Raw genomic sequence first — 72,089 nt, 5'->3', positions numbered from 1 at the left:
TGACAATTTTTTCTAACCTGACCCCTTTCAACAAAAGGTTTTGTTTGTTAAAGATAGATTCCAGGAATGTGCTTTATGAAAACCCTTTGTGTATATAAAAGAGTGGTAGATTTTGTGTAGACCCTTCTGGAAAAAGTATTTTCTCCAATTGCCCTTTACATTATTGCTATGAATTACTAAGATCATGAAACAAATTGCCAATATTGATGGCTATGAAGTGACAGACATACAAGGTTTGGATTCACTTTCATTACTGTAATATTTTAACCTAATAATTTCCTGGAAAAAAAATGTTTTGTATAGCTACTTCCACACTAACATTAATGTTGGTAGCAATGATACACAAAGAAAATCTTCCCCAGGTGGTTTATGTAAACTAATCAATGCACTTCTATTGAATATCTATAATGCATTCAGAAGTGTGCTGGGAGACGTGATAAACAGAGAAGAAGTTCTGGTGCTTGCTCTGGAAACCTTGTCATCTAATTAGAGGCAGAGCATCCATATGTGAAATTGCTGCTGAGAAAGACATTGTGAAGATGTTAAGCTGTTTGTGTATAAGGATTGAACAAGGTTGAGAGCTTGAGGCCCTGATTCTATATTAGTTACCGACAATTATGAAAACCTTAGCCAAGGCACTTTCTACTATACCAACACAGGTGTTCATCACTGCATCAGGTAGAAAGAATAAAGGCATCAATATAGGTGAATCATTCTGTAGGAATGAATGAAGAGAAGGGAGAGTGCAGTGTCCCAATACTCAGTGATCGCTGGGATAAAAGTGAGTGTGGAGACGAGCCATGAGTTCATGATGAGCCAGAAAAAAAAAAAAAAAATGAGTTTCGGTACTGAAGCGTAAAGAGGTGAGGTCCCTGTTAGGTCAGAATCAGGGAGCAATGCCATATATGTCAACAATGTATATGCTTTAGGTTAAACTGTATATTCACCTTTACGTGGTAAATTACTGTTTCAAGTAATATCTCAAAACAGGATCATAACATATTTTTAACATAGCATAGCTAATTAGAAAATACCAATTTTTTAAGAAACATGTTTTAGCAATGAAGTAACACTAAGTGTTTTAAACAAATACAGAAACAGTAGCTCTTTCTTGTGGCTAAATTTAATCATGAAACAGAACAAAATATATTCCCTACTAAACTTCAGTGAAAACATATTTTAGAAATAGTAGGTAAAAAGAAAAGAATTTTAATTTTATTTTATAAATTTAGATATTTAAACTCTAATCCTAATATAATTTAAATTATTTGGGTGTTAAACATTTTATATTGTGGTTACATTTTATGATAGAGAGAACTTTTACATCTTACTCTAACCCTGAAAATCAGCAAGACAAAGAAGAGTGAGGGTACTTCAGACATTTAAGATTCTTCTCTGAGCAGTCACTAGATCCACTGAAACTAGAGACTGTGTGAGCAATAAGCCTGCCTCCTGTATATTGCTGACCGCTTTTTGGAAGAGAAATATCTACAACTGAGATTTTCCTGCCCCATATATACTGCCTACTATCTCAGAGGTAATTGACTGCAATGTAGTTATTATTCATCATCTATAGAGAGTAACTGAAACAGAAGGGGCAAGACAGCTGCCCTCACAACCACCCAAAAACCCTCCTTGTACAAATTACTGCCTGATTCTAATTACAGTTTTAAGGCCTAGCTGCTGATTCTTTTATGGGTAGTGAGGTAATCTAATCAGGTGGATTGGGAGCTCAAGTTAAACACACCACACATAGAAATTAAAGTATGACTGATGGGCTGGGAAGCTGTTAATCAATATGTGGGGATAGCTAATTTAATCCTCTTGCATTTGCATTTTCCCCTTCTAAATCATTGCCCACAGCTAACTTAAAGTTCTCATTGTTCAGTAGAAGGACACGGAGGTGTCAGGCTCACTGTTCCCTTCTTCAGCTTTGCACACTGATAGTCAAATAGCCTAACTGCTGTTGCTGTGGTTAGTCAGGAGCTTCTCAGTAATAGTTTATTCATTCGGCATAGCACCGGTCAAGACATTCCAGGTTTCATTAATGTGTGCCCACATGATGGTTAATCTGCATCCCTAATGCATTCACTCTAAGGCACACTGAGTTTATTTCGTGAGTACCTTTTCAGCTGATACATTTAGAAGCATGCAAATAGCCAATTATCTTTACCTCAAAGGCCATTAAAAGTCTACCTGCATCAGGGACAGGGAACAATGGTTAAACCACAATTATAAATTGGCAGTTTACCCAGACTGTAAGTGCAAAGGCTTGAATGAGGCACATAAGTAATTAAAAACATTCCCAAAGTCTAAAGAATACCTTCCTTTGAGAAACGTTCTTGGGTTTGGATAGTGTAGTGCATGGGGATTTTGGTTACACAGTCTCTTATTGTGCATTCCGAAGACCACGATGTGTGGATGTCTTGATGGAGACTGAGCAGGAACAAATGAGTTCTTACTTTATGATAAACACACTCTCATTCTGCACATCATCTTAAATTAATGACTGCTGGTGATAGGGGAGATCCCTTGGCTTTGCGACATGTGTAAGAATTGTGGCTTTGACAATTATTTAGTGTGTAAGGAGTTGTTAAAGTTTTTAAGGATTTAAAGCAAGGTGCCTAGGAATGACTGGAAAGGTAGACAAGGTGAGCAGTGGGTTTCTTGTTTTCCTGGATTTTGTATTTTGGCTAAGATAGACAATGTGATTCAGTCTAGTGCATTTGGTATGAATATGCAACTTGTTATGCTGTAGCAATGTTTAATTTCAGAAAATCCTAAGATTCTTCATCACCTTTACTTTAAAAAAAAGTGAGCTGTTGACTTAAACACTCTAATTCTAGTTCATTCTAATTAATGATAAAAAAGTTGGAATTAATTAAAATGCCATGTCTGTAAGCTATTCCATTCATGACCATGCTTATTCCTGTAAGACTTTTAGTCTTCTGGTTTTCTTCCGATCTTTTGGCCTTACATATTATTGATCTAATGCATCAACTTCATCATTGTGTGCCATGACCACCGCACAATCCTGCTCTTTATAGATGTCCAGGCCTTACTCCTCAGTGCATCTTCAACTACCAATACTGAAACTGTTGATTAGATTGGCCCCAAACTTAAAATCTTCTGTTTATACTCCTATTGAGTTCTATACACATAGACAGCCATAGATCCTGTGTGGTATGTTCAACTCAGAACCTGTTAAGGAAAGATGTGAGAATTAACTGTATATTTTCAATACAATACAAGAGATTTTATACTTTCATGGGGTACTGGAAGGTAACGGAAGAAAATGTAAGCATGTATAGGAGATGGCAGGAGTACAAACAACCTGGTCTAAACCTATGTCGTGTAAATACTATTACCATTTCTTTATTAAATAAGCATTTTAAAAGTTATTGCTTAAGGCTTATTATGTGTCATAGTTTTCTAGTTTTATACTAAAGACGATTTTATAAATTATGTATTGTTTCAAATATAAGGAAACTGAACCTTAACAAATAAAAGAGACTAGATACCATGTGTAAATATACCAAAATCTTTTCTAATGATTTCCTGTGTAAGAGACTCTTTGATGCATCTTACCATACAGTCTAATGATTTAAAAAATTTAAACAAAAGAATAATGACCTGTATATGTCACCTCTTTAACTTTTTATTTTCAAACAAATGCTTCTCAAATGCAGATAACAGTGTATATCTCTAGTGTCTAAGCACCATGTTTCCTCTATTATTGATACCATAATAGACAAATGTTTATGGAAATTTGATTGAATGGGTAATATTAAAATCCATCAGAAAATAAACTGAAACAGACATTCAGTTTTTTATAACAACCAAATTTAGAACAGAAAACCCTCACAGAAGTAAATAAATATTATTTGAAATATTCTGTTTATAATGAATAAAATTCTGATGCAAACAGAGACAAACTATGCATGTTTTGGGGAAAATGTCTTCAAGTGGCTATAGTTTCTGAAACTATGCTAGATTCAGAAGCAGAGTGATCAAAAGTTCACAGTAGTTCTTAGTAGCCTTTCCCAGTCTTCCTCGCCTGTTTTTTATGTTTTTACTCTACTTGTGTTCTCTTTACCTTCAGAGATGAAAGGACAGTTTCAGCACTCCCTGAAAAGTGCAGAGATTTTGCTTTAAGTTTTATGCCCATCACTGAGCCAATTACTTGTGCCAGAACATTCTGTTTTAGTCCAGTCCCGAAGTCTTCCAGAAGAAAAATAGAAAGATCTTTTTTGGAACTCCATGATTTAAGAATCGATAAAAAACATGTATATAAAGACATAACACAGTTGCTGATATGCAGCCATTAAAGAGCCTTCATTACTCGCACTAAAAGGCTGAGAATCTTGCTCAAGTTCTTGATTAAAAAAACTTCCCAGTGATTTCTTCTTTCTTTTGTCAGATAATGTGTCAAAAATAAGTCATAGACTCTACCTCATGCTTGAACTGTATATTCTGAGAGCAATATTACAACACATATGGCAAGAGTGAGTCAGTGTCATGAGACTGATACAGTAAGGGGTTAATATCATCCCATCAAGGAATCTCTGCCAGAGATAACTCCCAGGGCTTTGCCTTTATCATGCATCCAATCCATACCAGATACCAGTTCCTCTCATGAAAGAAGTTGAAGTTCTTTATAAGGCTAGGCTTTGCTCAAAGCCCGGAGAGCTCCACTTTGTGCTGATGTTCCGTATTTCATGGACATCTCTAGGTTGCAGCTGGGAGTTACTGGGCCAACGTAACTGCTAGCTGTTGCACCCACATGCACGTTTATAAAATAACAGTCTGAGACTTCATTATATATGAGCAAATGTCTAGCCTATGATCTTTGTTTCATTTCTCGATTAGCTCATAACTTATATTACCCATTTAATCTAGTCTATGTGTACTTACATGGATGGTTACCTCTCCTCAGTTTCATGTGTCCATCTTCCTCAGAGTCTGAGACGAATCTCTAAGTCTATCGCAGAGGTCATCATTCTCGGCTAGACCTCCCACATCTGATTTCCTGCCTCAGATAATAGACCATCAGCTTTTTATTGACAGGTGATGCTCCCATATGGTACACAAGAGGTTCTCCCTATATGTCTGCTATTTAGTCCAATAAAAGGCTAATTCTCTTATTATAACAAACTATAAACAAGAACAATTATGGAAATTCTCATGTGAGAATTACATTCACAATGTCAAATCCATTTGTATTTGACAACTTAGTAGAAAGTACTTTACTATCCAACCATATTGGTGAATTCAGAGTTCTATACCCGAGTCATTTTCTATCATAGCTTGCATTTATCAATCTGAAAATGTACTTAAGCCTAAAAATAACTTTTAAAAACATCTTTTAAATCATAAACAACTTAAGATTAATGTGAGATTATAACTACATGGTCTTACATCGTCTTCAATCCTATCAATGACTTGAGAAGGAACACATTTTACCTGAGTATGCTGGAAGTGTGGAGCAAGCAGCTTCTAAAATATAGAAATGAAAGAGACATCTGGCTGCCTGGACAGTCAAATTTTCTCTGTAATGTGGGGCCACCAGATGCTAAATACTTGACAGACTTTTTTTGTGAAGTAGGAATTGTGAAGGACTGCCTAGTGTTCTTAGCAAAGCTTAGCAATTGACTTCTTCCAAGTCCTGCATGTCCACAGGACATGCACATGAATATAATATTGTCTGCAGTTGAAACAATGACAGTTTTTGCCCAATGGCTTACTTGCCACTATTGAAGCAAACTCTTTATGGAGGTTCTTCGATGCCCATCATCTTCTTTAAAGTAAAACAGTGGTGCTGGAGGAGCTGGCATGTGTCACTATCAAAAGGGCCTTGATTAACAAAACATCTTTAAATACCATAGTAGGTGGATCTTTGGGAATTGTGAAGATCACCTATTTGCTTAAAGTACATTTAATAGGAAAACCTTGTACTTTTCTAGCTATTAATAGCTGTTCAACCTCAGAAACATATTTCTGTAATTATTTAGACTAGTATCTAACATGACCATGAGTTTGAATGTCCGACTGCTAACTTTCGTTTCTTAATAGTCAAACCCAGTTGGTAATAGTAGCCTTTCTCTGATATTTTATTTATTTTCACTTTTAAAAACTTATAATAATTTATTCATATTTATAGTTTTTAAGGACTAGAACTTCACATTGCATCTTTAAGTGCATTGCACAGGCAAAATACCTTACAAAGGAGTTGAAATATAAGCAGTATGTTGTAACAAACAAAAATAACCTTAATCTGTACTAATGTAAAAATATTTTAGACTAATAGTTGTTCTTTAGTTTAAGAGTAGAATCAATCACTAGTCTACTTTTATCACAGGAATATACCGCTTAGGTACAGCAGATGATTCTATAGAAAGATAAAGTAGGATAGTTTGATAAAGTCTTCTGAGCCATGAAGAATATGCCATTTAAAATTGTTTCTATTTGGACCCATATTTGTCACCATGCACAAAACTCAAATCCAAGTGGATCAAAGACCTCAACATAAAACCAGAGACACTAAGTCACTTAGAAGAAAAAGTGGGTAAGAGCCTGGAACATATTGGCACAGGAGACAACTTCCTGAACAGAACACCAACAGCCCAGGCCTTAATGTCAACCATTAATAAATGGGACCTCATGAGGCTGCGAAGCTTCTGTAAGGCAGGAGACACTGTCAAGAGAACAAAGCGACAGCCTACAGACTGGGAAAAGATCTTCACCAACCCTACATCTGACAAAGGTCTAATATCCAAAATATATAAAGAACTCAAGAAATTAAACACCACCAACCAAATAACCCAATTGAGAAATGGGCCTCAGAACTAAACAGAGAATTCTCAACAGAGGAATACCGAATGGCTGAGAAACACTTAAAGAAATGTTCAACGTCTTTAGTCATCAGGGAAATGCAAATCAAAACAACTCTGAGATTCCATCTTACACCCATCAGAATGGCTAAGATCAAATATTCAAGCGACACCGCATGCTGACAAGGATGTGGAGAGAGAGGAACACTCTCTCATTGCTGGTGGGAATGCAAACTAACTAGTACAGCCAATTTGGAAATCTATCTGCCGCTATATCAGAAAACTGGGAATAGGGCTTCCTCAAGACCCAGCTATTCCACTCCTTGGAATATACCCAGAAGATGCTCCAGCACACAATAAGAACATTTGCTCAACCATGTTCATAGCAGCCTTATTCATAATAGCCAGAACCTGGAAACAGCCTAAGTGTCCCTCAGTAGAAGAATGGATAAAGAAACTGTGGTACATTTACACTATAGAATACTACTCAGCTATTAAAACAAGGAATTCCTGAAATTTGTGGACAAATGGATTGAACTAGAAATGATCATAATGAGTGAGTTAACCCAGAAGCAGAACGAGTCAAATGGTATATACTCACTTATCTGTGGACACTAGCCCACTGTCCCATGAAAGTTTTCACTTACCAGGAAAGTGGGACTGAGGGGAGGACATCCTATTGGGACTCTAGGTGAGAGAATCATGGGATAATGGGGAAATAGAAAGATCCAGAAGGTCCTAGAAACCTACAAGAAGACCATTATGATGGGCAGATCTGGGCCCAGGGGTCCTGCTCAAACTATGGCACCAGCCAAGTACAATACATGCAGTAAACTTTATTCTGTTTCCTTCCTGACCATGTCCATTAACATTGCCCTGTCCCCTTTTTAATGATACTAAATATCCATCTTTCACTAAATGACTAAAACCACCCATCACACATTTTGAGAATGGGCATCACCCTATTTTGGGGGGCCTAAGAAAATTGGGATAAAAGCCACATCCTAGGAGAGCTATCTGTTTCCTCTCTCTGTCCTCTTTGTGACAGGAAAGCCCAAGGCTTACATGAAATCCTGGCTGAAGCCATTGTAAATGGTGGACTAACTGGGGTCAGGCACTTTGCAGCTGTTCTGGAAGCAAGTTCTGATGGAACGACAGCTAAGGCAGTCCTGAGAGGCTGAATCTAGCATGATGCTGGAATAAATACGCCTCAGCATCTCACATCTCAGCGTCCCTGAGGGTGAATCTTATTATGGCTGCTTTTGCTTCATTGATGTCTGGTCCTTATGTTCTGTAAGCATAAATTTTCAAAGATAATACACATTTTTTGCATACACACATGTATGGAATGTACAGTGTGAACAATTTCACTAAAAATGATTCTCTGTTCTTTGTTTCAGAGGGTAAAAGGCATCTGTCTTTCTTTATAAACCAGTCTGGACTATATAATCGAACTGTAATACAAATTTTCATCCATGCCAAATAAAAAGATGGCATGATAAGTCCTCAGTACTCTGTAGCCAAAAATATTTATTGGATATGCATAGCTGAAGTCCTGGCTGGAGACACTTTCACGTCTCAGCCAGTCTCAGAGCTGTTCTCATATAGAGAGATAAGCACATTCAATACCTGTTTTGTCTTTCTATTTTATTTCTTTCTTCCTGTCTTCAGCCAAGATCTTCAGGGATCATTCCCAGTAAGGTCTGATTTTTGTCAGTTTGGAAGGAATTCATAGCTTCCTTTCTCCTATGGAAATATATGCCAAAACCTCTCTCTCTCTCTCTCTCTCTCTCTGTGTGTGTGTGTGTGTGTGTGTGTGTGTGTGTGTGTGTGTGTGAGAGAGAGAGAGAGAGAGAGAGAGAGAGAGAGAGAGAGAGAGAGAGAGAGAGAGAGTAACATATTTCCTTCTCTCCACTCAGAAGTTAAGACATCCCTAATATACACAGTCTGATTTACTTCAGCAGTTTGTTTTTTGTTATTATTGCTTTGTGTGGTTTTTTTTGTTTTTTTTTTTTTTTTTGTTTTTTTGTTTTTTTGTTTTTTTAATGCAATGTCTCTCAGCAGCTGTGTTTTTGTTTGGTCGGTTTTGTTTTGAGTTTTTAGAGAGGGTATCTCTGTGTAGACTTGGTGGTCCTGGTATTGCTTTGTAGGCCAGGTTGGCCTAAAACTTACAAAGATCTACCTGCCTCTGCCTTCCCAAATGCTGGGATTACAGGGATTTCACTGACTTTTAAAATATTCAAAGTGAATAGAGCATTATTTAATCCATCTCTGGAAGGTCCCATATCCCCTTTCTGTTCTATAATAATCTCCTCTAAAGTCCTGTGAGATTTTTTTCATAATTGTTTGTCCTGTAGGATTGTGACATTTGTGTGTAACATTTTCTCTGCAATAGTGTCTGAAATATTGTTTACTTTACTGGATATATATGTAGAAGCATCATTGGCTTCAATTTATGTAGGCATTTCTAAAACCACCATCTCTAATAAGTGTGGAACTCAGAATCTTTCTTTTTCTCAGAATTTAAGGCAAAAGCCCATTGGAATTCAGATATGAGTTTGTGGCATGGTGCACATTTTTAGTTTTCTAAACTCTGAAAAATGAAACATATAAGCGATTTATAGTATTTTTCTAAGGTAACATTGAACAGAATATGTGATTTCAATGAGTACATAAACCTTCATTTACAAATTGATCCTTGACAATATAAATATAATATCCAGCCTAACCATGTTGGGTTATAGTTGAAGATTTTTTTTATCTGGCATCTCTATGGTCCGCCACTCTGTAATTTCCTTAAGCCTTTATGGATATCCCTCATCTGGAACTACTTTTTTTTTTTTCATTCCAGGTTCCAGATTGGATTCATCTATAGATTATTTTGATTTACGGTATCTATGCTCTGTTCTACAACCTTCATTTTCACCTTTAATATTTAAGTTTTTTTTTTCTTCTACAAGTCTGTTTTCTTCTGGTCTCTCATAAAAAGGATATATAAAATTGCAATCATTACTGAAGAAATAATTATTTGTGTCCTGATACGTGAAACAAAAATCATATGGGTCTAGCTGCCTTGTATCATTACATCTTCCATTTTTTTAGTACATAAATTTCTTTTCTTTTTAATCTCTAACTCTCTCCTTGAGGCCTACTCAAGCATCTTACCAAATCTGGCAGCCTTTTCATGTCTCTGATTTCAGTGGAATTGATTTAAGTTCCTTTCCATGTAGTTTGATGTTGGCTATATGCTTGCTTTATTTTGCCTTTACTATATTTAGGTAGGCGCTTGTATCCCAATCGCTACAAGACTTTTACTATGAAGGGTGTTGGATTTTGTCAAATACTTTTTTCAGCATGGAATGAAATATCATGTACTTTTTTTCTTTCAGTTTTTTTTAATATGTTGGATTATATTGACGACTTTCCATATATTGAACCATACCTGCATGCCTGGCATGAAGCATATTTGGTCATGGTGAATGACATTTTTTATGTGTTCTTGGACTCAGTTTGTGAGTATTTTATTGAGTATTATTGCATCACTGTTCATAAGGAAAAGTTTGCCTGAAGTTATCTTTCTTTTCTGGGTTTTTCTGTGATTTTGTTATTAAGGTGATTATGGTCTCCTAAAATGAGTTTAGTAATCTTCCTTCTGTTTCTATTTTGTGGAATAGTTTGAAACTTCTTTGAAGGTCTGGGGGAATTATGTGCTGAAACCATCTAGCATTGGCCTTTTTTTGTTTTTTGGTGTTTTGTTTTTTTAAGTTGGGAGACTTTTGATGACTGATTCAATTTCTTTGGGGGATATACGACTATTTGATTTGTTTATATAAACTTGATTCATCTTTGGTAAGTGGAATCTATCAAAAATACCTGTCCACTTGATTTAAATTTTCAAACTTTGGGGCATATAGGGTTTTGAAGGAAGACCTAATGATTCTTTGGATTTCCTCAATGTCTGTTGTTATGCTTTCCTTTTCATTTCTGATTTTGTTGATTTATATAATATCTCTTTGCCTTTTAGTTAGTTTAGCTAATGGTTCGTATATCTTGTTGATTTTCTCAAAGAACCAGCTCTTTGTTACATTGGTTCCTTGAATTGCTTTCTTTGTTTCTAATTCATTGATCTCAACCCTAAATTTGATTATTTCCAGCCCTAAATCTGATTTCCAGCCGTCTACTCCTCTTGGCTGTGCCTGTTTTTTTTTCCCGCCCCCATAGGGCTTTCCTTTTAGCACTGCTTTCATTGCATCCCATAAGTTTGAGTATGTTGTGCCTTCATTGTCCATGGATTTTAGGAAATATTTAATTTCTTCCATTACCCAGTTGTAATTTTGTAGAGACTTATTCATTTAAATATGTGTGTAAGCTTTTTGTTATTTCTGTTGTTTTTGAAGTCCCATAGTAGTCTGATATGATACAACGGATCAGTTTTACTCTTGGATCTTTAGAGGTTTATTTTGTGGCCGAGTATATGGTCAATTTTGGATAAGATTCCGTGAGGTTCTGAGAAGATTGTATGTTCTTTGTGTTTGTGTGAAAAGTTCTATAGATATCTGTTAAGTCCATTTGATTCATGACATTGGTTAGTGTCATTATTTCTCTGTATGGTTTCTGTTTTGTTGACCTGTCCTTTTGTAAGAATGGGATGGCCAAGTCTCCCACTATTAATGTGTGGGGATCAATCTGTGCTTTAAACATTAATAATGTTTCATTTACAAATATGGGCATAGATGTTCAGAATTGAACTGTCATTTTATGAACTTTCCCTTTCTTTAATGAGTATGAAGTGTCCTTCCCCATTTCTTTTAATTAATTTGGCTGAAAGTCTATTTTATTAGATACTAGAATGGCTACTCCAGCTGACTTTTTGGGTTTGTTTCCTTGGCAAATCTTTTTCCAGCTCTTTATTATCAGGTAATGTCTATCTTTGTGGCTGCAATGTGTCTCTTGTATGCAATAAAATGACGGGTCCTATCTACACATCTATTCTATTAGTCTGTGTCTTTTTATTGGCGAGTTGAGTCCATTGATATTGAGAGATATTAATGACTGGTTACTGTTATTTCCTTTTATTTTGATGCGGGTTGTGGTAGTGTGTTTTTATGCTTGCCTACTCTTTGTTTTGCTATAGTGAAGTTATTTATATTCTGTGTTTCCCCCTTTGAGGAGGGGTGTATTTAATCTCTTCAGGTAGGAACTTTCCTGATATTATCCTCTGTAGGGCTGAGTTTGTGGATAGACATTGTTTAAATTTGGTTCTTTCATGGAATATCTTGCTCTCTCCATCTATGGTGACTGAAAGTTTTCATGGGTGTAATAGACTAGACTGGCATCTGGGGTCTCTTAGGTTTTGCAAGATGTCTGCCCAAGCCCTTCTTGCTTTTATGGTCTCTGTTGAGAAGTCAGGTGTGATTCTGTTAGGATTGACACTATTTGTTACCTAGCCTTTTTCCCTTGAAGCTTTTAATATTTTTTCTTCATTCTGTACATTTAATATTTTGATTATTATGTGGCAAGAGGATTTTCTTTTCTGGTCCAATCTATGTGGTGTTCTGTAGGCCTCTTAAATCCTTGTAAGTGTATTCTGCTTTAGATTGAGGAACTTTTCTTCTATGGTGTTGTTGGAAATATTTTCTGTGCCTTGGATCCAGGAATCTTCTTACTCTTTTATTCTTACTATTCTTGGGTTTCTTCTTTTCATGGTGTCCTTGATTTCTTGGATGTTTCGTGTCAGGATTTATTTAGATTTAACATTTTCTTTGAAGGATGCATATATTTCTTCCATTGTGTCTACTACACCTGAGATTTTTGCCTCCAACTCTTGTATTCTATTGGCAATGTTTACCTCTATATTCCCTGTTTTCTTCCCTAAGTTTTCTATGTCTAGGATTTCCTCAGTTTGTACTTTCTTTACTGTTTCTATTTCCATATTCAGATCATGAGTTATTTTCCTGATTTTCTTCAGTTATTTGTATCTTCCTACATTTCATTAAATGATTTGTTTAATTCACCTATTTGTTTGTATTTTCCAGTATTCTTTGAGTGATTTATTAATTTTCTCTCTAAATGTCTCAGTCTGATTGACTGTATCTTCCTCTGTTTGTTTTAAGATTTTATTCGTGTCCTCTATTATCATTTTCATAAGCATAAACTTCAGTCCATTTTCTTGTGTTTCAGTTGTGCTATGGCATTCAGGGCTGCTTGCCATGGGGTAACTAGGTTCTGCAGATGCCATACTACTCTGGAATTTGTTGATTGTGTTTTTCTGCTGGCCTTCAGCCATCTGGTTGCCTTTGGCATTGGGTGGTAGTTCCTGGTGCTTGCTTGAATTTTGGGGGGTGAGGGAAAAGCACTGGGCAGGAAGCTGAATGTTCCCTCAGGAACCTTCCTTGGATTGGTAAGTATGGTTTCTTAATGGTGGGTGGCTCTCAGAGAATTTCCCATGGTTTGTTCTCTTCAGAAGTATGGTCCTGAGGACTGACTGGACTTATTGGGAGCCCAGGTGCTCTCCTCTCACCAGAGGAAGTCAGCCACTCCAATACTGACTTTCTTGCTCAGAGTTTAATGTGCTCCAGCTGCCCAAATACTGCATTCCTTGTGTGCATCCAATTAGGAGAACTTGAAGTGGAGCTTTGGAGCACAGTCTGGGGCTCTTTCCATGAATCTTGCACGTCAGGATGTGGGAGATGTGAGCTGTGCGACCTCCATACCTGGAATATCTACAGGAGGGTGAGTGTAGATAAGTGGCAAGAGGCTGAGATTGGTCATCGCTAGAACATGGGAAGTTTTCTCGGTGACCTGAGATTGGACCAGCTTGTGTCTCTCACTGTGAATTTCCTCTCACCTGAAAAACAGACACTGGCATTTTGGGGTCCACAATACCGCCTGTCGGTCTCTCTGCAATCACTGCAGTCTTGCGGATCAGATGTCATATGTGATAGACACTGCCAGATTGAGTCCTCCGTATGTATGTATGTATGTATGTATGTGTGTATGTATGTATTTATAGACAAGGTTTCACTCTGTAGCTAACGATCTTTCAGAACTCACTGTGTAGCATAGGCTTGACCTCGCAGATATCCTTATACCCTCAGCTCCCTAAGTGCTAGAATTCTCAGCTAAGAAACCATACTTAAAGTTATTCTTTTAAAAAATAACAAATGTGATGATAAAGGCAACTCTGGAATTCAAAAGAAGTAAATGACCTTAATATGCTGAGGACTAAAGATGAAAAGTAGTGAACTGTTAACTCCAGGAGAAAACACGTGGCATCATATCACTTAGATCTATCCCTCTGTAGATAGGTCTAGAAGGCAAAATCTATGTAGGCTTCCTTGACTAATACTGTGTAATAGTACCCCATTTGTAAATCCTCCATTAGTAATTCTTTTAGCTAGATGTGAGATAAGAAGCTAGGAAGGCAGATATTCATTGTTAAGTAAGACTTTACCAGCAGAATATGATTACCAGCTAAAAGTATCACCTGATCAACATGACGTTACTCTAATCAGTGATAGCAGACACAAACACAAACACAAACACAAATATGTGCCTACCCACACACACACACACACACACACACATACACACACATACACACACACACACACATGACTTAATCTGGATTCACAGAGATAAACCAGCTGTTAAGATTTTGGTCTATGAATATTTCTTAGTGTGAATTTGCTCTGAAAATGTTCAGTGCATTTTCACTTTCCTGGTTTCTGAAGTTACTCCAGAATATGTAGGTTCAGTATTCATTGCAGAGGAAGATAAAGAAAGATTGTAAAAGCCATGGGATCTGAGAGTTTTCTGTGAGATTGTGTCTCAAAGGAATCTCAGGAACACCCATAAAATTTCACCAACGTAACTGCCTGAAATGACCTGAACAAGAACAAGAACAGCAGACAAAAAAGTGAGAGAGGAACAAACCACAAGGTCTCGAGACTGTTAAAATAACTGTAGACAACGAAGGATTGCTGAAAATGGAAGACATTGTCTTCCTAAGAGAAGAGCACACCAATTGCTTGTCCAATACTAAATAACTCTGCAATCATATATACAAATACCATTATACATACTTATCAAAGTTGTACTTGTGTATTTAGAAGTGTGTGTGTGTGTGTGTGTGTGTAAGAGGGAGGGAGGAAAAGAGAAAGAGAGAGAGGGAGAGAGAGAGAGAGAGATTGAGGATAATTTATAGAAAAGAGGTCATGGATTTTAAAAAGAGTAAGAAGAAGACTATGGGTAAGTTTGAGGGAAGGATAAGGAAGAGGTAAATGATATAATTTTCATTATTAAAAATACAAGGAATTTTAAATGTTCATTGCCTTCAATGAAGATGAAATTATTTCTGTCTATAACATGTGTCTGTTACTCTTTATTTCATGTTTTCTTCTTAGAGTTTAATTTTTGGAGTGTGAAAAATGTTTAAGGTGCTGGGAATAAAAAGGTCTTATTGGCTGAAACAGTCATGGAAAAAACTGCCAGCATTTTTGCTACTCAAGAAAGCAATTAACTGGCAACAACTTTTGGGCTTTTCAAGAAAACAGTTCTATCACATGAGACAGAACTCTTGCAGATGGCTGTGCGCACTACAGAATGGTAGATTGCTCCTTTGCACAGGCACAATTATAAAAGCTGAATACATCCAGATGATCATGATGACGATGATAAATCTGAGACAGGCTGGAAAAACAGCTACTGAATGGCTTCCAATCAAAAACAATGAATATCAGCATGGACATACCAACTCTACACAAAGACATTATGGCTCCCCATTTAAAGTGTTATTGCTACCAAAGTTTTATTCTCATAACATCAAACTTAGAGAATGGTGCAACTATGAGGAATCAATGTTTCAAGAACTTTCCACTAAAGCTGGTCTGACAATAACTCTTTCTTGGGTGTAAATTCAACCTTTACCATAGAGTGCTCATTTCTTGTTTAATATTATCCTATTATTCTTTCAAGATATTGATAATTCTAATACTTCAAAGAATTGCTTGATCTTACAAGTTGGCACATTGCACATAAGATTAAAATAAAAATAAACATGAAGCATCTAAACTTTAAAAAAGTTTTCTATACAGAAAAATTTTATTTATCACACATGCTTTCAAGGTAGCATTCTTGGCAGAATAGTATCATCCGCCATCTGAAAGACATAATGTTCATTTTTGGGGATGCGGGTATTTTTCAGAGTGGAATAATCTGGCTTATGTTCAAGAAAGGTACTTAGTGGGTCTAAATGTTTTCCTTCATAAAATATGTTGATCAGTTTTATGATATTTCATTTTTAAAATTTTTACAATGTAGTATGATTTCAATTTTATTTTCTAAAATGTCAGAATCTTTAAAAAGAAAATATTAGAATTTTTTTGTATTGCCAAACAGAGTCAGAGGCCAAATGGCATGTAAACACTGCAGAAAGTAAAATCATGCAGAAACTGCATGATGTAAGACACAGGGAGTCTGACATAGTCATAGACCAGGCGAAAGGCCAGGAACTCAAACTCTAGAATTTGAACGGTTTATCTTCTAGGTTCCTGGGATTATATAAGAGCAATAATTTCTGCTATGATTGACAGAGCAAAGTCAGTATATTTCTTCTCTGACCATCTCTTTAAAACAAACTTATTGACATAATCTCTGGGTTTTCCCAAACTTATCTTTCTGGACTAATCTAGTTTTTGTTCCATCAGCCAGAAAGGTGCACAAGATATGTTACCATGATGCATAGCCTGATTTACTGTCCATCATTTCCCCTGGCTTTCTCATGTCTAAAACTGTCACAAGGCAACAGCTACCTGTGACAGGTGTTGATCTGTGTGCTTGGAGGATGGGAAAACTGTAGTTAGGCAAGTAAGTAGCAGCGCTGAAGCATAGATTTTCATAACAGATGTTTTCATGTCTTGAACTCTGGTGTCTATGATTTAATCACTGCCCCTTCGTTGGGTGGCCTTGGGGAGGTCTCCCTGCCATCAGCGGTCTTGGGGAGGTAAATAGGATGGAAGAGGGAGGGAAGGAGGGTGAACTCCAAAATAAGACTGAGGGGATAACAGTCAGGATGTAATGTGAATAAATTATCATCACAATAAAAATAGTTTATATGTCTATTGCTTTGCATGCTCAGAGTCATTCATCAGATTAGGCATGTATCATAGAAGGAATCTATGATATTTGATAATGTGAATGCCCAATAACCATACCAGAAGACCTGATAAGGGGGCCAGACGCTGGTTTACAGAGACAGATTCTCCTGTGTGGAGTGAGATGGACATGAGTGAGTCAGGTATGAGGTGGCACTGTTACAGTTGATGTGATTCTCTAAATAGAAAGAATGTTTAAGCAAAGCTCTAAATAAAATGGAGGGTTTTTTAAATTTGTAGAATGGGTATATTCTGGAATGTTCAATGCCTATTAAAAGGGGTCCCAAAAACCTATGTTCATAAGTAAAAGTTAATTTTGTTCTAGACAAAGTTGATCATTTCTATTTATATAAATATAATAGTTGTGAATACTCACAGCTGTTTGTTTATATCATTATTATGTTGCCTTCCCCTTCCCTCACTGAAATATTAGAGGCATGGCTTAACTATGTCAATAAACATTATTTAGAAAAATGTAAAATTTCTTCCCAGTGGGCTGTGTATTAGATTGCTTTCTGTTGATGTACTGAAGACTATAACTAAAAAGGAAAGGGATTATTTGGCCTGCATATCATAACCTCAGTCTGCCAAAATAGGAACTGAAGTAGAGCAGGAGCTCAGAGACAGAAGCGAAGGCAGAGTCCCTGGAGGAATGTTGGCTACTGGCTTGTTCCATGTGGTTTGGTAAACCCTCTTTCTCACGCAATCCAGAACCACCAGGCTAAAGCTGGCACAGTGGTATGTCCTTCTTACACCAATCATGAATCAAGGACATATCCACCATGCTGCCTCCAGGTCAATATGATGAAGGCATTTTCCAAATTGAGGTTCCCTCTTCCCAGATGAATCAATCTAGTTTGGATCAAGCTTATAAAAAATACGTTAGACTGTCCTCACTGATAACCACTACTGAAAGACCAAAGCTAACTTCAGTGACACCCGAGTCTCCCTACATCTTAGTATACAGAACCCATCCATACCTTACAGAAGTTGTTTCTACCCTCTAAGCGTTGGGTAGCATTTCTATTATCAGTAGAGTGTAAGATGTGGCACTTTGTTTCTGACAACATCTCTGGTCTCAAACTTTTGCGTCTGTTACTTAGTTCAGTTTGTGGATCATTCTGTACATCTCCAACCTTGAAGGACAAGACGACCATGATCACCAGTTTTGATGTTCACCCCAACTCTACACAGAATGCACTTTTTGTTTGAGACTGGTTTGGCTGAAGGTTTACTAAAATATATTGCAATTACTTCACATTGGAATTAGAAACACTGATTTCTACCCCAATTCTTTATATGGCTTCTATTTTAATAGCCTTCAATATAGAACCCTCATGTCTGTGTGTCTGTGTCGTGTGTGTGTGTGTGTGTGTGTGTGTGTGTGTGTGTGTTCATGTCCTTTCCTTTCTATAACAAAGGCAGTTTTTGTGTGAATGATTTGGAAGATCTACCATCCTGATATCCCACTAATGGGGGAATTGCCTTAAATTTAAGTGCCTTTAATGAGAGACTGCTCATTCAAGTGTGCGCAGTTACTTTTTTGTGTCTTAAGTGTCTTAAGAGACTATGACAGTCACTATGAAAAATGGAAAAGAAAGTCCTGCATTAACACTCAGGTGAATATTGATTTAAAACTTGCATATTCACCACCCACTTATGTTATCTATATAAGTTTTGTTTATTTTTTGTATTTTATTTTCATTATTGTTGTTGTTGTTGTTGTTATTTTCTATACAAGTTAATGCAATCATGAACAGTGCAGTTGCTGTCACTATTAAAAGACGGAAACAATGAAAAGAGCAGTGATGGAACTGGGAACAAATGCTGGCTATAAGATTAGGCAGGTAGATTACATCTCACGAGACCTGTTGTGTACACCTCGGAAATCCTGTGGATAGTAATGCATCCCGGAATGACTGGTATAGTGGGATGAAAGTAACCTTTCCAGTTCTCAGAGTTGTATAATTTACTAAATGTCACAGTAGGAGCACTGAAACATTTTCCAATTCTGTTCTGTGAAATAAACTATAATAACAGTTTCTATAAATTATATTTGTCTTATCAACTCCGTCATACTATCTGCTCATCTGGAACGCTGTGTGATAAGAATTAATGTCGATGTGATAAAGGAAGCATGGCCTGATACGCCGACTTTTACTATCTAGTTGTGTTGTATGGGCAAGAGCGCACATCAGTTGACTCTGTAATTAGCTTTGGTACTCTTTACCTACCTAAAGAATGAGCACTAACTAGCACCGAAGAATAGCCGCTCACTTCTCTGGAAACCAGTGTAGTCATCACAGTACGACCGTGTTTAGCAATGCATACTACAGAAATCCAGACAAATACTCACTATGTGTGTCTTAGGTGCCTTGACATCTGTATAGATTTAAATTCCCCATAATAGAAAATCAAGAAAACAAACACGTGAAGCATCCATAAACCATTGTAATCCCATCTGTGTGGTCATGCTCTCCGAAAGAGCATTAAGACCTAAAACATCAGCTAAACACTTTATATCTTATGGGACTCCAATGACCAGAGACCCCACAAACACACTTTTCCTTCATTATTAGAGATGACCAACAAAATGGGAGCAGAGGTCTGAACATTAAGTCAGAGTGTGGAGAAAGAAGAATGCCAGGATAACTGAGTGTTGAGCTGCTAGAAGCTTTTGTACTTAAGGTATTTGTGAGTAAAGTTATACTTAGAAATCACTAACATATAGTGACTGTCAGTAGAATATTCCCTTTGGTTGCCTTTTCGTCTGACGTTTGACACTATAGTTATGTAGACCCTACCCAAAGCTGCCTCATTTTACAGGCATTTGACTCCATCTTGAGAATGAAGCATAGCAGTGCACTTGGTTGGGAACATGAGTAGAATTATATCTTTGATACCACCACATAGTACAAAGTAGGTGTCCATCTCTTTATGGGCTCCAGGTGAGGAAGTTACAGCTGTTCCTTAGTCTGGTGTGCCTTACATTCTTGGAACAGGTTTTGCTGATATGATTTTAATACACCCAAATGCCAAATGCTGTTATAATCTCAGCATACCCTATTCAGTGTATTAAATTAACACTATGAGTGTACCAGCCATGTAGCTATGCTGAGGATGGTCTCCATCAGCCTGTCATCTGACCATCTGGCATGTGTCTCACAGAGTGATAGGGAACTCTTGATGATTTTCTAGGCCTCAGAAGATTTTGGTCCTGGCTGGTGATATACCCTCTTCTAACTGCCTTCTTGTCCTATTGTAGGCCTGTCTGTACCTACTACCAATTTATCTATCCACTGGCTTATTGGTACCATTTCATACCTACAGCTTGATTCAACTTAAAGCTTATGTCTGACCATGCACCCTTCCTCTACAACAATCACTATAACTTCCTTAGCAAGAATTTTAACTGTGTTTGGTTTTATTTTTAATACAGACTCTATGCTTATCTATGTATGGTTCTAAAATGTTCAGGCCTTTAGACCTCTATATGTATACATATAGAAAAATATACATACCGTGTTTAAAAGAAGTGATTTGGGAATTAGAATTAAAATAAAGATTGTGATAAAAAATTCATATTTGCTTTGGACTGAGCTACCAAAGAAAGAGGTTCTATCTGGTGAAATACTGTCCTTTCTACCATCTCAATGTACTGTATTTCATAAATTCTGACATTGTGAAAATATAAAAGTGTTCCATGATGCTGACACATGTCAAGAAACATGTTTGTGAAATGGTGGTTTGGTTTTATTTTTTTAAGGTTGAATTTTGAAGTGAACTTGGCTTAAAATGTGGTAGAGATGCCACTGTAATGGTTTAAATTCTGTCATAAATATGTTTCTAGTGACAGTTTTGACTTCTTATCTTCTGAAATCAGAAGTATTCTACCTACTTCCAAAAGGATACAAAGTTCCTTAAATTGAAACACATCTTATTAAAACAACAAAGAATCTTGCACTATAAAAGCAGAGAGAAAATCAATTGTTTTCAGCTCCTGAGGAAGACCAGGCACAGGCAGGGTGTGGAAAGCTAGTCAGCAGTCACAAAATGCCGGTGCCATAGAGTGAATTCTGGTGTTCTTACACAATACAGTAACTGTTGTTTACAATAATGTAGCATATAGCTAAGAATAGCTAGAAAGAGAGGGTTTTGAATGTTTTATTTAAACTACTTTGATTTAATTTTTTATTTTGTTGCTTTCCTTATTCTTTTACATTTTTATTTATTGTTTGTTTGTTTATTCACATTACATCCTGCATCTTCCTCCCCTACCAATCTCACTCTCCCTGCCTCTTCCTCCTTATCCCTCACCTTACTTCTCAGAAAAGGAGGAGCCCCACCAGAACCACAAGCCCACCCCAGCATATCAAGTCACAATAGGACTGATCTCATCCTCTTCTCCTGTGACTTGGCCAGGCAGCCCCACCAGGGGGAAGTGATTGAAAAGCAGGCAACAGAGTCCATGTCAGAGAGCCCAATTCCCCTTACTAGGGGATCCACATGAAGACTGAGCTACCCATTGGCTACATCTGTGTAGGAAGCCTAGGTCCAGTCCATACATGGTCCTTAGTTGGTTCTTCAGTTTCTGCAAGCCACTAGGCCCTGGTTACTTGGTTCTGTTCATCTTTTTCTGGTGCTCCTGACCCCTACTGGTCCTTCTATCTTTCTCCCCCAACCTTCATTGTTACACAAGAATCCCTATACTTTTCCCAATGTTTGGCTGTGAGTCTCAGGATCTGTTTTGAAGTGATGCGGGGTGGAGCCTCTCAGAGGACAGCAGTGCTAGACTTTCATCTGCAAGCATAACAGACTATGGTTGATAGTGTCAGGGACTGGCTCTCACCCATGAGGTGGGTCTTAGATTGGGCCAGGCATTGGTCAGACATTCCATCAATCTCTGCTCTATTTTTATGCCTGCACATCTTATAGGCAGGGTAAATTTTGGATCAAAGATTTTGTGAGTGGGTTGGTGTTCCCCTACCTCCACCAGTAGTTTTGTCTAGTTAGAGGAGGGCCTCTTTAGTCTCCATGACATCTGCTACTAGAACTCTCAGCTAGACTCTCCCCATATCCTCCCAGGAGCCTCCACAGCTGGAGATCTCTAGCTTGTTAAAAAGAGGCCTCTGCCTACAGCTTCTCTCCTCTCTGTAAACGCTCTGTCTCCTGCTCCAGCTCTTTTAGGTCTGATTTCCATGGGCATATACAGAAAAGATGCTTCATCATACAAGGACCTTTGCTCAAATATGTTCACAGAAGCTTTGTTCTTACAAGCCAGAAACTGGAAACAACCCAGATATCCCTCAAGCAAAGAATGGATAAAGAAATGTTTACACAATGGAATACAAGTCAACTATTAAAAATGAGGACATATGAAATTTGCAGGTAAATGTATGGAACCACAAAATATCATCCTGAGTGAGGTAACCCAGACCCAGAAAGACATACATTGTATGTACTCACTTTAAGTAGATTTTTAGCCATATAGTACAGGATAACCATGCTACAATTCACAGAACTAAAGAAGATCAGTAACAAGGAAAGCTCAAGCGAGGATGTGTGAATCTCACTCAGAAGAGAAAATAGAACAGACAATGGAAGTGGTTAAAGAGCGAGAACAGGGTAGGATACAGAGCAAGGAGAGAAACTGAGATTATTATTATACGTGGTATATAATTACCAAAACTTCATAGTTTTCCCTAAGTATTTACACAAATATTATTTTTCAGCTAAAAAGACACATATTAAAATTGAACAGAAACATAGTTTCTTCCTAGGTATTGCTTATAAAGAAATTTTCTAATCAGACTCAGAGGATCTAATCTTCAGCAGTAAAGCACCAAAATCATGTGTGGAGAGTCAATGCCTTATCAGCTGGATATGAGCGACAAAGAAGGCAAGTTTTATGCTTTATATGATGCTTAGGTTTACGGGTTTTTTTATAACTGGGAATCAAAACCACTGGTGACATATCTGGGACAAACACTGGGATCCAAACAATGATTTCATTATCCTGCACCATCTCCGCAGGAACAGGCACAGAACACATATTATGTTTGAAGATAGAGCTATTGGAAGTTGATCTCTTAAGCTAATGTGGACTGGCATAGTGCGTCAGCACAAATCCTATCATTTTGGGAAATCTCAAGAAAATGGATTAATTTAACTGCATGGACTATAAAACTTGAAGTGTCGTCTCTCGCTATCAGACTTCTCAGGCTCCTTTTAGGTCTTTGTCTCCCACAGCTTGTCTCCCACTTGCTCTTACTTTCTGTCAGCCCCACATTTCCTCCACTCACCCCCCTGCTTGCAGTATTTTTCAGTCTTTCAAATAAAATTGGAAAGCAAGGGCAGCCAGAAGAAAACAAATGGTTCATTTTCTTCTAAATATACTCAATTTTCTATTTAAAGTAATAGTTTCCTTATGTAATTGTTTTAGAAGCAGTAAAGCTGACTCACAAACCACAGCTAATAACAAAAGCAACTCAATTTAGCTCTTTCTAGTAACTGCCCAAGGCACAGGCTAATGGGAAGAGAAAGTCACAAAGAATATCCCAAAAGGAGGGGGCCAGCTATTCTACCCTATGAAAGCAAGTACAAGTTGGCAGTAATTTATAAGAGAAAGAAAAGGGAGGATCATATGCCAGTCATCTTCACACCACACACAGAATGGAATGCTGATTTTAATTGATCAAAACTAACCACAATGCTCAGAATCCAGTCACTGTAGGCAAAACTTTCCATGGGGCTAATCCTTTGTAAAGATTTGCCTGTAATTTCATATACTATTTCTAGGACATTCAGGAAACTGACAACTTCAAGAAAGACAATTTCTGGAGAGAACTGAGAGTTCCTTCCAACTGAAATAGAAATATTCAAACCCAAACTGGGTGATATGTTTTGAATTCCATAACCAAGAGTATGTGGACAATATAGTTATAGTGACATATATAATATATAGGTTATTTTGCTATACATTTCTTTAAGTCATCATTCTTCCCTCAATCTCTGTTCCATCTTTATCCCTATACTTCTTGTAAACAAGACAAATTTTGGGTCAAATGTTCTATGGGCAGATTTGTGCCCCTCTCCCTCCACTGGAAGTCTCACCTGGCTACAAGAGGTGGCCACTTCAGGCTCCTTAACTCCCTTAAACCCCCTGCTAGGAGTCCTCCCCTAGTGTCACCCCCATAGACTCCAAGAAACCTGTCCTGTCCCAGAGATGCCCTCCCTACAGATTTCGATTCTCTCCCCACAATTGACCCCTACCCTCTTCCCACCCCACACCCTCTCCCACCCGGTTCCCTCCCTCCATTCTACTTTGCGTGCCGACATTTGATGTCCTGTTCTGAGTGGGACTCAAGCATCCTCCCTTAGGCCGTATGGGTTTCTTTGGGTCTCTGGATTGTAGCATGTTTATCTTGTACTTTATGGCTAATATCCACTTATAAGTAAGTACATACCATGTGTCTTTCTGGGTCTGGGTTACCTCACCCAATATGATCTTTTCTAGTTCCATGCATTTGTATTCAGCCTGCATGGTGTCTTTGTTTTTAATAGCTGAATGGTATTTCATCATGTAAATGCACCACATTTTCTTTATTCCTGTAGCAGATGTATAGCCTGATTCACAGGTATGTTCCATAAAAATGGGGGTAGGAGCTGTCTCTGACCCTCTTGCCTCACTATGAATCCCTTTCCCCTAACTGGGACACTTGTCGGTCCTCAGTGTGGGAGAACACATTTAGTCTTGCTTTGGCTTAAGATGCCAGAGTAGGTTGGATAGGAGGGCAATGGGGGGTAGGAAGGATGAGGGAAGACTGCGAGAATAGGAGGGAAGGGGCTGTGATCAGGCTGTAAAATGATTAAATTAAAAGAACAGGAACAAACAAACAAACAAAAAGAGAAATCACTCTTAAATTAATCTTTTCCTGGATGTAGACTGAACTCAGTGAATTAGGTTTACAAACTAAAACATGCAAAAGTAGGGTTGTCCCTATGGCCAAGGGTGTTGAGTTACCACTGGACCTGGGGGGTAATACATAAGTTCTTTTCATTTCATCCTTTTTTTCCAAGCCAGGGTTTTTCTGTGTATCATTGGCTGTCCTGACTGGCTCTGTAGACCAGACTGGACACGAACTCACAGAGATCCACCTGCCTCTGCATGCCGAGTGCTGGGATTACAGGCTGACACACCAGTTCCTAAAGAGAGTTTCAGGATCTGATTTAGCAAAAGGTCAGAAAATGCAACAAATACATGTACATACAGATGGACACACACACATACACACACACACACACACACACACACACACACACACACACACACATACACACAATCAGGACACTGTTTTCTAATAGAGACCAGGGCACCATGTTAGGGGAGCCACTGTCCACAGTAGACTAGGACTTCCCACATCAATCTCTAACCAAGAAAATGCTCTACAGTCATGTCTATGGGTCCATCTGATAGAGACAATTTCTCAGTTGAGGTTGCCTTTTCCGTGATATGTCAAACTGGCAGCCAAGAGCTATCACATGACAAGTTAAGGTGCAAGGGTATAAAGAGTAAAGAAGGAGTAAATTAACCAACACACGTGGCAACTTAATGTAATATATGCCAAAGGTTGGTGCTTTTTTTTGCAGACATCATATACCTGATTGTTAAGTTACTGATTTTATTCTAATGTATTGTTAAATTTCATTATTGAATTTTATCAACTTTGTCATGTTTAAAAAACATGTATTTTTCTGTAGATTCACTAACATGGTATGTTATAACGGCTGATTTTTAACTGTTCCTCGGTCTTACACACTGAAATCAGCTCAGCTAGAACATCCAGTCCACATGTTTTGGCTTCGATTTGCCAAGGCCATTTATAAATTTTATGTGAACAATCAGAAGAGAATAAGCAACGTGATTTTCATTTTGTTTATTGGCCTTTTAAGTTGTTGGCATCTAGAGTATATTGACCTCCTAATTTAATCTAGTTAATTACCTCAGTAGCCCTGGAAAAGTGGTTGTTAGGAGCTTCATGTAACCCTTAACTAATTAAGGGATTAACTAATATAATATTCTAAACCCAGAATTTTCTTTCTGTTAAGGTTTTTAATAAAAGCATTTTGAATTTTCTTTTTTCATGTATTCTTTTTGGTAAAATTTACTTTCCCGTAATTTTTTATTCTTTAATTAAATGTCCAAAATTTTTGACATAAAATTACCCTACATTTTCCTGTGATCTGAAAAACTTGTTGTTATGTATTTATTCATTTCTGAGATAGAGAATTGTACCTTCTTTTCTTCTTGATAAACCCTTTTGTGCATGTAACAGTTTTACTATTTATTTAACATAATAACTTTGTCTTGTTTTTACATTTTTTTAAGTTAGTAATCTTTTTCCTGATTTTATTCCGGTTCCTTCTAAATGTCTTTTTTTCATAACTTTTTGATCATACACAAGTTAGACTGCTCATCTTTTCTACACTTCAAAATAAAACCATAGATTTCCTTCCAACGGTTTTTGCTATTATGTTGTTATTAATTCTACTGATATCAGAAAATATTATGTTTCAGTTTTAAAGTTTATTTTATTTATTCATTCACTTATTTATTTAATTCAGTGAGTCCAATATTGTAACCATATACTGTGTATATGGATTCACTAACTGGAGAATATGCAACCTCTAAAAGAAAGCAGTTAACTTGGGCTTTGTGTTTCCAGAGAGTTAGAGTCCATGACTGCCATTATAGGGAGCATGACTATGAGGCAGTAGTCAGTTGGTAATAACTGATCTACAAGCTCAAGGTAAAGAGAAAGTAACTGGAAATGGTGTTGACTTTTGAAACCTCAAAACCCATGTCCTGTGACACCCCTCCTCCAATACGACCATACATCCTAATTTTTCCAAATAGTTCCACCAACTGTGAACCAAGAATTTAAATATATGATCATATGGGGCCATTCTTATTCAAACAATTACAAATATAATCAGCAGGTTCGCCTCTAGGGCCTATGACTTCCACAGTTCTGCTTTGTTTTCTGTACCACACATCTGCAAGTCAGGAAAATAGAAAATGGCCATATTAAAAGCGGATAGCATTAGGAAAGGAATGTAGTTGAAATGAAACCAGAGAGATAGACGGTTGGCCAAAAAGGACTTACAGAGGTAGTAGAGTGACGAGAATGTGGAATGAGCCAGAAGAAGACTTAACCAAAATAAAGTATGCATGAACAAGCTACTTGGAATCTATGGTCTTGCAATCCCAATTATTGATATGTAGGTAGATAGGTAGATATGTAGGTAAGTAAGTAGATAGATAAGTGATAGATAGATAGATAGATAATTAAATAAATGTCATACAACAAAAGACTTTTATAATCTAAAGTTTTAAATGAGGAAGGGGGCAGGAGATGGAAGGAAAAGAACAGGAGTACAGTTGACAAAAACCAAGAATATATGAAGATTCTTTACAAAACAAATTGAAAGCTAATTTAAATATATATTTTAATCACTTTAAGTGGCTGGCGATATGAATCAGCTAAAGACACTTGATGCATTTCTGAAGGAGTCCCATCACCTACTTGGTTGCTTACACCCCTCTGTGACTTATGTCCTAAGGGATCTAAGTGGCCTTTTCTGGTCTCCATGAACACTCCACCCATATGATGCACAGACATTCAATGAAGCAAAACACTCATGTACATTAAAATAAATAAAACTCATAAAAACATATTTGAAAAGAAGCACCCCATGTAGTGAACTATGTTGTTCCCAGAAGACAGATTATTAAGTGTAAATCTTAGTGCCAGGCACCGTTTTCTTCTCTCTGAGTTTTTGGTCAGAGAAATTCAGAAGACCCCAAAGTAATACAAGCTGCTACTTTTGCTCTTGGTTACCACCATAACCAAATGATATGTTCATATTGCTGAAAATACCACTCACTCTGATTACAGGAAACAGAAAAATCAGTCTTGAATTGACAGGGAGACTCTCCATATTTGCTAGCTTTGATAGTGACAGAATAGACTATCCAGGTTACTGAAATAAAAAAGATACCAGTCCTCTTTCTGAAACTAGACTCTGCACACCTCAATACATACCTGCCATGCAAGATGTACCCATCAGTTCAATAACTGCCATTGGAAGTAATTTATAATCCCTAAGTTATTTCAATTTTTTAATTTTTCAGCATTTTTATAATTCTACACCTACTTATGGCTCATTTATATTTATTCTTATGTATATATTTCCTCTTTAATTTGTGAGTTGATATAATTTATTTGGTAAATAATGTTTTTGTGATTTTTTTTTCAAATATTGTGTTCTCTTTCTTGCCTTTTTGATGTCAGTTTTTTATTTTTTCATATTTTCAGTATGTCTTATTAAATATATGTTTTCAAATTAAATTTTCTTTGTTGTAGTTTATGTGTTGGGAATTCCTGTGTGGCTTTCTTTGGGTTGACTTATAAGTAAAATGTTCTGTTATATGATGTGTTTTTATCATAGTAATGGAGGATTTTTTCATGTTGTTGTATTAAAGTCTGTGTCCAATCACATTAATAAATGGATTCCTGATGAGATTTTGAGCACTTTTTATCCCCTCTTTGACTTCTGACATGCATGTAACTCTTTCTGCTTGATAACAAATATTGTAAAGAAAAATCAAGGAGGATGTGGAGGATACATTTATTTATCACCTTAGTCAACTATGTAAGAGTCAAATAATTGGCCCTTTATAGATCTCTCTAACTGGTGCTTTTCCTGCATCAGGTTTGACTTTCTAGAGCCTTGGTTGATATCAAGAATTCTCTCCCCTTGCCTGGCACTTAACACTATAATACTAATGCAAACCTTCTTTTGCTTAACTACATGATTTTGTTGTCAGTCTCCTTTTATAACATAAAAAATTCAAATATCTGAAGTAGAGGTGAGTAAAATAATATAGCTGTGTGTTCTCCATCCTGATATGTCAGGGTCACCATTTTAGACTTAACTAGTGAGCCTGGGATTAAGCACAGTGCTCAAGCAGTTACTGAGCATGTATGAAACCCAAGTTTGATATTCAGCACCACAAGGAGGATAAAATCACTTATTAACAACTAGCAATTTATATTTTGCATTGGACCATAAGATGATAGCTTTTTTTGCAATTTTTATTAAACATTTTAACATATGCATTTATATTATTACACATACGTGTGTGTGTGTGTGTGTGTGTGTGTGTGTGTGTGTGTGTGTTTGTATGCACTACCTACAGCAAGAAGACCCATGAAAAAGATCAGGAATTATATATAGGTTATGTTCATAGTGGTTTGGCTATTTGTATTTAGCAGCCTTGAAGAAAACATCTTTCTTATCTTGGTGAATCTAAAATTCTGACCGTAAATCAATGTCTATCATATCTCATCATTATCAACTTAAAACATCTATCTAGACCTAAAAGCACTTTTTTTTTTTTTTTTTTTTTTTTTTTTGGCACAACAATATCTTAACCCCTAAACAACTAAGTTTAATTATAAAACTAAGCTATCTTGTCTTCAAATCCATGAGAGACTTGAGAAGGAATAAAATTAATTACCTGAGTATACAAGGAGTGCAGGTTAGCAACTTCCCAAATGAGAAGATGACAGAGATGTTTTGCTGCCTGAACAGTCACCCAAAATTCTCTATAATGTTGAAGCATCATGTCCAGCTTTCTGGTCCAATATATCTGACACATGTTTTTAGATACTGAACATTAAAGAACCCCGTCATGGAGATGGCTTCAAATGTGGCAAACAAGCCACTGAGCAAAATGTCCTCATTTCTACAACAGACAGAATTCTGCCAAAAAAGGGGTAAGCTATGATGTAGGCATAGTTGATGACCAAACTCTGTCAAGACAGGGTAAATAAGTCCTCAATAGTTTCTGTCTCACAAAGATGATAGCTTTTAATTGATTAATTTTTCAGAAGAACTTCAATATCATTAGTTTCACTCCTTGTTATCACAAAACTTATACTATTGTAAATAAATAGTCAAAGTAGTGCCAAGTTCTAAACTTAGTTAAATTTCTGGCATATCCAATTTTTCTTGCTTTGTAAGACAGCACAAACAAGTGTCAGGTACAAGTGAAATCAAACATAGAAAATACAGAAACTAAGGAGACATTTTTGTCATTGGCCTGGCAATAGCTGGTAGAGAAAATTTGAAAATGTCTGGTTTTTTTTTAAGCTGGTATATTCATTAGCTGAAGAGTAACTTTGACATACTGTTGAGTTGAGTTTCAACCAGGTTTGTGGCTGATCTTTCCATTTCTTGATTCTGACCTTGAATTCTCTTATATTATCCATTTCCAAATGTGATATTTCAGCAATTTCTTGTTTAACATTGATAGCTGCCATCTTACACCTATTCAAGAGATTGAAGAAGATCCCTATTAGATAATTGAATCTATCCCCTTGGTACCATAAATGAAGCTAATTATGTGGGTTATATTTGGTTCGGTCATTTTTAGTAAGAGCAAAATGGAATGATATGGGTGAAGTGCCTAGGTTACAGAGAAGTTTGTGGTGAGAGGTGTCGTCATCTCTTTTCTTCCTTATAAGATTGAAGATCTCTAATCATTAAGGGCCTGCATTGTGCGTCTGATGCATATTTTTAGGTGCATATGAGGTTTATAATTTTCATTCAAATCCCATATGCTAATTATTTTCAACACTCACTCAATAATCCTCTGATTATTTGAATTCAGTAGAATCCAATAACTAATGGTCCTGAAGAGAGACTGTTGGTTTAGGTTGAATAAAAAAACTAAATCACATTAACTTTCATATAGCTATATAAATTTCCTAAGTCTTTGACTATTGCTAATGTATAAATGTGGTAAAGCACTGTGACTTTCAATTTCTTAAAATTCATAATTCTACAGTAGTAAGCCACTTGGTAACAGACTAACTAAGCATCTGTGCGTACTATTCAAATGTCTCTTATGTTTATTCATTATTCTTAATTAAAATGAAAATTTGGAGATTTAGCTCTTTAAAAATATTTCTTTTGCATAGGGAGTAATGATTATACCCCTGGGTTATAAAAATATTCTAAATAGTAAATATTATGTATAAGCAAAGAAATTTTATAACTACAAAGTCAGAAAATAATTTCTCATCTTTTGATTAAATAATATTTAATTAAACCCACAAAATTATTTTATAACATAGTAGTCAAATCTACTTACATTCAAATGAACAACAATCACCTTAACCAATAATAAAACATTACTTCTTATGAAAAAAAGCAGAACATAAAAGAATAAATAAAAATTAAAGAGTCTATCTGGTTAATAAAGCCTGTGTCTTCACCATGGGCTAAAGCTTGACTTCAACAACAACAGAAATAAGGAAAAGCCTACACACACATGGAAACTGAACAACTCTACTCAATGACAACTGGTTCAGGGAAGAAACAAAGAAAAAAATTAAAGGTTTCCTAAAATTCAATGCAAATAAAGGTACAATATACCAAAATGTATGGAACACATTGAAAGCAGTGCTAAGAGGAAAGTTCATAGCACTAAGTGCCTTCATGAAGAGTTTGGGAACATCTCATATAGGCAACTTAAGGACACATCTGGAAGCCCTAGGGAAAAAAAATAATCAGAAACACCCAAAAGGAGTAGAAGGCTGAAAATAATAAATCTCAGGGCTGAAATCAATACATTAGAAGCAAAGAGAACAATCAAAAGAATCAGCAAAACCAAGAGCTGGTTCTGTGAGAAAATCAACAACACAGACAAACCATTAGTCAAACTAACTACAGAGAGACAGTATCCAAATCAACAAAATCAGAAATGAAAAGGGAGACATAACAACAGACACTGAAGAAATATAAAGAATCATTAGGTCTTGCTTCAAAAGGCTATATGCCACAAAATTTGAAAATCTAAAAGAAATGGACAATTTTTTTAATGGATTTCACTTAACAAAATTGATTCAAGATCAGAAAAACAAATTAAATAGTCTTGTATTTCATCTGAAAATAGACACGGTCATCAAAAGTCTCCCAACTATAAAAAGCCCAGGGCCAGATGGTTTCAACGCAGGATTGATTCTACCAGACATTCAAAGAAGAGCTGATACCTAGATGCTTCAAACTACTCCACAAAATAGAAATGGATGGAATATTACCAAACTCATTCTGTGAGGTAACAGTCACCTTGATAACCAAACCTCACAAAGACCCAACAAAGGAAGAGAATTTCAGAACAATTTCTATTATGAACATTGATGCAAAAATACTCAATAAAATAACAAATTCAAGAAAACATTAAAGATATCATTCACAATGATCAAATAGGCTTCATCTCAGGCATGCAGGGATGGTACAATATATGGAATTCCACCAATGTAATCCACCATATAAACAAACTAAAAGGAAAAAAAAAACACCTTGATCATCTCCTTAAGTGCCAAAAAAGCATTTGACAATATCCAGCAACCATTCATATTTAAAGTCTTGGAGAGATAAGGGATACAAAGCACATAGCTAAACATAATAAAGACTATATACAGCAAGCCAATAGCCAACATCAAATTAAATGGAGAGAAACTCGAGGAAATTCCACTAAAATCAAGAACTAGACAAGGATGCCTACTCGCCGTATCTCTTCACTATAGCACTTGAAGTTCTAGCTAGAGTAATAAGACATCATCCACGTCAGAATGGAGAAAGTCAAATTATCCTTATTAGCAAATGATACGATAGTGTATATAAGTGACCCCAAAAAATCCCACCAGAGAACCTCTATATCTGATAAATACATTCAGCAAAGTGGCTGGATATAAAATCAACTCAAAGAAGTCAGTAGCCCTCCTGTATACAAATGAAAATCATGGTGAGAAAGAAATTAGGGAAACTACACCCTTCATGACATCCATAGGTAATATAAGATATCTAGGTGTAACTCTAACCAAGCAAGTGAAAGTTTTCAAGTTTCTCCAAAAACTTCAAGTTTCTGAAGAAGGAAATTGAAGATGATTTCAGAAGATGGAAAGATCTTCTTTGTTCATGGATCAGGAGAATTAACATAGTAAAATAGCCATCATACCAAAAGCAATTTACAGATTCAATGCAATGAAATGCTATGAAAATATCTACACAATGTTTAAAGACGTTGAAAATTCAATTCTCAACTTCATATGGAAAAAAGACCCAGAATAGATAAAAACAAGCCTGTACAATAAAAGATCCTCTGGAAGAATCTCCATCCCTGTTCTCAAACCATACTGTAGAGCAACAGTAATTAAAACAGCAAGGTACTAGCATAGCAATAGGCTGGTTGGTCAATGGAATTGAATCAAAGACGCAGAAATAAATCCACACACATAGGGTCACTTGATTTTTGACAAAGGAAGCCAAAACCTTACAATGGAAAAAATGTTAGCATCTTCAACAAATGGTGCTGTACTAACTGGATGTAGAAAAATGAAAGTAGATCCATATTTATTTATCACCATGTACAAAACTCAAGACCAAGTGTATTAAAGACCTCAACATTAAACAAGATACACTAAATTTGTTAGAAGAAAAAGTGGGGAAGAGCCTGGAACTCATTGGCACAGGAGACAACTTCCTGAACAGAACACCAACATTGCAGGCTCTAAGGTCAACAATTAGTAAATGGGACCTCATGAGGCTGTGAAGCTTCTGTAAGGCAGAGGACATTGTCAACAGAACAAAGTGACAGACTACAGACTGGAGAAAGATCCTTACCAACCCTATATCTAACAAAGGGCTAATATTCAAAATATGTTAAGAACTCAAAAAATTAAACACCACCAAATGAAATAATACAATTAAGAAATGAGGTTCAGAGCTAAACAGAGAATTCTCAACAGAGGAGTATTGAATGACTGAGAAACACTTAAGAAGTGTTCAAAGTCTTAGTTATCATAGAACTGCAAATCAAAATGTCTCTGAGATTCCATTTTACACACACAGAATAGCTAGGATCAAAACCTCAAGTGACAGCACATGCTGCTGAGGATGTAGAGAAAGCGGAAAACTCTTTCGTTGCTGTTAGGAGTGAGAACTTATCCAACCGCTTTGGAAATCCACCTGATTCTTTCTCAGAAAATTGGGAATAGGGCTACCTCAAAACCCAGCTAGTTCACTCCTTGGAATATACCCAAAAGATGCCCCACCACACAACAAGGACAATTGTTCAATTGCAGCCTTATTCATAATAACCAGAATCTAGAAGCAACCTAGATGTCCCTCAGTCAAAAAATGGACAAAGAAGCTGTGGACATTTACACTGTTGAATGCTACTCCTGTATTAGCAGCAAGGACATCTAGAAATTTGCAGGCAAACGGGTGGAACTAGGAATGATCATCCTGAGTGAGGTAAGCCAGACCCAAAAGATACACATAGACTCACTTATAATTGGATACTAGCCCAACATGGATGTCCTCTGAGAGTCTTCACTCAGCAGGTGATTGGGAAAGATGCTGAGACTTGCTATTGGGACTCCAGGTGAGAGTGGTATGGGAGAATGGAGAGATAGAAAGACCCAGAGGATCCAGGAGCCCTACAAGAAGACCATCAAGGCTTGCAGATGTGGACCCAGGCGGGCTGCACAAACTGCTGTACCAACCAAGGACATGCATACAGTAAACCTAGACCCCATTCAGATCCAGCCCATGGACAGCTCATTCTCTACAGCTGTGTGGAGTGACTGACTCTGACATGAACTCTGGTGGCCCCTATTTGACCACTTCCCTTTGGTAGGGAGGCCTGGTGGCACTCAGAGGAAGGGGAAGCAGGCTATCTGGCTGAGACCTGATAGGCAGTGATCATATGGTGAGCAAGGGGGTCTCCTCCTGTCACAGATCTAGGGGAGAGGAATAGGATGAAAGAGGGAGGGAGGTGGGAACAGGAAGATACAACTGAGGCAATAACAATCTGAATGTAATCTGAATAAATAAATAAATAAATAAAACAAGCCTGGGTCTGGCAACTGTTTCTTTCTGAATTCTTGAAATAGAAATGGAAGATAACAAAAGTGTTTTCCTCAGACGTTCATATATCATATACTTAAATTTTTATATGTTATTTGTCAAGTACATAAAACCAAACATTTTAAGGAACAGGCTTTCAAATTACAGCAGAATAAATTAAAGACCCCAATCACCTGTACTAAATGACAAACACATTGCAAACTATGCATTATTAGTTAGTAACAATGTGTTCTGTGTGGTTATTTTTCCAGTGTCACTTGGAATACAAAACATTTTAGTAAGCTCAATTTCTAAGGAGAAGTTATTAAACTTATTTCACTTTAGGATGAAGTTTGGAGTCAGGCGTAGATTATGGCTTCCATCCCGTAGAATCATGTTTCAACATTATTTACACATTATTACTCCTTTTTCTGCTTTGGCTATGCAATATGTTAGGTATTATTTGAATAATAAAAATTAAAATACCAAGAATTCATGGCATTGAAAGACTGTGTATATATATTCCTCTAGCTATTTCTAGTGGAAAAGCAGCTCTTTTTTTTTTTTAAGAATTGTTCGTGTAGCTCCAGGGATGCAGATAGTAAAAGCCATGACTCAAGGGGACTGGCAAGATGGTGAATAACCTGTTGTTCACACCAAAACACTGATATTGGTGTTTCCCAGAAAGTGGCAGGACATAGACCTGTAAGTGGGGATGCACAGTTCTAGGCTCCCCAAGGGCAGCTCCCTGTTCCAGGAATCACTCTCAGTCTGGGGCTCAAGGCAGCCACATGGTGATTTCTGCCTACTTGAGCACAGGTCCACAGTTCCTGGGGTGCTCTGCTTCAACAACCAGATATCAGATTTTTCCTGCTTCCTTTTGGGCAGTTCCCAGATACTGGGGTCAACACCCAAATGTCAAATCAACAACTCCATTGGTCCCCCTGGGAAGAACAGCTGGAGAATAGGTATATACAGAGACCTTGGTATAAAATCTGACTACCAAGAGCACCCACAAAGGCCCCCCAAATTCCAGCAGGTTCTAGGAACAAACAGCCAGGCAACCAGATGGCTTAAGGCCAGCATAAGAACACAAGCAACAAAAAACAGGGCAATATGGCTCCACCAGAATCCCCCATCCTCAAACCACCAGATATTCTAATGCAGCTGAAACACAGGAAAATGACCTTAAATCTATTCTTTTGAAGTTGTTAGAAACATTTAAAGAGGAAACAAATAAATTCCTCAAGGAAATATAGGAAATAGAATCAGACAAATGAAGGGAATAAATAAACCCTGAAAATGGAAACAGAATCAATAAAGAAAGCACAAACTGAGAAGATCTTGGACATGGAAAACTTAGACAGAAAAGCGGGAATGACTGAGGAAAGTGTCACCAACAAACCATAAGAGATGGAGGAAAGAATCTCAGGCACAGAAGAAACAATTGAAGAAATAAATACTTCTGTCTAAGAAAATATTAAGTCAAAAGAATTACTAACATAATAAATCCAAGAAATCTATGACATCATGAAAAGATGAAACCTAACAATGATAGGAATAGAAGAAAAAAGATTCTGGGCTCCATGAACCAGAAAATTTTTTTCAAGAAAATCATAGAAGAAAATTTCCCCAACCTTAAGAAATAAATGTCTTTAAATATACAAGAGGCTTATAGAATACCAAATAGACTAGGCCAGAAAAGAAATTCCTTCTGCCCCATAATAATCAAACATGAAATCTTAAAAACAAAGAAAAATATTAAAAGCAGCAAGAAAAAAAAGCCAAGTAACATATAAAGGCAGATCTATGAGAATCATACTTGACTTCTCAACAGACGCCAGAAGGGCCTGCAGAAATGTCATGCAAACTCTAAGAGACCACAAATACCAGCTCATAGTACTATACCCATCAAAGCTTTCAATCACAATAGAGGAAGAAAAGAAGATATCCTAAGATAAAATTAAATTTAAATAATATCTATACACCAGCCCAGCCCTACAGAAGATACTAGAAGGAAAGCTTCAACCCAAAGACTTCAACTACACCAAAAACAAAAAACAGGATATAGATAATTTCACACAGCAAATGAAAAGAAGACAAGCACACAAATACACTATCACCGTGAACATCACAATAAAGGTAACTCACAATCATTGGCCATTAATATCTATCCTCATCAATGGACCCAACTCTCCTACAAAAAGATCAAGGCTCACAGATTGGATGGGCAAAGAAGATCTAACACTGTTGCATATAAGAAACACACGTGAGCAGCGAACTAAAGGGGTGGAAAAAGATTTTTCAAGCAAATAAACCCAAGAAGCTAGCTGGAATAGCCATCCTAGTATCTAATAAAATAAAATTTCATACAAAATTAATCAAAAGACATGTGGAAGGACATGTCTTCTCATCAAGGGAAAAATGCACCGGGAGGAGATATCCATCCTTAACTATTAAGCCCACAACACAAGGGAACCTGCATTTTTGTTTGTTTGTTTGTTTGTTTGTTGTGTTGTTGTTGCTGTTGCTGTTGTTTTGAGTTTGGAAAATGAGCATTATTTAATAGCGTTTCTTTTTTAATTATTTTATTTTTGTACATATGCATTTATATTATTACACACATATACAATAGATTATCTCTGGCAAGAAGAACCGTGATGAATGAATGCAATGAATTGGCAATGAATCTTTAAAGTAATAAAAACATTTTTAAATGCCATATGCTGCATGTCTCTGGGTTTTTTGAAGACCTTCTCTTCCCACAGAGTCACATCTATCTGCTGCACCTAAGATGTGTATTCTTATGATAAAAGTAGACTAGCAAATGACACGACCATGATTTATTCTACTAACATTTAATTTGTATAACTTATTTCTCCTAAACAACTTGATAGCACTTTCAAAGCATTGGAAGTAAACCTCATATTATAAAAAGAAAATAGATAGATCCTATACTAGCAAACTAACAACTAACCTGAAATCTTTAGAAAAAAAACATGCAGACACACCCAAGAGGAGTAGATGGCAGAATGTAATCAAATTGAGGACTGAAATAAATAAATTAAATACAAACAAAACAATATAAAGAAAAAATGAAACCAAGAGCTGGTTCTTTGAGAAAACCAACAAAATAGGCAAACCCCTAGCCAAACTAACTAAAAGGCAGAGAGACAGTGCATAAATTAAGAAAATTAGAAATGAAAAGGAAGACATAATAGACACTGAGAAAATCCAGAGTATCATCAGGTTTTACTCCAAAATTCTATATGTCATAAAATTTGAAAATCTAAATGAAATGGACAATTTTCTTGATTCCTCTTACCAAAGTTTAGTCAAGATCAGATAAACAAATTAAATATTCCTGTACCCCTTAAGGAAATAGAAGCAGTCATCAAAATCCCCCCAAAAGCCCATGGCCAGACAGTTTCAGTCCAGAATTCAATAAGACCTTCAAAGAAGAGCTAATATAAGTATTCTTCAAACTCTTCCACAAAATAGTAATGGAAGGAACACTGCAAACTCATTCTATGAGGCCACAGTCACCTTGATAATTAAAGCATATAAAGACTCCCAAAAAGAAATTTTCAGACCAATTTCTTTTATGAATGCAAAAATACTCAATAAAATACTTACAAACTTAATCCCAGAACACACCCAAAATATAATGTTCCATGGCTAGATAGGATTCATTCCTGGCATGCAGGGGTGACTCAATACATGGAAATCCATCAATGTAATCACCATATAAAATAACTAAAAGAAAAGCCAACATGTTTATCTAATTACATGCCAAAAAGATTTTGACAAAATCCAATGTTCAAAGTCTTGGAGAAGGCAGGGATACAAAACACATACCTAATCATAGTAAATGTAATGTACAGCAAGTTAGAGCCAACAAAAAACTAAATGGAAATAAACTTAAATCAATTCCACCAAAATCAGAGACAAGACAAAGCTGCCCACTCTCTCTCTCTCTCTCTCTCTCTCTGTATCTCTTCACTATAGTACTTGAGTTCTCATCTAGAACAATACGACAACTAAAAGAGATCAATGGGATACAAATTGGAAAGAGAGAAGTCCAAGTATCACTATTCACAGATGATATGATACTATACTTTAGTGACCCAAAAACATTTCTACCAGAGAACTTCTGCAGCTGGAAAATATCTTCAGCAAAGTGGCTGGATTCGAGATTAATTCCAAAATATCAGTAGTCCTCTTTTACACAAAAGATAAATGGACTGAGAAGGAAATTAGGGAAACAACACCATGCACAATAGACACAAAAAACATAAAGTATCTTGTTGTAATTCTAACTAAGCAAGTGAAAATTTTGTAAGGAAAAAAAAGAGAAAAAAAAACCTTCATGTCTCCAAAAAAAAGAACCTGAAGAAGAAATGAGAGAACGGACAGAGCTCCCATTGTAAAGGATTGGTAGGATCAACACAGTAGAAATGGCTGACTTACCAAAAGCAATGTACTGATTCTATGCAATCTCCATTAAAAATAGCTACACTATTTTATTTTAGACCTTGAGAGAACATTTCTCAGCTCTATGTAGAAAAACAAAACAAAACAAAAAACCAGAATCGCTAAGACAATCCACTACAATAAAAGATCTTCTGGAGGTATCTCCATTTCTGATATCAAGAGGTACTATATAACAACAGTAATAAGATCTTCATTGTGCTGGCAGAAAAACATCCTAGTTGATCAATGGAATTGAATCAAAGACCTAGAAATAAATTCACACACCTCTGGACAATTAATATTTGAAAAACAATCCAAAATCATACAATGGAAAAAAGACAGCATCTTTAACTAATGGTACAGGTCTAACTGGATGTCTACATGTAGAAAATGCAAATAGGTTCCTATTTATCACCCTGCACAAAACTCAAGTCCAAGTGGATCAAAGATCTCAACATAAAATCAGACACACTAAATCTGTTAGAAGAAAAAGTGGGGAAGAGCCTTGAACTCGTTGACACGAGAGACAACTCCGTGAACAGACCACCAAAAGATCAGGTTTTAAGGTCAACAATTAAGAAATGGGACCTCAGGAAACTGAAAAGCTTCTATAAAACAAAGGACACTGTCAATAGAACAAAATGACAATCTACAGACTGGGAAAAGATCTTCACCAACATTACATCTGACAGAAGGCTAAGATCCAAAATATATAAAGAACTCAACAAAATGAACACTAACAAACCAATTAATCCAAATTAAAAATGGAGCATAGGACTAAACAGAGAATTCTCAGAAGAAGCATATCAAGTGGTGGGGAAATATTTAAAGAAATGCTCAACTTCTTTACTAATCGGGGAAATGCAAATCAAAACAACTCTTAGATTCCATCTTACACCTGTCAGAATTGCTAAGACTAAAAATTCAAGTGTCAGCACATGCTGGCAAGGATGTGGAAAAAGGGGAACACTCCTCCATTGCTGGAGGGAGTGCACACTTGTAAAACCACATTTGAAATCAATCTGGCGCTATCTCAGAAAACTTGGAATAGCTTTACCTCAAAGACCAGATATACCACTCATAAGCATATACCTAAAAGATGCTCTTTCACACAGGGACATTTGTTTAACTATGTTCAGAGCAGCTTTATTCATAGCAGCCAGAACCTGGATACAACCTACATGTCCCTTAACAGAAGAATGGATGCAGAGTTTATGGTACATTTGAATACTCCTCTCTACTAAAAACAATGAAATCATGAAATTGCAGGCAAATGGATGGAGCTAGAAAAGACCATCCTGAATGAAGTAACTCAGAACCAGAATGACACCCACTTCTAATGGCACTCACTTCTAAGTGGATATTAGCCATATAATACAGGATAATCATATTATAGTACATAGAAATAAGGTAGCTAAATAACAAGAAGGACCCTAGCAAGAGTGCTTAATTTTCATTCAGAAGGGCAAATAGAATTGGCACTGGAAGCATTTAAAGAGTGGGAAGAGGATATGAGCATACCATAGATATTCACCGAAAGATTCCACCAAGCAGGGGATCAAAACAGATGCTAAGACTCACAGCCAAACTTTGGGCGTAGCACAGGGAATCGTATGGAAGAATGGACAGACAGAAGGACTCAGAGCAGACAGGAGTTCCACAAGGAGACCAACAGAGCCAACAAACCTGGACCCAGGGTGGCGTGCAGAGACTGATGCACCGCCAAGGACTGTGCATGGAGAGGACCTGGAGCTTGTGCTCAGATGTAGCAGATAGACTGCACAGCCTCCATGTGTGTCCCCTAGTAATGGTAGCAGGGTCTGTCCCGCACAGGGACTCTGATGCCTGCTTTTTTATCACTTGCCCCTGGTGGGGCAGCCTTACCAGACCACAGAGGAAGAGGATGCAGGCAGTCCTAATGAGACTCGATAGGCTGCTGTCAGATTGTAGGGGAGGAGGGCTCTCTCTTTCTGAGGACTAGGGAGATGGATAGCAGCGGGAAGAAGGATGGAGGTTGGGAATGGGAGGAAATGAGGAAGATGGTATAATTAAGATGTACAATGAGTACATTACAAAAAAATTTAAATTTAAAAAAAGAATAGATAATGGTAGGGAACAAGGTAGGACGGGGAGCACAGAGAGAAATAATGGTGGAGATCAGACCTGAGGAGAACATGCCCTGGGGGGAAGACAGAAGGACTGCCTAGAAAAGAGAGGCTGTGGATGGGGGCACGTCTGGGACAAACTGGAGACCTAAGTCAACATGGGCCTCTGGTAGGATATGATGGGAACTATAGCTGAGACTCCTAGCAGCAGAGAGTGAAGAGGACACCCTCTAACTAGACAACACTCCTAGTGGAGGGAAGAGAACACCAACCCACTCACATAAACATTGATCCAAAACTTACCATGTTTACAAGACATACAGCGATAAAGATAGAACAGGGTGGAAATCGAAAGAATTGTCCAATCAATCCCTGGCCTAACCCAAGTCCTATGCCATGGAAGCAAGCCAACCCCTTATGCAATATTAACAATACTCTGCTATGCTTCCAGACAGGAGCCTAAGAGAGTTGTCCTCTGAGAGGCTCTACCTAGCCGCTGTTTGAATCAGATGCTCAGACTCACAACATAAGGAGACTATCAGAAAAGTAGGGGGAAAGGGAAAAGAACCTGGAGATGACAGGAGCTCCACAAAAAGAGCAACAGGTCCAGAGAGGCCTGTGGAGGATGAAGCACCAACGGAAGGACCACGCATGGACTGAACACAGGTCCTCTACACAGCCCATGGGCTGCTCCGGCTCCATGTGAGTCCGTGAGTAAGGGCAGCAAGAGCTGTCTGTGACATGAACTCTGCTTCCTGCTTTTTCATCACTGCCCCCTGGTAGAAGTGCCTTGCCAGGCCACCGGTGAAGTGGATGAAGTCTGTCTTGATGCAACTTGGTGATCTGGGGTGAGTGGATAGGCAGGCTCCCCTTTCCTGAGGAAAAATGGAGAGGCGACTGGGGGAAGAGTGGGACTGGGAGGAGAAGAAGAAGGGTACAACGACCAGGATGTAATGTGAATATTTATGTTAATAATAACAAAAAATGAACCATCACTTATTCTTAGGTGTGCACATTTTGCAATGTAGCTTTTTTTAAATGACCCATATTCTTTTAAGTGTTCCTTAATAATATCGTTGATTCACGATGCTAGACTCTGGAGGTATAGTTCCTTGAACTGTCATAAATACCCTATGTGGAGTGACTAGACATTTGCTCATGTCTTTCTAAGAACAGTCATGCAATAAAGAAAAATAATCAGAATCTTTGTGTGCTGCGTTGATAGAAACAATTTATTTTTAGAGAGTTTAGCAAGACAGAGAATTTGTGGTAGGAGACAACAATAGGTTTAAAAAAAAACCTGAAAAGTTAACTTGTTACAACAAGGGAGAACAGTGAAAGCTGTATACATTTTTTCCTGTGGGGCAATTCTATGTATAATTCACTTTCTCTAAAGAACATTTATTTCTAGATTTCCATCTACTAACTCCTTTATAAAAACCATGAGTCTTTCAATAATTTGACCCTGAGATCATGGAATTATCAAATGCTGTTCTTATATTTATTGAATTATTGTCCATTTCTCACAGTCTCTAAGTGGCAAACATCTTTGAATGTGATGTTCATCCTCCTAGGCCCTAAAGTGTTAGAAGGAGTGTACTAGTTTTATTGTAAAATCTCTGTTGGTTTTAATTAAATGCCCTGCCAAAGAGCACGTACTGGCATATTTGACTGCATCCCAGTGTCATGCGTACTCCCTTACACATCATCTAGTGGCGCTGCCTCTAATATCCTGTGATATATTCATAATCTGTTGGGAACTTTGCCAAATTATTATCTCATCCAAGAAGACAGAAAACCTAGAAAGACAGACTGGTGAAAGTGATATGGCATTGTTGTAAAGTAACTAGTTGGTCTACAAGTTCATGTGTTCCTGTTATCATTGGGTGTGCTGAAGAACATTAGATTTCACCATCCCTGCCTACAACCCCTTGTGGCGGCAGCCATGCTTGCTGTTCCAGATAGTCTGCATTTTTCTTGAACGCCCCACTATCCCTCACCAGCTCATGTGCTATAATTTTGCAAATGTGTCTAGATTTACTATTTTGAAAAGTAAAAAATATAAACTTTAAAATGAAAGCACACACAAAAGAAGAGAAAATTAAATGTAAATGCAGAAATTCAACCATATTGTTTTACTAAGGTAGGAGCCTACAACTCTGAATGTTAAAATGATGAATTAGGAATCAACTTCTTTAAGTTCTTCTTTTAAGTACTATTTGAAAGTTTAGGTGCATTTCTTACCCCCTCTCTCTCTCTCTCATTTTTCTTATCTGAAACTTAAGAGGATTTTACTAAATGATTCTTAGAGTCCCTCCCAGAGAGAAGGGCCTGTCATTCTTTATCATGCAAAATAAAGTGGAGAAGCGAGATAACCACTCTGAAGTATCAAAAGATAAACAAGGCTCAATATTTTGCTCTATTTCTCTGCACATTTCAAACAAAAATTATTCCTTAATCCTAAATCACCAGGAAAATTGTCTGTGCTCATACATTACTTTGTGTGCCAGGCAGAACTCTTTACTTCCTCATACACAGTGAATCTAGGAAAGCAGCTGAACAGAATGCTAGATTGAGCTATGTGGAATTGGCACCCACTCTATGTTCATTAAAATGATCCACGTTCCCAGTGGCAGGAGCAGAACAGCAAGACACACAAATATAAATAAATGGAGAATTTCAAGGCTTGTTTGCACAGCTACATTCTAGCTGGAACATGAGGATGCCGCAGTCTGGGAAACTTTGCACATCAGAACTGGCCATTTAAAATGTATTCTCACGTCCCATTTACTGTGATTTTCTTTTTTTAGCAATGCTTTTTAATCACCACCTTCACCAAAAATAAGTTTAAGTGTCACTTCAATTCATTTGCACGTTTACTTCACCAGCTTTTCTTGGAGAATTTTCTTGCATTAAGTGGTTCAGCTCTGGTTCCCCTTCTTTATCAATCCTGGGGCTAAAATGTGCCTTTTTTTTTTTTTTTTTTTTTTAATACACACGAACATAACAGTGAAAAGGGGACATGTTTAGTTGGGTCCTTTAAATGATATTTGAGGTTTCGTATGTTCATATAAGCAATAATGTGTTCATCATTTTCTATATTTCAAAATTTTTCCTGAGAACATCCAATTTTTAAAATATTTTTTTTATTAAAGCTGCCATTTCACAGTGAAGCTAAAATGGAAATTCCATCCCAATTAAATGTTTCCTTCACAGCATCTTCTGTCTCCAAGTTTAGTTGTTTTCCTTTTCCATTCAGTTCAATGCTGGACACTACATTCACATAACTGAAGTGAATAACTTACAAAGGCTCGACTCCATGCTCTCATTTCATCTTCTTCCCTCTTGATGAGCTAACCTAGTAAATCCAGGTTGCTTTTCCTAATGCAGTTTTGTGCTGTGCTGTTGGTTTTACAGATTTTCCCACAATATCTTCAAAATCCTTTCCCCAGTATATGTTCTGCATAATTGACTCCTTGATCCTGTACTTATTAGTTTGTATCTTTTTACCCAGACTGTGTTTGGCATCTTCTGCCTTAATCACCCGCAATTCAAATCCTTTTCAATCTATTAATATTGTACCTTATTATTTCCTATGTTCAGTTTTAGTGTCACCAGAAAATTCAATGATCTTTGCTCCTCCGCAAATGTCCTAAAATATATGGGTCTTATTCCCAGGGCTATGAAAAGCGTGATATTACTAACCCCACTTGAAGCTGAACTTTCTCTCTATGTCTGCTTTCTGTCTACTGTGGTTAAATTAGTTTTCTGATACTGTGCTATTTTACCTTCTATTTCCTGAGTCTGCTTTAGATATCAATCTTACACGTCAAAACACTTCACTCTTTTTGAAGATATGTTTTCTTATCGATCAAGGAAATAGTGCCGCCCAAGAGATCCAGAAGATTAGATAAATGTGGTATTGCATGTATGAACTCTTCACTCTCGCTAAGCCATCTTGCTAGAGTCCTATATCTAAGTTCTGAGACGACCAAGCCATCTCTCACAGGAGATGTTGGACAGAGACAGTTTTAGTGTTCACCGTGACTGAAGACAAAGACCACAGTTCAGTTTCTCCGTGTATTGCTGAAGGAGGACTATGGGCTGAGAAAAAGTATCTCACACTTACACAGAGTTCTCATTTGGGTATGCACAACCCAAAAGTCTACATACTACAGTTTACAGCCCGTTACTCAGAGAAATCAAGGTAAAAAACAGAAGACAGGAGCTAAAGTAAAAAGTCACTGAGGGGTACTCCTTGCTAACTTGTGGCATGGCAAGGCATTCTGAGTGAGCAGAAGGTACAATCACATTATCCCACACTGACTAGACTTTATTAAGCATTTACTCTATCTTAGATGGTATCTTAAGCTGTTTCCATTCCTTTAACCCAAGTGAATTAGTGTGAAATAAATATAGACTTATCTGAAATAATATGGATTTTTCATCTTTCTTTTTTTAAGTTATTTTTATTTTGTATTTTTCCAGATTAAAAAAGTAATATGTTTCAGTAAACATGCAACAAATGTAATGAATAAATATTAATTTACTCTCTATTCCATATACTACAATCTAAGTACCATGAAAGAAAGGATGTTTTTAGTTTGGTTTAGTTTTATTTTCTCATTTTTAACATCCAGAGAGAACCTACCAAAAGCATCTTGGAAAGAAAATGGTTTTTAATCTTACAGTTTATATCCCATCACTCAGGGAAGTCATCACTCAGGGAAGTCATCACTCAGGGAAGCCATCACTCAGGGAAGTCATGGTAGAAAACTGAAGACAGAACTAAAGTAAAAGTCACAGAGAGGTACTCCTTGCTAACTTGTTCCCCATTGCTTACTCAGTTTGATTTCTTTTTTCTTTTTCATTTTTCTCTTTTTTTACTTATACATTTATTTTATTATACATATAAAAAATAAACTACATAGAGCAAGAAGAACCACAAAACAACCAGGAATTATATTAGTGTGACATTCATTGTTTTGGCTATTTGTATTTGGCAACCTTGAAGAAAACATTTTTCTATCTTGGTGAGTCTAAAATTCTGATGTAAATCAGTATCTATCATATCTCATCTCTATCAACTTAAAACATCTATCTGCATCTAGAAACATCTCAACCCATAAACAACTAAACTTGGTTGTGAAGCTAACCTATTCGGTCTTCAACCCCATCAGAGACTTCAGAACGAATAAAGTTAATTACCTGAGTAAACAGGAAGTGCGGATTAGCAGCTTCCAAATTGAAAAACATGACAGTCAATTTGCTGCCTGCACAGTCACCCAAAATTCTCTATAATAACAGAGCATCGTCTTCAGCCTTCTGACCCAATACATCTGACAGACATGTTTGTGAGGCAGGAACTATTGAGGACTTACCCTGTCTTGGTAGAATTTCGCCATCAACTCTACCCACATCTGAGCTTGCCTGTTTTTAGGCAGAATTCTGTCAGTTGTTGAAATGAGAACATTTTGCCCATTGGCTGGTTTGCTACATTTGAAGCCATCTCCATAAAGAGATTCTTTGGTGCTCATTATCTTCTTTGAGGTAGGATGAGTGTTGCCAGGAGTTTACCTGTCTTATCGTCAAAGAATCCTTAAAACAATAAAAGCATCTTTAAATGCCACAATTTCTAGGACTCTAATGTTTTTTGAAGACCTTATCTACCTATTTTACCTAATCTGTCTATAGAATCATACCTATCTGTTACACCTAGGATGTATATCCTTGTGATATAAATAGACTAGCAATTGACATGGCCATGATTTGATCAGTTGCAATTAACTTTTCTAACTTGCTTATCCTAAACACACTAGAATAGCACTTTCAAGGTAGTTGAGGTAAGTCTTGTATTCTACTTGAGTAGTATAGGCACAATACCTCAATTAGAGTAACATTTTATATATATATATATACACATATATTGTATAAAGAATAATTTCACATTTGAATTCTATACCAATGTATACAATTAAACATATTTTGCATCAATATACAAGTTTCTCCTGTCACAATATTTTTGTCTCAAAAGACAAACAATGAATATACCCAGGTACTTGGTGGCATTGAAGAGTAATTTTAGATACATGGAAGAAAGATCATTCATATTTAAGGATGATGAACTTCCGCTGGGTGAGACCCACAGGCGGTATTGCTCTATGCACCAGACAGTGGCCCCTCATACGGTATGGAACATTCAGACATCTTGACATTGGCTTTCCTGCATTGTTGTCTGTAAGAAAAAGATCTATGTCATCTATAAGTGCCAATTTATGGTGTCTTATTATAGCATTGCAAGTAGCAGGACACTAATTTCTTTCCTGCAGGATGCTGAGAGATTACCCCAGCCCCCCCCCCCCTTTTTTTTTTTTTAAGGAAGAAGGTTTTCTTCAAGTGATCCAGATTATTCCCAATGCTCTGGGCATCCAACATTCCCATGCTCTCAAGCATGATTCACAGTCCAAAGCAATTGACAACAATATGAGCTCTACAGAGACCAGACTATATGTCTGAAACATCAACTTTACCTCTCTGTGGCTGGAGTCAGGGAAGTGAGTCATTGCCAGGTTTCCAGGTGGCTCTTAGGTATCTTACTGTCTAAGAACTCCACCACAGCAATGATTCCTTGACTCACATTCTGAGAAATTTGGACCTAATACAGGTTTACATTGATTCAGTGGCAGTCTTTACAACTCTTGTGATTGTGACCAAAGATTTGAAGAGACCCCAGGTTTGACACTTCCTTACACAGGTTGATGCTACTAAATTTGGGGGGATGATTTTGGTTCTTTCGATTTTTTTTTTTTTTTGGACAGGATTTTTATGTGTATCCTTGGCTTTCCTGAGCTTGCATTCATTGTTTAGGGGTTAAGATATTTTTAGGTCTAGATAGATGGTTTAAGTTGATAATGACAAGATATGATGGAGCTTGCTTTACATCCAGAATTCAAGATAGGAAAGATGTTTTCTTCAAGGCTGTCAAATACAAATAGCCAAAACACTAAGAATATAACGTTCATATAATTCCTGATTGTGTCATGGTTTTCTTGCTATAGGTAGTCTATTATATAATGTGTAAATATATACATAAATGTATATTTAAAAATAAGGATGTTTAATTTAAAAAGCCTGAGAGCTACATAGAAAAATTTCTGGGTCCCTGCAGCAATATGCACAGTCTCCAAATTCTAGCCACTTGCCTTCTTGCATGTTGCACCTGTGCTCTGTGTCTCAGACTGAACTGTGGTCTATAAAACACCAGCGTCTGCATTTCTAGCCCAAAAGAGACCCCACAGACTGGAACACCAGTCTAACTGACCTCAGGTCACCCAGCTGGTCCATGAAAAGTTCCTAGGTCTAATCTCAGATCATTTGCCTGATCCACCAGAAGAGTTCCCTGATCCCTCAAGTGAGGGGTCTCAGCCTATAGCCTCTCACCTACAGACTGCCTCCATGGCCAGTGAAGACACCAAAAACTACCATCCAACATCAGAGACAACCAGATGGCTAAATTCCAGAATAAAAACACAAATAGCAAAAGCCAAAATAATATGGCAGCCCCAGAACCCAGATATCCCAATGCAATCAGCCCTGGACACTCTAACACAATTGACACACAAGAAAATGACCTCAAATCTTTCCTTATGAAGATGATAATGGAAGAAATGAATAAAATCTGTAAATAAATTCAAGAAGATACATCCAAACTGATTGAGGCCCTTAGAGAGGCCATCACAGTGGCCGATAGAGAGGAAATGAATAAATCACTGGATGAAATTCAGGAAAATGCAATCAGGTCAAGGAAATCAATAAAATGTTCTGAGATCTGAAAATGAAAATGGAAAAATAATAAAAGCACAAACTGAGGAAAGTCTGGAAAGAGAGAAAGAGAAAATAGGAACTTCAGTGGTAAGCATAGTTAACATAATGCAAGAAAATAGAGGAAAGAATCTCAGGGGTAGAAGATACGATGGAGGAATTTGATGTAATCATCAAAGAAAATGCTAAATCTAAAAAATTGCTGACAGAAAACAGCCAGGAAATCAAGGACACCATGAAAAGAAGAAACATTAGAATAGTAAGAATCAGTGAAGGAGAATATGCCCAGCTCCAAGACCCAGAAAATATTTTCAACAAACCCATAAAAGAAAAAATCCCCAATTTAAAAAAAGAGATGTTTATAAACATAAAAGAGACAACAGAACACTAAATAGATTAGGCCAGAAAAGAAAATCCTCCTGCCACATAATAATCAAAATACTAAATGTACAGAACAGACAAAATATTAAAAGCAGCAAAGGAAAAAGCCAAGTAACATACAGTGGCAAACTTGTCAGAATAACACCTGAATTTTCTGCAGCACAGACCATAAAAGCCAGAAGAGACAGGGTAGATGTCTTGCAAATCCTAAGAGACCACAGGTGCCAGTCCAGACTATTACACCCAACAAAACTTTCAACAATAGAAGGAGAAAACAAGATATTCCACCACAAAAAAAAAATATTTAAACAGTACCTATCCACAAATCCAGTGATACAAATAATACTAGAAAGAAAACTCCAACTCTGGGTTGCTAACTACACTGAGGAAGACACAGGAAATAGATAACTTCACCTTAGCAAAAGAAAAATTAGACAAGCACACAAACACACTATCACAAACAACATCAAAATAAAAGGATGTACCAATCCCTGGTCATTAATATCTCTCAACATCAATGGCCTCAATTCTCTATTAAAGAGACACAGACTAAAAGAGTGGATGCATAAACTGGATACAACATCCTGCTGCTAACGAGAAACACACCTCCATCACACAGACTAATATTTCCTGAGAGTTAAAGGTCTAGAAGGTCTTCCAAGAAAATGAACACAAGAAGCAATCTGAAGTAGCCAACCAAATATCTAATAAAATAGACTTTCAACCAAAAATAATCAAAAGATATGAGGAAGGACACTTCATCAAAAGAGAACTCAACCAAGATGGCATCACAATTCTGAAAATCTATGCCCCAAATATAAGGGTAAATACATTTGTAGAATAAACATTAATAAACCATAAACCACACATCACTATCAACACATAAATATATCTATTTCAACTAAGTTTTCAAAAGCCTCCCAACCAAAAAACAGCATGGGACCAGGTGGCTTCAGCACACAACTCTATCAGACCTTCAAAGAAGAGCTAACACCAATACTCTTCAAACTATTTCACAAAATTGAACCCAAAGGAACATTACTAAACTCAGTTTGTGAGTCTACAACCACACTGATACATGAACCATGCAAAGCTCCAACAAAGAAAGAGAATTTCAGAAGAATTTCTCTTATGTACTTTGAATTTCAGAAGAATTTCTCTTATAGCACTTGACTTCTAGCCAGAGCAATAAGACAACAAAAGGAGAGCAAAGGTATTGACATCAGAAAGGAGGAAGTCAAATTATCCGTATTCTTCTATCCATAGATGATATGATAGTGTACATAAGTGACCCCCAATATTTCCCCAGAGAACTCCTAGATTGATACAAAGATAAAGAAGCTTTCTTTAAAAAGCTAACTATATTAGAGTATCTGAAAATAAACAGTCTTCTTACAAGAAAAAGACTAAAACAAAATATATATTCTGCAAATAACAAAAGTGAAAGGAAATCTCATGCCAGACCTTCAGACAAAAGAAGGAAGTTATACTTCCCAAAAGACATGACTTTGAAAACTTAGTTGAAGTAGATTGAGAGCCCAAAACAATGTTAGTCGCAATCTCTCACATTCTGAAAACATAGTTGTTTTCTTTTTAACCAGAAGATTGTAGAAGAAACTGAAGCCCTAATTTCAAAAACTCAAAAATGATAGGTAAATGGTAATCTAGAAAATGTCCAAAGATAAATTAAAACCAATTCAATCAATTCATAATATCAAATAAATAAAAGTGAAAACTTTCCAACTTATTATATGTAGTATTACCCTGATGCCCAAAGCACACAGAGGCAGCAGAGACAAGGAGAAAGCAATTGGAGAAGAGAAAGACAAAACACACAAATCAGTACAAATCATAAATATTTATATTACATTAATGGTGTTTAAGAACATATTAAATTGTCAAAATACAATAATTATGATCAAAGGAGTATAATTTGAAAATATAAAGCTATTTAAGTACTTGAAAACAAATCAAAATATTCTACCACATTATGAGACCAAAACAGAAAAGTGGAGTGATTCTATCATTAGCATATATTTAAGATTAGCCATTTACTGCTTTCCAATTCAGGTTAAGTACACAGAAAGAATATTGTTTTAACACTAATATTTCTTAAGACAGCATTGAAAATTTCATCAAATAAAGTAATAAAGGCATTTATAGGTGATAAAACAAGTAGAACTTAGCAATAAACATAGAATGTTCAAATGATACATGATAAATTCATTTTTTGTATGATAGTTTTGAAATGTAGAAACTAAAATAACATCTTTTATGACTACTAAAACTAATTATAATAAAGTAAAAATGCAGAAAATATTTTATGACTTCAATAATATGTAAGTATATGTGATAATACTAAATGTTTAAGTTTTAAATCAATTGAGAGACATACATTGATACTGAACCACAAGAGTCAGTATAATAAAGACATTACTCCACTGGCTGACATCCGTGTTCAGTACACTTCCTATCAAAAGCCAGAAAAAAATACAAGCAGGACCTTCATAAAATTCAGATGGCTGGTATTAAAACTAGAATATGAAATGCAATTTTGTAAAAGGGAGAAAATTGGACCATCTAATTTCAAGATTTACATTGCTACAATAATCAAAACTATAAGGTGTTGGAGGTGAGACAGATAAATCACTATAGTGATTGGAGACCCAAGCCTGACATAGATATGTCCACCTGAGTATTGACAAAGATCCAAAAGCCACTCTTTGGAGAAAAGGTAGTAACCTTTTAACACTGACTGAAACCACCAGATGCACACAGGGGCACAGTAGCCCGGAAGTTATACTTCTCATCCAAATTTTAAAAGCAAACTGTAAAATGATAAAGCCGTTTTAGTATAAAATATAAGGTAACTCTAAAATGACCATGATTTCTTTTAGAATTGGTAAGCAAAACAAAATAATTAGCATATTAGAAAATACCAGATTGAGAGCAAGGCATAATGACATATATGCATGGGAGTAAAATAATGAAATCTGTTGCTTTGTATGATGACCTAAAATTACCTTAAAATAAAGTAATAAATTTTGTATCTTTGAACAGCATTTATAATAATAAAAAAACCCAACTTTGTGCATAATAGCAACAAATATGTGGATGCTAAATAAAAAGCCAGTTATGCAGTGGAGAAAATATTTGGAAGTTATACATGTGACAATGCATTACGATTTAGTCCAAATAAATGTCATTTAAGTTTCTTCAATAAAAATAGACAGCTTATAAGATGAGCAAAAGAAGTAACATTTAACTCAAACAAACAAACGCAAAGACGGTCAATGGGGAAATATAAGCAAAAGCCATGCTACATTAGTACGTATCTGATGTGATACACTTTTCCTTCCTTTGTGAATAATATATTCATCTTATTGCTATGTTGGAGTAGAGTGAGTCTTGGCCAGTATCCATGGTAACCTGATAAGAAGAGTAATATGGTGATAGGTAGGCCTGCAAATGAAAATGGGGTTACCGTCACTCTCCCATGGGGGAGAAAAATAAGAAAGGCCAAGAGAATTATCAGACCTTATTTGGGAATCTGGCCATTGCTTATTTTTGTCTGTGCAGATAGCTTTAAATGATCTTGGAAGACAATAGAATAAATATACAGGAAGTTGAAAGCTAACTGTAAATAGAACTCCATGGTATACTTTCTGTAAAGTCTTGCTTTATTTTCAGGTGGGACAAAACTGTGAGTTAACTGATTGCTATATTGGGGTCACTTACACTTTTAAAAGTAACAACCTCTCAACCATGTTTGGTAGTAAGTCCAATAAATTAATTGGTCACCAAGTTAGACTTTGGTGGAATTTTTACTTTGATCTATCATCAATGTCTTACCTGGGGTGAACAGACATTTATTAAAACAATATCAGCTACAATGAAAAACAGTGGACACACCCACCCTGACATAACTATTAGAAATAAAAATGGCGTAGCCACTTGAAAAACAGTTTGTTTTAACCTCAAGATGTAACTATTATAAAACCTAACAATGTCCTATGTTGATATAAGCTTATTTTAAAAATATGAATTAATTTTATTGTAATTCATAATTTTTCCAAACAGGAACCAGAGTAAATACCCTTTGGTGGAAACGAGTGAAGGAGCAATGAGTCTGTGGAACATACACACCCAAAGTTAGAATTTAGGAGTAAAACAGAAGGATAGCCAGTACACCTAACAAATTGGATGAAACTTCACAGAGTTATATTGATGGACAAAAGCCTCAAAGCATAAACATTATGTAGCTTTTCTGAGCTGAATTTATAATGATAGAGAACAGATTCGTGATTATGTGGGGATGAAAAGCACGGAGACTGGAAGGAATGAATATGCCTACAAAACGACAACCTGAACAACCTCACAGGCTAGCAGCGGGCAGTATGTTTACTTTATCAATACTGATATTTTAGTTAAAATATTGTTCTAAGGTATTGCAAGACTTCATAATGAGGAACATAGGGCAAAAAGTATGTGAACTCTCCCAGTGTTATTTCATAACTATGTAAATTGAAAATGTATAATTCAAAATCTGACCTAATACAATTATGAGAATGCATTGCTAAAGCAGGTGCTGGCTGCCCCTCACAGTTTGATGACTTTATTCTGTGTTTTCTCTTCTTAGTCAAGCATCACACACCCATGCATTGCAGCTATGGGAACACTTGTGAGGCTTCAACGTCACATTTATACACTGACTTTAATACTCTTACGCTGTGTGCCTGAGATTGCTTGATTCCTGTCATAGAGACTTCATTTCGGTTTGTAGTCTAAGCTACTTTGTCCATGTAATAAGGCACCGAAGTCTCTCTACACTTTTCATTTCACTAGTATCCCCAGCAATATAACGTTATTCCTCTCGCTGCACTAAGAAAGTTATCTATGTCCTTCCCTCTTCCTATGGAAAAGAAACAATGTCTACACTGCTACGGCTAACCAGTGCAGAAGGATGTACTGGGGCAGAGGACTCACACTAGCATGAAGTAGATGTAGGTCACCAAGACTGTAGAACTAAACATTTGAGAAATAAAGCATGCCTCCCATGCTCACATGTTGCATCTACAGAGGCTTTAGTCAAAGTCTGAGCAAGCTAGCAGACGGTACCACATTCAGGCTTCTGATCATTTCTTTCTACTCACAAGATCTCCATTTTCTCTGCCCAAAATAAAAGCAAAAAAAAAATTAACAATATGAACAAAAACATAGATCCTTTCCAATTTTTCTTGGTCATTTAAAAAGTAAGAAAAATCCCAAGAAAGAAGAGAGGTGGGGAGGAAAGAGAGGGAGGGAGGGAGGGAGGGGGGAGGGAGGGAGGAAAGAAAGGAAGGAAGAAGGAGAACCACTTTCAATAACTTTTTGTCTCATAATTACCTAGTGGGTTTCTTTATTGTCTGACATGCAGGGCCTTCACTACAGTGCTGAAGAGGTACACATCCTGGTTTTGCCATCTTCCTTTCTCACAGTAGTGATACATAAAGCAATAGTACTCAGCTGATATTAACATTTGGCTCACTCGAGACAGCTGAACAAATGTTTCTTGGTTTCTTGGAGTATCCCTGGTAGCATGTGTTCTATCATAGACAAGACCCAAGACAACAACACATTCCTTGCGTTTGTCTCTAGATTGGACTTTTTGTGTTATGTGGCTCCCCAGCCCAGACCCAGGCCCAGGTTTGGGCTTATCATTCACAAAGAGTGAAATAAAGAATGCATACAGGCATTTCATAACTACCAACAGGACAAATGAGCACACTGCGAAGGTCAGTGAAGCAAGTCACTTCTCCATTTCTTATAATAGGCACTGCAGAATGTGTGAAGGACAGGGCTGGACATTTATCTGCACTGAGGGAGGTTTGCACACAGTATGTGCTTCTCAGGAAGAAGAGGATCGATTTTTTTCAAGTTGCATAAAAATCTATCTGAAAGACCAAGGCAGGTAGTATGACTACAATGTGCTCTGCAATGTGTACCAGCTTTATCCTTGGGCCAGAAATTTATTTCTCTATGGTGGTGAGGAAATATACACTGTGCTAAGCATCTCTACCGACTTGTCAGATTCCCTAGTGTTACAGCAATTATGTTTCCCAATTACTCTTTTAGTAGGAAGCCATTGTAGGTCAACTCATGAAAGCCAAGGCGAACAAGGGCAAGGTGCTTGCAGCCCCTCAGAGACACACTTGAGAATTCCATCCTTTCTTGGGCTCCATATGGAGTCAGCCACCCTGTCCCAATAGTTCTACCTCTGTTGTCCCATTCCCCTCACACCTGCTCTCTCCACACTCGTGGAGACTCGTTTCAGTGGAAAACGAACAAGAACGTTTCCAAGGTTTGAAGTGTTTTAAATGGGAGTGCTAAGTGAATGCAGAACATTGTACTTAAAAATACCTGTCACCACTCAGGTTGCATCTGTCTCAAGAGCCCAAATACCCCCATATGTTGTCATCTCTTTATTCACAACCCTTGCAGAGAAAACATATCAGAACAATCTGCAAGTGAAACCAAATAAACAAACTTGGGTTTCGACAAGATTACCAAGCAGGCTATTTTTTTTTATATATTTTATTAATTTATTCATATTACATCCCAATTGTTATCCCATCCCTTGTATCCTCCCATTCCTCCCTCCCTCCTACTTTCCCCTTACTCCCCTCCCCTATGACTGTGACTGAGAGGGACCTCCTCCCCCTGTATATGCTCATAGGGTATCAAGTCTCTTCTTGGTATCCTGCTATCCTTCCTCTGAGTGCCACCAGGTCTCCCCATCCAGGGGACGTGGTCAAATATGGGGCACCAGAGTTCCTGTGAAAGTCAGACCCTACTCTCCACTCAACTGTGAAAAATGTCCTGCCCATTGGCTAGCGCTGGGTAGGGGGTTCGAAGTTTACTGTATGTATTGTCCTTACGCTATTTTAAATCCTGAAAATATAATCACCTTGATGATTGCATGAAGCACGTGAACTGAGGGAGATGTTTAAAGCCTGAGTGCTGTGGATTAGCACAGTCCCCAGTTGACTTCAGGTGGGAATAATGGGACCAAGAGTGAAGATGGCATAGCAACTGAGTTATGTGTAATCTATGTGTAAAGAATCACATATGCATACAGCTACATAAGCTTTGAAAGGGATGAACTAAGGTCTCCTAGGTCATATTATTAAAACATTCATTTACTTTCTTGTTAGAGATTAGTTGATACTTTGGGATTGCTAAAAATTGACTATTTAAGGCATAAGGTGTCTTTTCTTGTTTGTAATTTATTTTCTCACAAATTGGAGATCTTGAAGGCTGCCATGTAAGTTGCTGAAATGCATGGCTCTCTATAATTCTATAACTCCTGCACTCATATCAATATTTAGAAATTTTCTCTAGAGAGAGATTGATTTACCATATGTGGCAATAACAACCATTACAGACTCTCAATATTTCACAAGCCATGATATAAATTGGCTTTACTTCACACTCCTGGATGTCATTAGGCTCCTCCCCTACCAGGGAAATTGTTTCCATGGTAACCAAAAGGGGAAACCGCACAAGGAGGGACAAAACAGCAAAAGAAAGCCAACAAAATGAAACATGTATGGAATAAACAAGATATGGCAAAGTGTTGGATGTCAGAATACTTTTGCCTGTAGCCCACTACACATCTAGGAATATGAGGGCCATGCCATCTGAGAGATAAGACAGGCAGGGACAGTCTTCCTGACTGCCTGCATTTCCCAGTACCCGTGATGTCTTGTTAATGAGCCAGCTGAATCTTCCTATCACCACAGCTCTGTGGACTTGACTAAAACAATTCAGAAGCCAGCAGCTACAATAGAAGCAGAGCTTCTCACGGCAGCCCTAAATCAGTCTTTTTTAACAGTGGTCTTGTTTCAGCCGTGCAAAATTCTCCAGTGGGTACAGAGTACTGCAATCCACTCTCAGCTGTTGGGGTGCCAAGGAGTCTTCCTTGAAGAAAACATTAAGTAGCACCGGCTTTCATCTTTTCCCTGATATTGCTTAAGTAAAATATGCAGCTAACATAATTTCATTTTTATTAGATTCTTCATATATGTGGCTTTTGGAATTAACTCATGGGAATACACATCACATATAAACATATACTTCATAATTATTTTTCCTTGTAATTCAAAGAAGATATCTAATGCATTTATGGAACGATATGGGCTCCCTCTGGGGGGCAATTTTAATACCTGCAATTCCATGGCTTGTTAATCAAAGTTTTTTAAAGACTTGTAGATAACTTATGTCTGTCTAATGTTCAGAAGGTTAAAATTGCATTGCTTCCTTCTGACAAAATTTTAGAAAGACAAAATATCATGGAATTGCAGCAGAATGAAGAAATTCAGGAATGCCTTTTCTTTATGGAGAAATACTTTATTGCTTTAAAAGGAAAAGAACTGTATGCTTTTTCCCCCTACAAGGCAGAGTGAAATTGCTTGGCTTCAAATATAGCAATGCCAGTATTGCTACATCTCAGAACATGAATTTTCCAGTAGAATAGTTTTGATAGGAATGTGTTGTACTTCTTGTGGGCATATTACTGTGTAAAATGTTTCTTGGGGAAAATTCCATGTTGTGTAGGTTTTGCCCAAAATTAAGTTCATTTTTCAGCTCTGAGACTCCATTTTTTTTCCTCTTTTTTTTTTTTTTTTTTTTTGTCATGTCATTAAGCCCAGTTTCCCTCTGAGCATAACTGGATCCTGGGGACGAGACCTCTGTCAGAGAACGACACAGAGGAATGGCACGCTGTCTTCACAGGAAGGCTCTTGATCCTTTGGGTCTATATGCATTTGTTTGAACATTCACACAAATACATGCATATTCACTTTTGCATACTCTCACACTGTCCTTTGTTGGAGCATCGCTCCCTTTGAACTGAACATGGCAGCCCTACAAAGGGAGGCAAGGGTAATTTTATTGAGGAGTTATAGATACTTACCCCTTCCAACTTTGTACTTACTTAAAATTAAGCATTTGTGGTGAATAATAAAATAGTAGATGCTTAATATGATATGAACAGGCTAAAAGGGTTTATAAAAGAAAACTGACACAGTAAATTGTGGTGGTGAGCATCAGAAAGTCATATTCCCCTGAGTGGACTGAATTCCCAGGACCGCGGAAAGCGGTAACGGTGGATGTAGCTAGGTTAGTGTGAGCTGACAGGCTTACCTTAAGCTGCCCAAACAAAAACATAATGTACTAATTAGTGAACGCTCAGTTCAGTGGACTGGTGACTATGTAAGTAATAATTGTACCTGGAGCATTTATCCGCCCTGGATGCCACATTGGTTTCTACTTGCCAACCAAGCCAATATGGTTCCCAGAGTCCTGTCCTGGCATAAGAAAATAAAACAAAAGCTTGTTTATTCCACAAGCAATGGGTGATTGTGTTTAGATATGTTCACAGATTTCAATATATTTAAAATCTCTCTGAAGACATCTTCGTGAAGCCATGTCAGAACATGAGGTTGCATGTCTTCGTCTTTTCTCCTCATTAGAAACTCTGCAGTGGGACAGTAAGGTTCAGCTGCCAAAGAAAGATAGGATAAAAGCAGGAAAGAAGAAAAAGTCACTGCCAATTCTAGGTTTTATCTACTGAGCACTTACCATCTCTCTGCAACCAAAGCCACAGTGCTAATGAAAAGATCTAATGATCCTGACAAGTGGCTTAGAAGGTTCCTGCAGATCTATAGTGTGCCACATGCCTCCATACTTGAAGTTTTTTTTTTTAATCTGGTTACATTTTGACTTCAAATCTAGGACTGTATTCCTTATATTAACACATCTGTCTCCTCTGTTATATTGAGGCTTTCTATAGACTATTAAGTTTTGGTATGAGTTTTATCTTTGAATATATGTATTTAGTCGATAACATCATGTTTTAGGGTGCTTGTTTTTTGATATAAAAGTGGTTCACACCTTTGGAAGTCATGTATTAGATATCTTGTATACTGTAAATTTATGTTACAATTGATAACAGTACCAAAAGTACAGTTATGAAGTGGAAACAAAGTCATTTTATTATTGAAGGTCACCAGAACATGAGGAGCTGCATTAAAGTGTTGCAGCATTAGGAAGGTTGAGATTCACTGTGCAATGGACATAGGTATATATTACCGTGGTTCATAGGGATAAAATATGAATAGAGATATAATCATTAATTCTCAATAAGTATGTGTAAGTGCCTGGACTTCATGGTGCTTGCCTCTAAATCCAGAAACCAGGAGGAAGAAATAGGACAGTGGTGAGTAGAAGGGCAGCATGGATTATATACTTGAATTCTGCTTCAAAAACCAAATGTTATGGAAAATTCTCTACATATCTTCAGAAAAGGGCTACTAGCAATGCCTACTGAAATTTATTCTCTGAGGTCAATATTCAGATACTATATCCAATTTCATATGTGTCAGTGAGCACAGACCAGAATGATCGGAAGAAGCAAAAACGGAAAAAAGGCAGCAGAGGGAAGATGCACCGCTGGTCCCTCAACTTGATTGCCTGCTTTCCAAGGAGGTATGCTAGGCCCAAGAACATTCAGATTAGGCCCCTTCCCTTCAAGGCCCCTGCCTTCCAGGTCCACCCATGGCACAGTCAGAGGATGTGCCCTCCCATTTTTCTCCTAAGCTCCAGCATCAGGCCCATAGCTCTGCCTCACTTCCTGAGGATGCCTGCAGGATCCAAGGAACATTCAGGCGACCTGATCAGCATGCTGTTCCTGGAGATCCATTGTCAGGCCCAAGGATCTGCCTATGCCTCCAAGATGTCCTGACAGCATTAGGAGCAGCCAGCCAGCATCAGGGACACCCAATTGGCTAAAGCCAGCATAAGAACACAACAAAAACAGCCAGGGCAATATGGTGCCACCAGAGCACAGCCATCCTACTACAGCAAGCACTGGGTATCCTAACACAAGTAAAACAACAACAACAACAAAATGACCTTAAACACAATCTTACAAAGAGTATAGAGGCCTTTAAAGAGAAAATTAATAAATCTCATAAATAGATACAGGAGAACACAAATAGGGATGCAGGAAATGGATAAAACTGCTTAAGACATGAGATTGCGGTAAGAAGCAATAAAGAACAAACAGAGGGAATCGCGGAGATGGACAACCAAGGAAGAGAACAGAAACTACAGAAAAAGCATCACCAACAAAATACAAGAGATGGAAGAGAGAATCTAATAGAAGATAAAATTTTAAAAATTATACATAGCTCAATAAAAATGTTAAATCTAAAGATTTTGAAACAAGACATCCAGGAAGTCTGGGACACTATGAAAAGACCGAACCTAAGAATAATGGCAACACAAGGAGATTGTTGCCAGCTAGAAGGCCTAGAAAATATTTTCAACAAAATCATAGAAAACTTCCACAAGAAAAAAAGAAAATGATTCCTATAAACACAGAGAAAGCTTACAGAACCCAAATAGATTGTATCAGAAAAGAAATTCTCCCGACACATAATAATCAAAGCACTAAATGTATAGAACAAAGAAAGAATTTTAAGAGCTGTAAGGAAGCAGGCCTAGTACCACATGAAGGCCAATCTATCAAAATTAAATGCAGCTTCTCAACAGGGACTTTAAAGCCAGAAAAGCCTGGGTAGATACTATTCAGATGCTAAGAGACACAGATGTCAACACTGTCTACTATACCAGCAAAACACATGATCATCTCTTTAGATGCAGAGAAAGCATTTGATAAAATCCAACACCCATTCATGTTTAAAGTTTTAGAGAGATTGGGGATACAAGGCACTTTCCTCAACATAATAAAGGCTATATACAGCAAGCCAATAGCCAAAATCAAAGTAAATGCTGAGATACTCAAGGAAATTCCTCTAAAATCAGGGACAGACAAGGCTGCCCACTCTCTCCATATCTCTTCAATATAGTACTTGAAGTTCTATCCAGAGCAATAAGACAACAAAAGGAGATCAAGGGGATCCAAATGGGAAAGGAGGAAGTCAAATTATCCCTATTTGCAGATGATATGATAGTGTATATAAGTGGCCCACAAAATTCCACCAGAGAACTCCTACAGCTGATAAACACCTTCAGCAAATTGGCTGGATACAAAATTACCTCAAAAAAGTCTGTAGCCTTCCTATACACAAAGGACAAGCTTGCAGATGAAAAAATTAGGAAAGCTACACCCTTCACATTAGCCACAAGCAATATTAAATATTTAAGTGTTACTCTAAGTAAGCAAGTGAAGGATTTGTTTGAAAAAAAAAATTCAAAACTCTGAAGAAAGAGATTGAAGATGACCTGAGAAGATGGAATGATCTTCCTTTTTCATGGATCGGGAGAATTAACATAGTAAAAATGGCCATCCTACCAAAAGCAACCTACAGATTCAATACAATCCCTATCGAAATACCTACAAAATTTTTTAAAGACATTGAAAGTTCAATTCTGAACTTGATATAGAAAAACAAAAAAACCAGAATAGCTAAAACAATTTTGTACAATAAAAGGTGCTCCGGAGGAATCTCCATACCTGATCTCAAACTGTACTATAAAGCAATAGTAATTAAAACAGCATGGTACTGGCACAGCAACAGGCTGGTTGATCAGTGGAATCGAATCGAAGACCCAGATATGAATCCACACACATATGGTCATTTGATTTTTGACAAAGGAGCCAAATCCATTCAATGGAAAAATGATAGCATCTTCAACAAATGGTGCTGGTCTAACTGGAGGTCTATGTGTAAAAAAAATGCAACTGGACCCATATTTGTCACCTTGCACAAAACTCAAATCCAAGTGGATTAAAGACCTCAACATAAAACTAGAGACACTAAGTCACTTAGAAGAAAAAGTGGGGAGGAGCCTGGAACATATTGGCACAGGAGACAACTTCCTGAACAGAACACCAACGGCCCAGGCCTTAATGTCAACCTGTAAGGCAGGAGACACTGTCAAGAGAACAAAGCGACAGCCTACAGACTGGGAAAAGATCTTCACCAACCCTACATCTGACAAAGGTCTAATATCCAAAATATATAAAGAACTCAAGAAATTAAACACCACCAAACCAAATAACCCAATTAAGAAATGGGGCTTGGAACTAAACAGAGAATTCTCAACAGAGGAATATCAAATGGCTGAGAAACACTTAAAGAAATGCTCAACCTCCTTAGTCATCAGGGAAATGCAAATCAAAACAACTCTGAGATTCCATCTTACACCCATCAGAATGGCTAAGATCAAAAATTCAAGCAACACCACATGCTGGCAAGAATGTGGGGAGAGAGGAACACTCCTTCATTGCTGGTGGGAATGCAAACTAGTACAGCCACTTTGGAAATCTATCTGGTGCTATCTCAGAAAAATGGGAATAGGGTTTCCTCAAGACCCAGCTATTCCACTCCTTGGAATATACCCAGAAGAAGCTCCCACACACAACAAGAAAATTTGCTTAACCATGTTCATAGCAGCCTTATTCATAATAGCCAGAACCTGGAAACAGCCTAAGTGTCCCTCAGTAGAAGAATGGATAAAGTAACTGTGGTACATATACACTATGGAATACTACACAGATATTAAAAACAAGGAATTCCCGAAATTTGTGGACAAATGGATTGAACTAGAAATGATCATAATGAGTGAGTTAACCCAGAAGCAGAAAGACTCAAATGGTATATACTCACTTATATCTGCATACTAGCCCAAGGGGCATATTCCAAGAAAGCCTTCACTTACCAGGAAATTGGGACAGAGGGGAGGACATCCTATTGGGACTCTAGATGAGAGATGCATGGGAGAATAGCAAAGCAGAAGGATCCAGAGAGTCCTAGAAACCTACAAGTAGAACATTATGATAGACAGATTTGGGCTCAGGACAATACAGGCGGTAAACTTTAAATCCCTACCCAGATCTAGCCAATGGGCAGAACATTCTCCACAGTTGAGTGGAGAGTGGGGTATGACTTTCACATGTACTCTGGTGCCTCATATTTGACCATGTCCCCTGAAGGGGGAGTCCTGGTAGCACTCAGAAGAAAGATAGCAGGTTACCAAGAAGAGACTTGATACCCTATGAGCATATACAGGGGGAGGAAATCCCCCTCAGGAACAGTCATAGGGGAGAGGAATAAGGGGAAAATGGGAGGGAGGGAAGAATGGAAGGATACACGGGATGGGATAACCATTGAGATGTAACAAGAATAAATTAATAAAAAATTTTTTTAAAAACTCAGAGAAACTAAAAGAAATTCTACTGAAATCAGGGACAAAGCTGCCCACTCTCTCAGTATCTATTCAATACAGTTCTTGAAGTTTTATCAAGATCAAAAGACAATTAAAGCCGATCAAAGGGATACAAATGGAAAGGAAGAATTCAAAGTATCACTACTTTCATGTGATATGATAGTGCACATGAATAACCCTGAAAATTCTATCTTGGGACATTTAAATCTGAAAAACCATGTTCAGCAAAGTGACCAGATATAAAGTTAACTCAGAAAAATCAGTAGCTCTCATTTGAACAAATGATAAAGAAGCTGAGAAAGAAATTAGGGAAATAACACCTTTCACAATAGCCACAAATAATATAAAATATCTTGGTGTAACTCAGTCTAAGTAAATAAAAGGTCTGTATGTCAAGAACTTCTAATGTCTGAAGAAGGAAAATGAAAAAGATATCACAATTGGAGAAGTCTTCCATGCTCATGGGTTGGTGACATTAACATAGTAAAAATGACCAAAATGATCAAAAACCACCTACAGATTCTATTCAATCCTCTTCAAAATACCAACAGAATTCTTTACAGATTTTGAAAGAGCAATTCTCAACTTCTTATGAAAAAACCCAGAATAGCTATAACAATTGTGTACAACAAAAAAAATTCTGGAGGTATCACAATCCCTGACTTCAAGCGGTACTACAGAAATATAGTAGCAAAAACTGAATTATTTTAAAAAAAAAACATGATAATCAGTTTAATAGAATTGAAGATCCAGAAACAAACTCACAAACCTAGGGACACACAAATTGCTACAAATCATCCGAAACCATACAATGGAAAAAAATGAAGATTCTTCAACAAATTGTGCTAACCTAACTGGATATTGGTATGTAGAAGAATCCAAATTGATCCATATTCATCATCTTGCATAAAACTCAAGTTCAAGTGGATCAAAGACCTCGATGTGAGTCTAGATACATTAATCTGATAGAAGAGAAACTGAAGAATATACTTGAATACATTGGCACTCGAGACAAATTCCTGAACAAAACACCAACACCTCAAGCACGAAGATCAAAATTTAGTAAATGGGACAGCATGAAACTGAAAAGCAAGGCAAAGGATACCATCCATAGTACAAAAACGGCAACCAATCTGTAGATTGGAGAGAGGTCTTTACCAACCCTACATTCAAGAGAGAGCTAGTATTCAAAATATATAAAGAACTCAAAAAAGTAAACACCAACAAACCAAACAACCCAATAAATAAATAGGGTACAGAGCTAAACAGAGAATTTCAACAGATGTATCTCTAATCACAGAGAAGTATTTAAAGGAAGGCTTAGTGTCCTTAGTCACCAGGGAAAATGCAAATTAAAAAGGACTCTGAGATTCCATCTTAACCCTATCAGAATGGCTAAGATCAAAACTCAAGTGACAGCATATGCTATTGAATATGTGGATCCAGGAAACACTCTCCCATTGGTAGTGAGAGTGGAAACTTGTACAATCAACTTGGAAAATAATCTGGAGGTTTCTCATATAATTGGGAAGAGTTCTACCTCAAGACCCAAATATATCACTCCCATTAATATATCCAACCAATGCTTCACCATACCACAAGGACACTTGCTCAGCTATGTTCATAGCAGCTTTCTTAGTAATAGCCAGAAACGTGAAACAACCTAGATGCCCCTCAACTGAAGAACGGATAAAGAAAATGTGGTACATTTACACAATGGAATATTACTCAGCTATTATTAAACACAGGAACATCATGAAATATGAAAACAAACGGATGTAACTAGAAAAGATTATCCTGAGTGAGGTAACCCAGACCCTGAAAGATACGCATGATCTCTATCCACTTACAAGTGGGTATTAAAAATAAAGTACAGAATAACCATGCTACAACCCACAGATCCAAAGAAGCTAAGTTACAAGTAGGGTTCAAGGGAGGAGACTTGAATCTCACTCAAAACAGAAAATAAAATAAACATCGCAAGTGGATGGAAGAAGGTACTGAGTAGGACGAGAGGAAAGGAGTTCAGGAGGGGAATAGGTTGGGGATCAGATGTAGGGAGAGCAGGAGATGGGAGTGAGGGCTTGGAGAGATAATGGACATCTGTAGGATGGGGTATCTCTGAGATGCACTGGAGACCTGGGATGGATGAGGCTCCTGGGAGATATAGAGCCTGAAGTGGCCACCTACTGTACCTAAGCAGTGTTCCCAGTGGAGGCAGGGAGAAATCAACCCATCCACTAAACAGTCTACCCAAAATTATTTTGCCTACAAGAAGTATAGGGATAAAGATGGATGAAAGATTGAGAGAATGGCCAACCAGTGATTGGCCGAACTCGAGACCCACCCCATGAGAGAGAGAGCCAACTCCTGACAATATTAATGATACTCTGCTGTGTTTGCAGATAGGACTGTAGTATAACTGTCTTCTAAGAAGCTTCATCCAGAATGTGATAGAAACAGATGCATAGACCAACTGCCAAACGATAGGCAAGGCTTGGAGAGTCTTATGGAAGAGCCAGGGGAAGGATTGAGGGAGCTAGAGGGGTAAAGGATGGCACAAGAGCTATCTCTGACTCTGTTGCCTGCCTATAATCCCTTCCCTAGCTGGGCTGCCTTGTTTGGCCTCAGTGGGAGAGGATGGGCTTTACACAGCTGGGACTTGATGTGCCAGGGCAGGTTTTCATATTTTATAAACTAAAAGGTACAATTTCGTTAGTATAGGTTCTAATTTTTGAACATTAACAATCTTCCTCATACTGCAAAATGGAATTACTTAGGGCTGTTATGAAGACCCCTGTAGTTTTGAGCCTTATAAATGGATGGTGTTAATACAGTGTATATAATTAATTTTAACATATTTAATATCTCTTAAATAAACTGAAAAGAACAAGGCACCTGGTACTTGAATATTTATTTTAAATATTTCACCAAGTACAGGAAACTCTGAGATGGGCCTGAAATATTTAATAAAAATACTGTACTCATGTTCAGCATTATATTTAAGAGTGATTACTTTCTAATGTGTATAATTTCTGTTATGGTACAATTGGAGAGTTTATCATCAAGTTGTATTTCTTAAATACCTGGAAACGCAGGAAAAAAAATAATTGGCTGCTAGGTCAGCATGTAGCCTGCCAAAATTTTGAAAGAATACTGATCACCACTGATTTTATTATGTTGATCAGTTCCCTGTTCATAATGCAGAGTTACTTCAATAAATACATAGAAAAATAGTTCAAAATGCATAAAGCTGTAGTGTATGACTTGTGTTTGATTACTCTGGGAAGATGATTCAACACAGAAAACTCTATTCCTCAGTTATTTCCCAGTAAGTTGTAGCTGAAGCCCCAACCCTATCATTCTTGGCTTACAAGCTCAACATACATGTAAATATGGAAACTATATCATTACATTGGCCAGAAAGCTGAAAGAGCCCACGAAGCTTGAAGGAGGTTGACGACATAAAAATATTTGTTTCTCTTCCGTTTCTGTTGTGTCATATTTTAGATCTTATTTCATCTGACGTCTTCTCCCAGGGACAACTGAGTGTGCAGGTTTTCTAGCCCTCCTCTGTCTCACTTTCATCATCTAATTCAGGAACAACTTGTATCTTTCTGCTACAACTTTAACTATCAAGTCTAAAGATATTAAAAGAATAAAAGAGAAATTAAGTCATCTGAGGAAATGCATCTACCTATTGGGCCACAGATCAAAAGAAATCTCAGATGAGTCCTTTGTTATGGAGTATAGCTAACTCAGGGTTTAAACATACATTGAATCGCAGACGGAGCAGCCCCTTCCATACTGTGATGTAAATGCAGTTCCTCAACAAACTATATTTATTCATTAGATGAAACGTGTTACTTTCAAATTCTGTCATTTGACCTACCACCCTCAGGAGACAGAGCAATTGGGATGATATTAATGTGTGAAAAGAGGCTGTGGGCATTCATTAGGTTGGTTTTTACTAGGTCTGAGGACTGAGGGAGTGGTCATTACCTGTTCATTGCTTCTATTCACTGCCGAGTATGTGCTGGCCTTAACGGAAGCGATGTTCAAGGCAGAGTGAGTGGAAATACGTAATTGTCTCCCAACCCTTTATGTTTACGTTCTCCGTAATGGAGCCTTGCTACAAAGCTAAGCTTTTATTCTTGCCCTGTGTCTTGTTTCTCCTGACTTACAGTTATCCATTCTACACATATCTACCATCAAGTACTTACTGATTTACGAAAATGAAAAGGATTTTTGTATACTTTGATATTCGCTCAGAAGAAAACCATTATAAATCTTAGAGGCCTAACATTTTTATCTTGAGGAAAAACATAATTGAACTGAAGGTTATTTCTGGGTCCTTTTGAAAAAGCCAAATAACAGCTTTTCAACATTCTCTGCATTAAGTAGCTTCAAAACGATGCATGAAAATGGCATCTGGCAATGGCTTATTAGCATGTGTTGACATGGCCACAGCGTTTAAATGCAGCTGCCTATATTTTAGGCTCCATTCACAAAATTGTTTGGATGTACTTAGGATACTTTTACTTAAATTTTTATTTATTATTTAACACAAACATAGTCATTTCATAGTCACCACTTTAAAACTAACACAACTGATATAAAATCAATGCTGGCTTTTGGAGAAAATTAAGCAATCAGCAATCTGAAACACTAAAAGCAACACAGTTTTTTCACAGGTATGTACTTCTTGTTGTGTTGTTAAGAAAACTCCCTTTCCAATTCCCCCACCTCACATCATTTTTAAGGATATCTCGAGTTTTTCTTCTCAGCATTAAAAATGCTGTTTACAGTGATGTCACTTGTGAGAAAAGGTGCCCTCTGTCCAATTCTGACTACAGTCCAATAGAGATTGCACTTGGCAGAGGGAAACAGTAGCAGGTTTCTGATGCCAGCTCTTACATATTGGCTTTCACTGCTTAAAACTAGTCTGACTTTGAGTTACTAAGTCAGCCTTGTGAAAGGGATTGAAGAATTAGATCATATATGCCACATGTTTGAAGAGTCTCTTAACTGTAATTCATTTGATTAAGTTCAACTACAAGAAAATAATAGTTGCATGAAATGAGACAAGTATATGTGCCCATTGAATACTGTATTTGGATTGTTTCATTTTCTTTTTGTTACATGGTACAAAGTATAACGTATGACAGAAATGTTATCATTGTAGTAAATGAGTTTTGCACTCCGTATTCCAGATTACAGGGTGTTTTATACACAGCCTTAGGGTGTTTCAGCTATTCACCTTGTTCAGGAATGTTGAAGCTAAGATACAAGGAGTTACAATAAAGCTTTCCAGGCTACATCCCACACAAAAACACCCATCTCACTGAAAGGGGGTCATGAGGAGGCATGGGTCTTGAGAGGAGAATTGTACATTAAATCTTAAACACAAAGCCTATGCGGTAAAAGTCTTTATCTCTGGTTTAGCATTAGCAAGAAGTGCTGAAACCCTTCATAGGTTGAGCCCAGTGAAAGGTCCCCATGTCCTTAAAGGGAGATCATAGAAGGGAACTGCGGGACCCTCTTACAGTTTTGACTGAGGGTGTTTTGTTCCTCTTCATGCCTCTCCTGTAATGTGTTGTGTTTGCTGAAAGAAAAAAATTGGTTATAAACTGGTACTTCTGAAACCATGAGCCAAAGTAAACATTGCTTCTTTACACATTGATTACCCTGGGTATGATCACAGCACGAGGAAGCTGGCTACAGCTGATACAGACTGTTCACACATACTCTTTGCATTATTTGATTCATGAAAATCAAACTACATATAGTTACTTAGTGGAAAACAACAACAAAAATAAAACTATAGCTGGTCACAGTTATTCCTTTGTTCTAAAATTTCCTCTTCCTGTTTATATCATATGATATGTTCCTACCAAGCTTTTAAGACAACTCACCTCCCATTCCTTGTAAATGAATTAATATCTCAAAACTGGCATAATTTTCAATAGTCTATATGTCAGTCATCCAGGGAATGCTAACAACAGCATATAACAGGAAACTTTATCTTCTGTTCAGCATCATAATGTTCCCCTTCGAGGAATAAGAAGTTTCATATAGAGATATGAGAGTACCAAGACTTTCAATATGCAAAACTAAACTTGGCAAATATTTCTCTATCCTCTCTGTAAATTACCATTTTTCTACTTACCTGTGGTGTATGTAGCCTAAAAGAATCCAGCTTCTGAGACTGGTCCAGGAGTCTCTTCTCTATTATATCATGGAAATGGACACAAAGCCTCTCTCTCTCTCCGCTCTATCGCTCCTCCTCTCTCTCTCTCTCTCTCCCTCTCTTCTCTATCTCTCTCTCTCTCTCTCTTTCTGTCTCTCTTTTCTGTCTGCTCTCTGTCTCTCTGTGCTCTGTCTCTCCTCTGTCTCTGTCTCTCTGTCTCTCTCTGTCTCTGTCTCTCTTCTCCTTTCTGTCTCTGTCGCGCTCGTCTTTTCTGTCTCTGTCTGTCTCTTGTCTGTCTCTGTCTTCTCTCTCTCTCTGTCTCTCTCCTCTCTCTCTCTCTCTCTTCTCTCTTCTCTCTCCTTGTGTGTTGTTGTGTGTGTGTGTGTGTGTGTGTGTGCGTGCATATATGCGTGCATACATGCGTGCATGCACAGGCCAGAGGTCAATTGGATGTCTTCTTCAATTATTCTCTATCTTATTTATTTTTACACTAGGGTCCCTTACCAGACATAGAGCTCACACACTTAGGAAGACTAGCTGGCTAGTCCAGGAACCCTCTGCAATACTCGAAATAGATATGCACATTGCTTGCTTGTTATATTTTTGTGTAGAGGCCGAGGCTTGAACTCAGTTCCTCACATCTGTGCAGCCAGCACTTTACCCACTGACCCAACCCTCTAGTCCCCCATTTTTTATTTGTTTACAGGGATTATCTCCGTGAGTCAGAATGCAAGTCTAAAACACTCCCTTTACTTTTAAATCCAAGTATTTAAACCCTTAGTTCTAAGAAATAGTCTCCAATTCAATTTTAAAGAAAATCCTTTGAACTCTACTAAACATATATGAAGCCAAGAAAGTTACCTGGACAATCCACTCAGGTTTTTTGTGGGAGTATTTCTTTCAGGAGCAATCACTGATATGAAAAATTGATAGAATTTCAGTTCCCTGGTTATACTAGAACACAATAGCGAAAAAAAAAAAAAAAAAAAGAACCACTATGATTATAGTACTCACTGTACAGATTTCTACTATTATATTTACCAATTTATCTGAATAAATTTAACTTATCAGCTCAAAATTCACAAATACCTTTTCATTCATATATGGTTCCAGTAATTGTATTTGACTCAATTAATCATGTTGCCCTTCACACAGTTCCAGCCAGCACAGTTTAGGAAATTCTAGTGCCTGTAGCCTTGTCTACTGAGACTCACGAACATGTCTGAGCTGAAGGACAGAGGCAGGGGAGACACAAGTCTCATTTATTAGGTGGGACCTGTGAACAAGTCATATCAGCTCCTGTGAGGCCCTGTAAGCAGCTTCTGCTGTTATCATAATGTACAGTGAGTGGCGCTCATATAAAAACTAAGGGCAAGATAGCAAATGTACACCACCATTATTTCTTTTTCCCTTGTTAAGTTTATTCATAATTTACCTGTCTTTGAAAAAAAAACATAAACCAGGTCAGATAGAGTTTACCATTAACCTGCTTTTCTGTAGATTATTTTTAAATGACTAGAAAATCAAGACAGAGCAATATTCTAATGAATGCATCAAAATGGAGACTATCTAAGTGTCTGCACTAATACATGGCAAATGTAGTGCACCACAGGTAAACGCAAAACAGTGAGCTTTGGAGTAAAGAGCATAAACTTGGAAGAGCTGTTCAATAGAGAGGTGCTGCTGCAGCAAAAGTTTTATTCATTTAGCCTTTAGCTCAACATGAAATTGCAAAGATACCACGTTAAATCACTAAAAACAAAATATCATAAATCAAAGGCAGAATTACTGTTATAAAATATAAGTATACATTTGTCCCCAGAAAATGCCAAGCATGGCCACTTTGCTTTCCAATCAAGCCATCAAAAGACTTGAAAATAGACCAACTACTGCTTCCAAAACAACCCTGAAGTTCAAA

Source organism: Acomys russatus, chromosome 31, assembly GCF_903995435.1.
Source record: "Acomys russatus chromosome 31, mAcoRus1.1, whole genome shotgun sequence".
In the NCBI taxonomy this organism is placed as follows: Eukaryota; Metazoa; Chordata; class Mammalia; order Rodentia; family Muridae; genus Acomys; species Acomys russatus.
The sequence above is the reverse complement of the archived record's forward strand: the minus strand, read 5'-3'. Positions refer to the sequence as shown.